At 35.1% G+C, this 70,722-nt stretch overlaps 4 protein-coding genes and 1 pseudogene across 4 annotated transcripts in view; 3 read left to right on the top strand and 2 right to left on the bottom strand.

The window, feature by feature from the left end:
• Window positions 1–1,071, top strand: part of LOC131624448 (putative F-box protein At1g65770) — a 1,167-nt gene extending 96 nt beyond the window's left edge. Inside the window, exon 1 of the mRNA XM_058895383.1 lies at window positions 1–1,071. This exon is cut by the window's left edge and continues 96 nt beyond it. Coding sequence (XP_058751366.1) covers window positions 1–1,071 — 1,071 coding nt within the window.
• A 29,525-nt stretch (window positions 1,072–30,596) lies between these two features.
• LOC131624447 (serine/threonine-protein phosphatase 7 long form homolog) lies at window positions 30,597–34,069 on the top strand. The gene is made up of 5 exons (XM_058895382.1): window positions 30,597–30,681; window positions 30,760–31,475; window positions 31,571–31,661; window positions 31,750–32,111; window positions 34,060–34,069. The coding sequence occupies exons 1-5, from the start codon at window positions 30,616–30,618 to the stop codon at window positions 34,067–34,069; spliced, it is 1,245 nt and encodes a 414-aa protein (XP_058751365.1). The 5' UTR covers window positions 30,597–30,615.
• LOC131624475 (uncharacterized) lies at window positions 33,872–38,007 on the bottom strand (annotated as a pseudogene).
• Window positions 38,008–65,969: 27,962 nt separating this feature from the next.
• LOC131624474 (uncharacterized) lies at window positions 65,970–67,759 on the top strand. The gene has a single exon (XM_058895415.1). The coding sequence runs from the start codon at window positions 66,190–66,192 to the stop codon at window positions 67,669–67,671; it is 1,482 nt and encodes a 493-aa protein (XP_058751398.1). The 5' UTR covers window positions 65,970–66,189; the 3' UTR covers window positions 67,672–67,759.
• LOC131624473 (protein NUCLEAR FUSION DEFECTIVE 4-like) overlaps window positions 67,741–70,722 on the bottom strand; it is a 5,327-nt gene continuing 2,345 nt past the window's right edge. Inside the window, exons 2-3 of the mRNA XM_058895414.1 lie at window positions 68,668–69,596; window positions 67,741–68,507 (exon numbers count right to left, since the gene is read on the bottom strand). Of these exons, the coding sequence (XP_058751397.1) occupies window positions 68,021–68,507; window positions 68,668–69,596 (1,416 nt within the window). The 3' untranslated portion in view covers window positions 67,741–68,020. The remainder of the gene's footprint in view (window positions 68,508–68,667; window positions 69,597–70,722) is intronic.

Genomic DNA, 70,722 nt, shown 5'->3' with positions numbered 1-70,722 from the left:
TGTAAGTATTGGTACTCTATTGCAAAGGTTAATCATCAATATCGAAAAACAAAAAATAATGCATTGCCAATGCTAATGATTCCCCAAAAGAATAAGTGTAGAACAAAAAGAAGTTTGTATGGGCTTTCATCGAACACAATTTACCCTCTCCAACTACAAGTACCTTATAATAGGAGACTGTGTGGCTCTAGTCATGGTTGGTTGGCAAAAGTTGAATCCTCTAAAAATATTGTCATAACTCTACTAAATCCTTTCCAAAACCTAGCTCAAATTCCTCTGCCTCCTATCTACATGTTGAATATAGATAGAAGGAGAGAAAACTATGAATGTAATGTGCATAAAGTTATTTTATCTACCAATCCTACAACTAGGCCACATGATTATATCACAGTAGCAATCTATAGCATGCGTAAATGTCTTGCTTTTATAAAAGCCGGACAAAAGTTGTGGACATATATTGATTGTGAACATTTTTGTTTTACGGATGTTATATTCTATAAAGGTCTAGTCTATGCCGTGGGACGGTGGAATAACATTATCTCTCTCGATCTTTGTTGTTCAGGGAACGCGAATGTCATTCTCAATGTTGTTTCTTCGCGTGGAGATGTTTATGCTCATCGAGCGTATCTTGTAGAATCTTTGGAGGGTGACTTATGGCTTATAAGAAAATTTATTAGTTATCCTCCTCATGATTTTGTCGATGAAAATAGAAACAACCATAGTAATGGTACAAAAAGATTTGAAGTGTATAAGTTGGAATTGGATCTCCAAAGTGGTAAGCTTAAACAAATGGTGAAACTTGATAGTTTGGGAGACAATGTTGTATTTGTTGGAGACAGTGATTCTGTATCTTTCTCGGCTTCATATTTCTCTAATCATCTACAAAAGGATTCAATATATTACTCTGATGATTTCTATGACGACATGCCATTTCCTTATCCTAATGGGGCATTTAACATGGGAATCTATAATGTAAAAGATGGAAGTTTTAGTCAACATTGCCCTTATCATCATTGGTTCAAACGAATGCCCCCAGCACTATGGGTTCTTCCACCAAATAAATGGGATTGACAAGTTCAAATTGATGTTACTTTATTTTTATCTTAATTTATGTATTTTTTCTTCTTAATATTGTTTGTTTAATTTAATAAAAAAAGTTTGTTTATTAATTCTGTTAAAAGAATTAAATCGCTATTTTATTATACTGTTACACACAATGTCTTAGATTTATTTTTTTGCCCAAAAAAATTCAATATTTATTATTCATAATATAAACAATATTTTCAGTCTCAAACTATAAATTGTTGTATAAATAAAAAAAATTAATGTGCTGATTTACTTGAAAGTGTGAATCATCTTTACAAATTGAATCGATGACTTTTGATGGTTTTATACAATATCATATGGTTGACAACTAAATAAATAACAAACAAAAACAACTATAACATATAAGATACTTCAATATAAAAGTAAATATTGATGACAAGGATGATATAATTTTCAATTGTTATGAGAATTACTCAAAAATATTAACTTCGAAGATATTCATAATTTAGTTTATAAGATATAAAGTTTATAAAGTAATTATAAACTATATATTTAGTATTTATAATTTAATTCCGTATTTAGAAAATTTAAGATTTAATTAAATTCAAAATTATGATATTTTAGTTAAATAATTTACATTAGTGTTACTACAATAAAATATATTTTTCATATAAATTACTTGAAGCATACATTATTCAAAATTGTATAGGATTCTCATATAAAATGAAATCAAATATTTATAAATTAAAAAAAAACTTCAAATTTCAGATATTAAAAGTAAAATTTTAAAAGAAAAATATTTTTGAATTTTTTATTATGTAACAAAGTTTTCCAGATAAATAAAATCATAAATTTTATTTCATACACAAAATTAGCATTAAAATTTAATTGATAGTTATGGTATAAAATTTAAATCAATTATTTGATATGCTGTGTAAATTAAATTAAAGTATCACAAAAAAAAAAATTATATAATGTTCACGCAATACAGGTATGGCAAATAGATTTTTTTATTTAATTACCACAACATATTTATTTTATATGCCAGTCCATAATATATTATTTATGAAACGCAATTTAGTCCTCCATTAAAAAAAACAGATTTTTTTATTTAATTACCACAACATATTTATTTTATGGTAAATTCTTAGGTACCTATGATAGGTAGTTGGGTACAGATACTTTTAGTGTAAATTAATTAAAAAATTTAATTTATTTAAAAATAAAAATAATTTAAAATATGACATGACAATGAGTAACTTTATTTGATTGTATAAGGGTATCGGTACCCAACTAAACTCAAAGGTACCGGAGTGTTCAACTTATTTTATACCCCAATCCATAATATATTATTTATGAGTTTAACTAGTATGCATGGTCGGTATAATTTTTTTTTACTTTATATCACAGTCACTTAAATATATTATTTAAAAAATTAGATAAATTCTTTGGTATTCTTGAGTTTAACATTATTATTAAGATATAATAATAGTTATTAACATTTTTTTAAAATTAAAATATATTATTGGTACCCCAAAATAACACAAATTCCCTAAACCCCCTAACCTTCTTGGTCACTCGTAGCAAAATTTCCAGAATGCCCCTATATTTCGAAAATGCATCTCCGAAATCACTTTTTTTTCTAAAAAAAATTGATTTCGGAAGTGCACTTCCGAAAACACCGAAAAAAGGTGTTTTCGGAGATGTATCTCCGAAAATAAAAAAAGTGTTTTCGGAGATGCATTTCCGAAATCACCTTTTTTTTGGAGAGGGGTGTCTTCGGAGATGCATATCCGAAATATTTCTATTTTTGGTCTTGGAATGTTTCCGATATGCATTTCCGAAAAAATTCAATAATTATTAAAAAATTAAAATAAAGGAGAATCAATATAATTAATAGTATAATTAGTTGTATTAATTAAAAGATATTATATATATATATATATATATATATATATATATATATATATATATATATATATATATATATATATATATATATATATATATATATATATATATATATATATATATATATATATATATATATATATATATCAATACCATTAAGATATAATAATAATTATTAACATCTTTTTTTAAATTAAAATATTTTTTAGTTATTATTTATAATTAAATTTTTTCAACAATTTTTTATGCACATTTTAAAAACTATCTATTACTTTATTTACAAATAAATTATTTGATATTTTATTTTAATTGAATAGAATAGAATTTAATTTTAACAAAATTAAAAAAACAATGAGAATATTTTTAAAAAATTAAAAGAAACTTTTTATTTCATATAAAATCAATTTGATAGAAATTATAGTAGTAAATGTAAACAGTACTGTGTTAAGTGAATAGAATTAAAATTTAAGTGAATCTCTAGTATGTAAATATATTATACATATAAATATTAATTTTATTCTTTAATTTAAATAAAATTGAAGAAAATAATTAGAAATTTGTTTAAGAATTAAAAAAAGAATTTTTTTCATTAACATCAATATGATAGTAAATTTTTAGTAGTAATATAAAAAGTACGTTAGTTGATCAAATTTTTAGTAGTGTTATCTATAATTAAAAAAATAATTAAATTCATTTTTGTAAAAGTAGACTTATGTGTTATTTATTTATTTATTTGACATTATCAGGAATTGATTATTCATGTGAGAGAAAAATAATGTTTTGTTAATATATAGAATTGATTAGATAGATATAAAAGGAATTATTGGTCATATGAAAAAAGAAATATTTTATTAAGCTTGATCCCTCCTCTATTGATTAACATCCCAAAATTTTTAATATTTTGCGATTTTGATTTATTCGGATATGCATATTAGAATTAATCAAAATTTCAATTTTTTTTTTGTGTTTTCGGAGATGCATCTCCGAATTAATCAAAATCCCAATTTTTTCGGAGATACATTTCTGAAATCTGGAAAAATCTTTAAAAAAAAACTTCGGAGATGCATCTCCGAAGCAGGGGTAAATTTGAGTTTTCGCTGGGGGTCACCCCCATAGGGGGGTCAATAAAGAAATTCTCAGAATTCAAGTGAATGATATTAATGATTACAGTTTAACAAATGTATTAAGGGCCCGATTGTTTTGGCCCTAAATCTTACAATAGTAAAAATGATTTTTTTAAAAGACAAATAATTATATATAATAGAAACGGAGGGAAATCCTGTAATACAAAGACAAAAGTCACAAGGCACAAGGAGTGTAAAGAAAAGTCAAAACACAAAAAACACAAAACCAAACCAAGCCGTAAAAAACCCAACAACGCACACAAGCACCAAGACAACAACTAACGGAAAACGAACTAGAACCCCGATTGTCAGACCCATCAACAATAGACTAGAAGGACCACTAACTACACCAAAACCATTTGCAACGTTGGAGCAGAAGTTACCACTTGAACTGCTATTGGTTAAGGCACTTGATAAAGTTCTGAAGTCAGTCGGTAGTAATAAAATTGATAAATCTCGGATGTCAAAGAATGTTGGTTATTATCGAGTTGTGTTAATTTTTTAAGTTAAACAATAAAGTTATGGTGGTTGAATATTGGTTGAGTGTTTAAAAACTAAAATAAGATTAAATTTAATTGTTTTTGGATTTAATGTGATAAAATATGTCAAGGATGAGACTCACTTGCGTCCCCATGTATCTTAAATTGATCTTGATGTTGATTTTTATTATTCGGTATCACTGCTTGGTGAGCGTATGTAGGTTCTGATCCAGTTAAGTGGCTTGTAAAGAAGAAGCATATAATTCAGATTCTAATGGATCAGAATCTGATTTTCAAATAGAACATCAGCGCCATGTTGACTCAACATATGATAAGCTTGAAACATAGTAGAATGCCTTTTGGTCCATACTCTGTGCAAAAGCAACTCCATCTTATCAAATGTCAGAATTATGGAGAAAGTCAACTACATGTTTTAGCACAAGGCTCAAGGCTGTGTGACATGATTTCTCCAGTTTACTCCAGCATGCCTATAGATGCGTTACTTGAGAAAAACACAATGGATAAAGAGATTATTCAGAAGATGAAGATCCTTATCGTACCTTCTCTAACGTCTCTCTCTTGGAAACCGCTTCTTTAACAAAGATAGTTGTGCAAGCAAGCTTCCAACGTCTCTTTTGTTTCCTCAATATAAGGAGCTGAAGATTCAAAAGAAGCAATAAGAATACATACAACAAAATAGAACATGAGTTGTTTTGCTCTCTAAGATTTCATACATAGTTGTTGTATTGTACATATACTTGAGATTTTCTTTCAGATGTGATTGAGTAGGAAGTCTTGGATTGGTGTATCTAAGAAAGTTGCAATCAGGTTCTAATTATAGTGAAAAGATCTTGTGTGACAAGGGGACTAGACTACTCTTATTATAGAGGAACCAAAATAATTTCTATGTGTGATTTACTTATTGCTTCTACACTTCAAATTATTCTGCTGCTGCCTACTCTAGCTTATAATCTAAACTTGGTCAAATTCAAAAGCTATTGTTCTGAAAAATTAAAAGTTATCAGATACACAATTCAACTTCCCCTTCTTGAGTATCTTTCTTACCTTCAATACAGATATTTGTATACTTATAGTGCAATGATTGCAGCTTTTGCATAGTACAATAAATCGCACGATGGTTTAAATCTATTCTTAGAGATGCGGCATAAATGGTTAAAGCCAAACCAAGTTACATTCGTTGGGGTCCTCAATACATGTAACGCTTCAGGTCTAATTGAAGAAGGTTGCCAGTTTATCCAGATTATGATTGAGGTTTATGAATTATATGAAGTCTCTCTTATATTATGACTTTGATATAAGATGTGGGTGTGACATTTTCCTTACATTATGAATTGTTCTTCACATCGTCTATAATTTTTCATTATAGTTATGCTGCTTTGAGTTTGTAGGTTGATAAGTTAAAGAGGAAGCTAAGACATTATATATATTGATTCAGAAAAAGATCAAGTTAGTAAATGATCAATTATATTTATTATATAACTTAATTAGCATTAAGTTTTTTATTTCTTGGCATATGGAAAATTATAAAATTTTGCACGATGTATTTTAGACATTAGACTTTTGCTTTGTTGTCATGCCACATCACTAGTAATTAACGTTTTTTCTCACAATTTAACGGAAAAGATTAAGTTGTCTCACATAATCGTTTTTAAGGAATAATATGTAATGTTTATTATATAAGAGACTAAAATGAAATTTTAAATTAAGTTAAAGGACTTTAAAACTAATTAAGTCATTATTTTATGTACAAATTCTTGTAAAGTTAGTTGAGTTCTCTTTGAAACTAATTAAGTCAAATGACACTAAGGTGTCAAACTTAATAACATGACACATCCGATAACTTTTTAACGCATATGCGTATAACAAAATCTACTGTTGGAATGAAAGCCAACATCATATAGATCATGTCCGTAAAATTTAACATCAATCGGAAATCAATTGATGTGTTAAAGAGAATGATCAAAATTAACGGTTTTGTCGAAGTTTTATAAGACGTTAGATTTTATGCATCTCGTTGACATATCAAATAATTTCCGATTGATGTTAAATCGTATAGACATGATCTATATCATAATAGTTTTCAATCTAACGGTGAATTTTGTTATATGGATATGTGGTAAAGAGTTATCAGAAATGTCATGTTACTAAATTTGACACATTGGTGTCATTTGATCATCTCTCTCTCTCTCTCTCTCTCTCTCTCTCTCTCTCTATATATATATATATATATATATATATATATATATATATATATATATATATATATATATATATATATAGGATGTATCAAGTATGAGCATTTTTAAAATGAGAGATGAGAGGAAAAAATATCTACCATTAAATTAATCAAGAGAGAGAAATTAATATCAATATTAATATTTTAATAAACAATTTTTAGGCTAAATTACCTCTAGGGTCCTTTAAGTTATTTAATTATAACAAGTCAGTCCTTTATGTTTTTTTCGCTACAAGTTTGTCCTTTATGTTAACTAACGTTTGCAACGTTGACCCTATTCATAAAATTCGTTCCAAAAAAACTGAGTTGGCACAATTGGCGCTGATGTGGCACTTAACATTGCTGACATAAAAATATTTATATTAATTTAGTTAGATAGAAATTAATTAATACAATTTTTTGTAATAACGTTGCTGACACGAAATTTTTTATATTAATTTAGTTAGTTAGAAATTAATTAATACATTTTTTTTAAAAAATTGAATGGACTTTGGGCCTTATAGTCTTGCAATATCTCTCCAACTCATAATTAGATACTGTAATACGGTGGGAGAACTGGCTTTTTAAAAATGTGCGGATAGCAAGAGTCGCCACCGTCTTTTATTTTATCCAATTAGGAAAGGCAAAAAAAACAGGAAAGACCTTTTTGAAAGAGATTTGAGTTCGGGGGGTATGTTATACAAAGGGAAGGTATTAGCACCCTTTGTATCCATGGTTATCCATGGGCTCTTAATTGCTTAGCTCACTTTGAATTGTTTGATTTGATTGAAAAAGTGTCGTGTGTGTTTATAAAAGATTTTGAAAAGAACTTTAACTTTGTAATGATCTTCATACGGATTTATACAAAGTGTAGTCTTTAAAAATAGTTTTGAAATAGGAGGTGTGAAAAGCATTTTGAATTTGTTTGAATTGAGCAAGCAATTAAGAACTACCTACCCTAAGTTTAATGTATTTCTTATTATTTTCCTTTCGTTAAGGGAAAGAGACTATCGACACCATTAGTTAGTGGGAAGTCCTTTCTGAATGTAAGGGACACCGAGGGTTATCGTATAGCCATAGGGCTATCCATACCATAAGGAGGGTAGGAAGTCTTATGAATTGATAAGAATAGTCATAACAAGTAAGGATACCTTAGCAATCGAAAGGGACTATCATCATTTAATCGAGGGACAAGATCATTTATCGTAGGCAACACCGAAGGGACCATGATCTTTTGATGATTTTGAATTCATAGGCAGCAGGCTAGGGTATCCCTACATCCGAGGGGCTTGACTATTTAATCGAAAAGGCAACACAAGAGAGATTACCTTAAAGGTGATTGTGTGCAATAGAGTGATTGATTAATTTACTCCTGAAAATTAGGGTTATTCTAGGTTAATTTTAGTCTTGCCATATGATCCGCTGTCGCGCGCGGATCAAAAACGAGTAGTTTTGAAAAAAACCGTAGATAGCGACAAGTGACTCGAATATCGTCTCACAAGGATTCTTGATTTTTATTAACTAAAAGCTAAATCGATTTAGGGGGGTTTGGTTTGGTCGAAAAAAATGATTATCAAAAGTGATTATGAAAATAAGCTGTTTTGAAATAAGTGATTATAACAGGTTAATCTACCGGTTCTACTTCCAACTTATCATTGATTATTACAATTTCAATTCCCTAAGCGGTACCAATTCCTATTCGATTGCAATATTGATGAAACAAGCGTCGACAATACTACACGAGTTATGTTCCTAATCACCGAATTAAGCAAACGGTTCACCGAATTAAGCAAACGGTTATCGATAGCGCGAATTAACGAATAAGCTAAGTTTAAACGCGATTAAAGTAAGGAACATGCATCAATCGAATTAAATCCAATATATTCTATAAGAACGAATTAAGCAAACGAAATCATATAACAAATTGGAAAGGAACTGAATTAAATTGAAAGTAATAATAACCTCAAAGTTTTGTGGAATTCGAATTCGGCAGATTAGCCCTTAGGATTAGTTCTCCATTACAGGATCGTCAAAAGCTTGGAAAATTTCGTGAATGGAAGATGGTTGCTACTGTACCTCGGCTGCTAACCTAAGGGACAATAGCACAAACCGTTTTACAATCCAGCTAGGTCAAACAGACGACCCAGGCCCAAAACTAATTGACCCGAAACTTAACTATAACTAGTGCTGCAACTTCAACGAATTTTCTGGCTCTTCTACAGTCCGATTCTGACTTCGACTCCAACATAAGAATTGTAGCTCTTTCTCTTAGCTTTCCGTCGATTATTAGAACGCCTCAATCGGACTCCTGGAACTCCAGTTATGATCGTTTCCGTGCAGACTGTTAAAGCTGAAAATTAAATACGAAAATCAAATAACAATAAAAATAAATTAAAATATAAAAACATTATAAAATACAAAAATAAGACAAGCAAACCATGGAAATGTATAAGTACAACCGTAGAGGAATGTGCATCAAAATTCACTGATCAAATTCCCCCACACTTGAACTTTTGCACTCCGAGCAAAATGAAAAACAAAACAAAGAAAGCACAAATACATCAACAGTTATTCATCCTAGGCTACAAATCTTCTTCGGGTAAGTTTGCATCGACAGGTACTAATCTTGCACACTAAGGACATCGTAAGAACACTAACCACAGATATGCAGACATAAGCCTCCTAAATACACAAACCAATTCAAATCATATTATTATACCATAGCCTAACTTACTCATCCTTTTTGCTCTTTTTCATTCAGGCGCAATCACATTAAGCCCGTTATCTCCACACATTTATAGCAGGACGACCGGTTAGTGACTATGATCCTTTTGCACGGGGTTCCGGTACTTGCGTGGCATAACCCTTTGCTTACTCAGATGTAGTTGCGGGGGATTGGACTGTAATCCTCCCTACCAAGTTCAGCACCAGAAACCGCTGAACCAACTAACAAAGAGTTTTGAAAACTTTTTTTTTTGAAGATTACACAACCGTTGGGTTAAGTGACCGGGTGAGGATCACCAAACTTAGAAGGTGTATTACCTTTTTCTTTTCTCTTATTTTCTTTTCTTTTCGGAACATTCACTTATATTCATCGGCTTCCTGCGTAAAGTGTGTGAGAGATGGTGCCGACTGCTGAAATAAACTACTCAAGAGCTGTCAAAGAATGAGAATTTAAGGCTAAAACATAATAAAAAATTCAAATCGATTTCCATATGCAGGAGACTTACGGTGTTAGAACGATACCGGTCTTGTGAATTTTTCCCACGTCTCCGCAAACTCGACTCAAATCAGTCTATAGCCTAAAGCTTTCAAGAAGATGCATTTTTTTATTGGTTGAAATTAAAACAAAAACAAAAAAAATTGAAAGAAAACAAAACAAATAAATGATTCTCTCCCCCACACTTAAGACATACATTGTCCTCAATGAAAGAACATTAATATAAAATAAGAGTGAGAGAAAGGAAAGAACACACCCGAGTAGTCAAGGAGGATAAGTGATCACATAAGTTGCCTTTCCCAAAGAGAGATCTTCTACATTCTCTTCTTCCAAAGTGGGGCTCTCATGGAGTAGCTTTCGATAATTCTCATCGTCCTTAAAAAGTGGTTTAGCTCCTTCGCCTTTTATTCCAGGATCAAAGAATGTTCTTCTAAAAGTAAAAGTGTCAAATGGGCACGTGAAGGTGCTCTCATCTTTCACAACATCAAGGAACCAAAGGTTATGGGGCTGCCTCGCTACTTTTGCTGCATGTTCAAGTGAGATCCTATGCACACACATGGACGAACTAATATCATAAATGTCATCCAAGGTCCATCCAATTCCTTTGTTATGCTTCTTCAAAACCTGCAAAAACTTACTTTCTTGATCAAAATAAAGTTTAGAAGAAATTATAACCGGAAGTTTTTCATTCATCTCTAAATAAGTAAATTTAAGATTTTGAGGAATTGGTTTCAGCTCCCGGGAAGGTGGTTGTTCAATGGATGGTTTGATCCGGGCAGCCGGGGTGTCGAGAGCTTCATCTACATGAACAACTTCATTTGCAACCTCATCTGTAGTAAGAATATCAACTTGCAAGGCAACCTCAATTTCAGCACAAACAGAGCAAATTTTAGTGTTAGTACAAACATCACAAGAGTAAACATCATCAAAACCAGACAATGATGGAAAATCATCTGCAAACAAATCAGTACAAGTATCATCAATAGTTTCAGAAAGCAACTCTATTTGAAAAACAGAATGCTCTTCCAAGGGTTGTTGGTTTGATCCTCGAGCTTGCTGCATGGCATTCAATAAAGTGGCAAGTTGTCCAATTTGTGTTTGCAAAGTCTGAAGAGTAGAATCTATTTGTTGTTGATACTGAAGATTATTAGCAGCCATTTCTTTGACAATATCCTCTAGTGAAGGTTCGGAAGGTGCACAACACATAACCTCAAATTCATTCATATGCTTATGCGGATCCTCACCTGCAAAACCATTAAACCTAGGCAACAAATGTATTAAACCAGATTTCAAGTCAAAGGGTACATCAACATCAGGATACTCAATGCATAAGTTCGCATCAGGGGCAGCCAACTGCCTTAAGGTTCTTTGTTCAGCCATGTTATCAACAAACACAGATATACCAACTATGTCCCAAACAGGCAGAAACAAATGGAAAGAAGAAAAACTATTAAAATAAATTCATAAAAATATAAAAACACAAAATTTAATCTAATTAAGACAAATAAGAATTTTCGGATTTTTTTTGGATTTTTTCGACTCTATGAAAACAGTAAAAAAATTCATTAAAAATAGAAAAACGATGAATTTGGAGATTTGGGGTCGAATTCCTTTACTCTTCTAGAGTAAAGGAGTATTGATCGCACAATTGTTCTGCTTCCAGTAGGAAAAAACAGATTATAGATCAGACTCAATTTCCAAAAAAAAAAACGTTTTTTCGACTCAAAAAGGCGTTATAGACGAAACCGCGAGGAACCTATGGCCTAAACGCACAAACACTAAACCTAAGACTCTAAAATCAGTTAATAACGATAAGAATCCCCGGCAACGGCGCCAATTTGATCCGCTGTCGCGCGCGGATCAAAAACGAGTAGTTTTGAAAAAAACCGTAGATAGCGACAAGTGACTCGAATATCGTCTCACAAGGATTCTTGATTTTTATTAACTAAAAGCTAAATCGATTTAGGGGGGTTTGGTTTGGTCGAAAAAAATGATTATCAAAAGTGATTATGAAAATAAGCTGTTTTGAAATAAGTGATTATAACAGGTTAATCTACCGGTTCTACTTCCAACTTATCATTGATTATTACAATTTCAATTCCCTAAGCGGTACCAATTCCTATTCGATTGCAATATTGATGAAACAAGCGTCGACAATACTACACGAGTTATGTTCCTAATCACCGAATTAAGCAAACGGTTCACCGAATTAAGCAAACGGTTATCGATAGCGCGAATTAACGAATAAGCTAAGTTTAAACGCGATTAAAGTAAGGAACATGCATCAATCGAATTAAATCCAATATATTCTATAAGAACGAATTAAGCAAACGAAATCATATAACAAATTGGAAAGGAACTGAATTAAATTGAAAGTAATAATAACCTCAAAGTTTTGTGGAATTCGAATTCGGCAGATTAGCCCTTAGGATTAGTTCTCCATTACAGGATCGTCAAAAGCTTGGAAAATTTCGTGAATGGAAGATGGTTGCTACTGTACCTCGGCTGCTAACCTAAGGGACAATAGCACAAACCGTTTTACAATCCAGCTGGGTCAAACAGACGACCCAGGCCCAAAACTAATTGACCCGAAACTTAACTATAACTAGTGCTGCAACTTCAACGAATTTTCTGGCTCTTCTACAGTCCGATTCTGACTTCGACTCCAACATAAGAATTGTAGCTCTTTCTCTTAGCTTTCCGTCGATTATTAGAACGCCTCAATCGGACTCCTGGAACTCCAGTTATGATCGTTTCCGTGCAGACTGTTAAAGCTGAAAATTAAATACGAAAATCAAATAACAATAAAAATAAATTAAAATATAAAAACATTATAAAATACAAAAATAAGACAAGCAAACCATGGAAATGTATAAGTACAACCGTAGAGGAATGTGCATCAAAATTCACTGATCACCATACAATCCTATTAATTTCTAATAGTTATATCAGCAGAAAATTAAAGGCAGAAAGTAGTCCTACGCTATTACAAGGCTTTGGTGAGGGGATTACATAACCAAAAAAGGGTAAAGGCGGAAAATAAAGGTAGAAATATAAACCTACATTATTACATGGCTTTGGGGCAGTTACAATAAAAGAGGAAGAATTGAGCACGAAAATAAAATTCAATATAAAATCAAATAATCATCACAAATTCGTGGCCTTGGGATTGGATCTCTTTGATGACTTGAGGAACAAGATTGGATCATACAAGATTGGGCCCTTTTGCAAGAAAATCCATTTCGGCCCTTATTTGTATCATGTATTTTACTAAAAATTGACCAACTTTGACAAAGCATATCTCCCTCAATTTTTAAGGTATGGAAGTGTTCTGGGACATTTTGGAAAGCCCAAGATGTCCTATACAATCCAATTTGGAACATTTTTTGCATTTGGAGATTTTATCTTGCTGATATTGACTTTGACATAAAACAACTTTTTGTTGACTTTCAAAAGAACCTGTACACTGTGCTTGGTTGTAAAGAGAAAGTGAGAAGAGAGAAATAGGTGAGAGAGTGTATGAGAAGAGAGAAATAGATAAGAAATAAAAAAGATTTATAGGGTTGTTTGTTATAAGAGAAACATGAGAGAAATAGAAGAGAAAGAAGTGTGTTAAATTTTGAAAAGACAAAATTATCCTTACTATAAAAATATATAAAATATTATGTGTTTGACTTAATTAAAAAGATGTAATGACAAATATGGAATAACTCAAATAATTGTTTCTCTTTCTCCTTTCTTCTCATTTGTGGGAAGATTAGAAAAAGTAATGGGGCCCACACAATTTCATTCTCTCTTCCCTATTTCTCACCAAACCAAACAAGAGAAATGAGTAATCTCTCTCCAACTTCTCTCTCATCAACTTCTCTCTTTCCTACTTCATCTAAAACAAACACACCCGTAATGTTTTGGCTCATATATCCCAAATTAAGCATTTTTGGCCTTGTCTTTAGAGAGACAGAGTTGTACAGAATTCAATTTACTTCAAAATGAGATTTGGTTGGGAAATTTCTAATGAACCATGTGAAAGTTATGGCTGGTCAAAGTTCAGTTTACTCTTAGTTCAAAAAAACCCTAATTTAGAAACTTTGAATTTTGTTGATTTCTGGACTTTCCTTGATGAATCATGATCATCCCTTGATAAAATGATGAATGTAACCTTAAAATGTTGACATTGACTAAAAATCATGAGTTTTGATTGTATGTTGACCACAGTTGACTTTTAGGTCAAACTAGTCGACTGTTGATTATTTGACTGAGCAAACTTGTGAAATATGACTTAAAATTTGGTGTGAGGATACTTTGAATCATAAGAGTCCATATGAAATTCATTTGAAGTCTTGATACATCTATTTCTCTTGAGAAATCCAAAACCCTAATTTGAGACTCATTGATTAGGAGAAGATGTGCATAACCAATCCTTGAGATGTCTTGAGCTATTGTTAATCAGTTAAGCTCGAGTCTTGAAATATGGAGGGCAAGTTTTGGGGTATGACAGATACCAATGCATGTTTGTGTCAATTATATAAACACTAAAATCAAGTGTAAATAAAATGATGCGGGACATCAACAAAAAGGAAACAACACAACACAACAACAACAGAACAGTGGATGGTTGCAAAGGTTGTGCTAAAGAAGGGGGAAAACACAGCTCTTGAAGGATTTTGTTGGAAGAGAATTTGCGATGATTTTTTTTGATATATTCAGTTGAACTCAACATGTTTACGGAGGATGAAGGTATGCATTATGCCTTCTTTGAAACCCCAGATAAAGCTTGATATTCAACAAGAGTTACTCTTTTTCCCAAAGATCTCTGAAGCATGTCAAATTTATCTTACATGATACCTATTGTTTGGATTTTATGTGTAATAAGATTGGCAGGATATGTAGTAGTTTTTTCACTAAGGGATAGCATAAGTCTCCTCTTTATGACTTCCAATCCTTCGATTTGAAGGATTCCTTGTAGTTTAGGCATAAGCCTGTTGACTTTTGATGATATGAAAATTTACAACCCATTCTAGCCCTTAGATAGTTAATTGATTTAGTTAAAATTTTGGAACTTTTTACTACAATTTATTTAATTATGGTTTTTAGAAACATTATGAGATTTTATTGCTTTTCTAATGGTTGGATCAAAGGGTCAAGCAGATAAAAAAGTAGAAAAGTAAAGAGAAAAAAAGCAACATAGCCATGTCGCCTGTATGAGAAAAGATGAAGAATCTGAAAAACTAGGACATAATTAGCAAAAACAAAAGTAACAAAGTCAACCTTTGTTGAGACAACCTGATTGTATTACTCGTCAATTTTAGAAACTGTCATTTTTGCAAATTTATTAGGACTTATGATTGTTCTCCAATAAATAAGAAAAAAAATTTCTTAAATTTTTTGTTGTTGTTGTTGTCTTAGCAATTGTATAAGCAGAGACATAACATAACAACGCAACAGTGAATGGTTGCAAAGGTTGTGCTAAAGAAGGGGAAGACACAACACTTGATGGTTCTGTTGTGTTGTGTTGTTTCCTTTTTGTTGATGTCCCACATAGTTTTCTTTACACTTGATTTTAGTGTTTATATAATTGACACAAATATACATTGATATCTAATTGTGAGTTAGAGATATAGTGCAAGATAATGGGGCTCAAAGTCCATTTAGTTTTTTAAAAAATTTGTATTAATTAATTTCTAACTAAATAAATTAATATAAAAAATTCCATGTCAGTTATTAAAAAAAATTGTACTACTATTAATTTTTAACTAACTAAATTAATATAAAAAATTTCATGTCAGCAATGTTAAGTTTCATGTCAGCAATGTTAAGTTTCACATCAGTGCCGTTTGTGCCAACTCAGCTTTTTTGAAACAAATTTTAGTTAACATAAAGAACCAACTTGTAGTGAAAAAAACGTAAAGGACTAACTTGTTATAATTAAATAACTTAAAGGACCCTAGAGGTAATTTAGCTTAATTTTTAATTAATTAATTGGTAGGTATTTGTTGCTCTCATCTCTATTTTAAAATGCTCCTACGATCAAATGACATTAAAGTGTAAGTTATCAAGAGTTACTCTCCATCTTGACTATTAATTCTTCTAATTTAATAGTTAAAATTAATGAGTATTAGTTTTCTCTCTACATTTAGTTACTTATTGAAAAGAATTAATGGTCAAAATATGGAGTAATCTTGACAACTTACCCATTACTAATATGCTAATATTTAGGTGGGTAAACTCATAAGTTCATGTTATTTTAAAACTTTCCTTTTGATTAATATTTTTATTAATTAAACTTTCAATTGATTAATTTTTTCCTAAAAATTATTAATCTGTTAAGTTAATAGACTATGAATTATCACTTAGTGGTAAAAGTTTGATTTTTTAATCTAGAAGTACAATTTTCACCGGAGATAAGAATATTAGTACCATTGAATTTCATTTTTATTACAGAAATTTTTTTAAGCCATTATTAATTTCTGAGCAATATGTCAAGGAAATAATTAATTTTATTTTAAATTAATGTAAAATTAATCTGTTTTTCTTAAGTGATTTGGTGATAATCATGCATAGAAAATTGTTTGTTCCTTTCCAAAAGAAATATTTGGTTCATGTCCATTACTTTTTATTCCAACCATTCACACTTTTAGCCTGATTTATTTTGTGTGTATTTAAAAATTATTAAAAATTATTTACAACACTCAAATAAATTTATTAATAAAATAAAATTATGAAACAAAAATTTGAGAGAGTAGACCAAATTCATGATAATAATCTAAATATTATTCTGCAATTGTGTAATTACAAACCTTACTAGAAAAGTAAATAAAAAGAGTACAGTATTGCACTAAATAGAGAAGACAAACATTAAAACTGAATGTAAAATAAAAATAAGCATGACAAAAACATAAATAAGACCTTGACTCTTACCAATTCTAACAACATTATTCAATGAAAACAAACATATTATTAACCAAATACTTATTTCTTGCTGCAGTATCCATTTTTCATATGCTCCCTTTTTTTAGTGTCAAATTTGTCGGTACATCTGTCACAATTGTAATTTAAGTCATTTCTTATGCTTTCACTACTACCTTAAGCCATGTCAACACTTGTATTTTTTAAATATAAAAATAATTTTGGTGACAATTTATAGGTAGGATGAAATGTGAAATAAAATTTTGATGACACTTGTCCTCACCAAATATACATGAAAAACAATGGCATACCAATAAGATGATGGATCATGCAAATAAATTTTTCATTCAAAGTAAAAGAACAATGAATAGTTGGTCGGTGTAAGTTAGACTAATAATATGACCATTTTTATTCAAATTATGTTTAGTATAATATATTGAAATCTTGAAATTATATATAAATTTGTAGTGTCACACATTCATCATTTATCTTATATTTTGGTTTATTTTTATAAGTAGAGATTAATTTTACCAATATTTAATATTCTCAATTTATATATATTTTTTAAAATACATTCTTAATAAACAATTTGAAGAGTTAAAAAATTAACTAATATAAATATTTACTCTTATTTTAATTTTAGAGAAACTTCAATTAAGACTCAAAAAGAAAATATAATTAAAAATTCTTTAAAATTATGAGTGTAAGGAGTTGTTAAGGATGTACCATCAACGACCGGGTTCAGGTATTGTTAGTCATCTTATTTCTATTGGCTATTATATGCAGGATAGTGTTCCTCGATCTATTTAGAATAAAGGTCTAAGTTACAAGGGCTTAACCTGTCCATTATCCTGGATTGTGCTTCCCTTTTACGTGATATGCGTCACTTTCGACCTATTCATATATCTTCTGAGTTTTAGTTATCTTTAGGTAGTAAAAAAGCGATCAAGGTCTTCAAAATAGGCAAACAGTTAGGTTATACTTTAGTGTTTAGATCTAAGGCCGAGGTTGAGCGTCCAGCGGACCTTGAAAAAAGGGATAGATAGTTGAGGTCATATAGGTTGTCCATGATTTGTGTTTGATATTGATAAAGTCCTTTAATATTCGAGGGTTGGAGAGTAGTTTTAAGCAGAATAAGGTGAAAGAGCTCATTGTCTCTAAATCTATTGAATTCATGGCGATTCAAGAGAATTAGATTGGCGAGTTCTCTGATTCTTTAGTCCATGCCTAGGGGGGAAACATCACTCAAGGTTTAAAAAGAAAATATAGATAAAACTTTTTTAAAATTATGAGTGTAAGAAGTTGTGGAGGATGTACCACCACTAGTAACAAACTAAGTGATGTGCCACACCTAACTCATAGACTTAATAAATAAGAAGAGACAATCTAATTTTTTTGTAATGAAACCTATGATTTTTTTGTAATGAAACCTATGAAGAAAGTTGATGATACTCGTGCAGCTATTCTAAAGAAAAGAAGTTAGGAAAGACGCTAGGGATTTGAAATTTCTATGGAAGCTCTAAAATATCAAAAATAAAAAGGAAAAGTCGTGATGGGTCATGAGGGGAATATTCTTATTGGGTCAAAGAGAAACCGCATAAGTGAGTGAGACACCTTATGTTCATCCAAAACTTTTAAGGTATTAGGTATGAGTCCTTTCACTTATAAAATGCCCAATATCAATTTTCTAAGCAATTTAGAACTTCCAACTCACATTTTTATCACAACTATCTCGACTTAAGAGTAATTTAATCCATTATGTTCCCCTTCAAGCAAAAACATTGTCATCAATATACACTTGTTTGTTGACACCCTTGCCATGTCACAGACACTTCAGAGGGACGTGTCATCTGACCACTAACTTGTCAAAAAGACTTTCAATACACAACATATCTCTTACTCGAACCATCTTCTATGATACCACTAACGCTTCATGAGGAGAGCATCCACATTAGGTCAAAAACAACTATACAAACGAAAGTGACACCACATATATTCATCCAAAATCTTAAGGCCTTAGGTATATGGATCATCTCACATATAAAGTTCTCACCTCCTCTTTTCCAAGAAATGTGAGAATTCTTACTCACACTTATATCACAACAAGATGAAGAATATGACATGGAGGAAAAAAAGAAAAATGAGAGAAATAAACACGTGGATGAGGAATTCGTAGAAGAGGTAAGAGTAAAAGTGATTGATTTTACAAGAATAATAAATTAACTAGTTTTGTGAAGCACCTTTACTTATGTAACCATATGAGGATAAATATCTCTAAACATACAAATTCTACAATGTTTACTTGGTGTAAGTTACAATGACAAGAATGAATCAAAATTTAAACACAAGAAATTGAAGAAAATAATGAAATTGAAGAATTCAACATTTTTCCACATTTGTCATCAAATTGATAAGCGTTGCAAGCTACTAGAAAAAACGTGTCGTACCATGTACTTGAGTGTAACGGGCTACGGGAAATTCAAAATTTTCCCTAGGGTATCCTTATCTCATTTGGGTGTTTTGTTGCTTGTCATATCATTTATCCTTACTACCAATTGAGTACCTTACAATAAGTTCGTTGCATATCTCTTAGAAAAAAATTATTTTTGAGGCATCAAATGTTTTTAGTGCATAAAACAACCCTTTGACTAAAATTTAACACAATATTAATTGAATTAGAAAAGTTTTTATTGGAATCAAGAAATTCTAACAAGCTTGATTCAAATCATGCTAGTCTTTGACTCAAATCATGAAACCTTTTATTTATCTAAAATTGGCAACGCGAAACATGTTTAGAATCATGAAAAGTCTTGATTCGAATCATAGGCAAGTCTGATGATTTCGAATTTGACGCTGGAAACGTGATTCGGATCACGCCATTGCTTGGTTCGAATAATGAAGGATTTTGATTCAGATCATTTCTTAGTTTGATTCGAATGAGGCATAATATTTTTGTTTTACATATGGTTTATGGAAGCGTGAATAGAACCATTATTGAGTGTGAGAAGAAGACGAGCATAAGGGGAAGTAATAATACATTGCTTCCATAACTAGAGGCACCCCTAGAGAAAGCATGTCGTCCAAAATGAAAAGAAAGATTGAAAACCTAATGGCTGTCAACAAAAGAGAAGGAAGTACATCTAACAATAACTTAAAGAGACTTATCCTCAGATTCTGAGAAGGTCAGGGGAATCCCTAAAAAAATATTCCTTATGCTTATCACAGTCGTAATCCCAACTTTTATGTATCTAGGATATTGATTGATTGCAAAAAAAATTGTGATATTATGTACTCAAATATCTTCGAAAAGATGGGACTGAAAAAAGAAGTTATGACCTTATGAAAGGTCTGACCTACAATGTTTCAACGACATTGTGACTCACCATTTGTAATATATAGAGCTGATGGTTACTCTGGGGAGTTGAATAGACATAAGGACCATCGATGCCTAGCTCATGGTCTTCTTGTGCAATATGTATACAACTGCATCCTGGGCAGGTCTTTTGCAGCGGAAAATCGGCCATGATCAATACCAATCTATTGGGGAAAAAATATATTTACAAAACATTAAAACAAGACTGGAAAGAAGGTGAGGCTAAGGTGATGGATATAAAAATGGTCTCCTTGATCGGGAAGCTAAAGGACATGGCCATTCAACCTCCTTCGACCACAGTGAGTCGTCTTGGCCAGGAAAACCCAAGTAACTAAGTTTAGATAGAGTTCAAAGATGGACCAACAAGTAGTGATCATTAGTTTATGTTATTTTTGAGTTATTTTTCTTTCTGTAAAATCAAACAATCACGATGTAGTATAATCATTTTGATTAAAACAAAAGAGTCTTTTCACCAAGTTATCTTTTTATTTTGTGATTATGAAAGGTAATGACGAGTCTAGGGTACGACCAAAGATATCAGAGTCCAATCATAAAGACTCAGGGGTACTGTCACATGCAACCCAGGCGACCAACAGATCACCCTTTCTTGGTATCTACTCACTCTAAATGTTGTGATGGATCCTCCAATGCGTCGCTCTCAAACAAGGTATTCATCTAGGCGCATGGGAAGGGGTACCTACCCTTGGATGGGTAGAGTCCCCAGAGACTTCCAATAAATTTCAAGCAAAACCCAAAGGAAAAGTCGAGTCATAGAGTAACAGAACATGGGCCATAAGTTAGACCTTGTAAAAAGGCAACATTGGTAAGTAACAAACTGAAATATATAATGCAAGAAAAACAACAAAGATCACTCTATTATCAAAGTTAAAAATATCAGGTACATGCAGGCTGGAAAACAAAAAGGGAGCTAGTCTGCAAAAGAAATCATTCTCCCATCCTGTGAAATACCAACATTAGGGTAAAAGTACTCATCTTGCCTCAAAGAACTCTCAAAACCATCCTTGGCAACAAAGAAAACCTCTTTAAAGGATTTATCTAACTCTTTAGAAAGGTCGAGGTTCTCTTAGCACATTGCATGAATATCATCCTTAACCTTTTTATGGATCTCTCGGAACTCCTTCAAAGATTGCTCCAATTTTTTCTATCATTCTCTAAACATGGTCCTTGGCCCTCGAATGGGAAGAAGTCGGTGGTATAAAATCCCAGGCTCCACCCTTTTTAATCACCTCCTAAGCGATCCGACTTACCTTTTCCTCCAAAGTACCAGGATACTTAAAAGGTCCCACAACAACCTCAATGGCAAGGAACTTATTGGAGGCATCCTGACTTCCATCAAATACCGATCCCTCTCAAGGGTAAAATCATTAAAGAACCTTATTCAATATCTCTTTCTCACATCAGAGGCCACCAGGAATGAAAATTTCCTCTAGTCAACAGCCCCGAACATCAAGATTGATGATGCTCGTCAGGCATAAAATGAAAATTCAACCAATTGCTTCTATCTAGATTCCTATGAGAGACCTGATAAATATGAGTAATCTTCATTGGAAAGTGAAGACCTGAACTCCCTACTCGTCCTCGAATATGAATGAGTTAACAGTGAAGGACATTGCTACTATTGAGTGGAAGTCTACCCTTATGTAGTACCAAACCAGGGACAATTGTGAAGAAACCTCGCCGCATAAATATCCTCAACTCCTAGGATAGATTATAATCTATGGGAAGTTGATTGGATAAGTCAACCTTGGACGCCTGCTTGGGAAACTACCCCATCATAAGGCGTTCCATTAGACATAACACTAATCGAAGCAGGAACAGTGGTTGTCGCAAGGGGGATGAAAACCTTGATACGTTGGGAGCTAACAAGATTGAAGAACATTTGTAGGTTGTCCATATTTTCTTCAAAAATACAACCACAAATGTAAAAAAAAAACCTAAGATTCCTTCGTCACTAAAAATCTCTTTTCTTTTCTCCCGACTAACCGCACTCACGATGGCATAAGTATCAATCATCCTCCTCTTCACCTCGGTAGATGGAACCTCGTCAAGGACTAACCCTTCTTTGAAACCAAGCCCTTAAAACTAAGCATGCATGTCTTCCTTCATAGCTAGATTTCAAGAGAAAGGAGCTCTGGTTTGGTTTGGTAGAAAATGGCATCTTGGAGGAAATGAGACAAAGACTAATGCTATGGAAATGTGCTCTTAGAGAAGAGAGAAGACTCGGCAAGAGAGTAACAAAATGTGAGATGGGCCCCTGGCATAAGGGGTCTCACCAACAAAAAATAAAATCACCCAGTTCTAGGTGAAAGGTTCAAACCAAAGGTCGTCCAAGTGGAAGCTAAAGAGTCCTTAGTAGCGGTAGTCGTCCTAGATGTGCGAACCAGGAATAATATATTGAAAAATAACCTGAGAGAAGGCTTCCAAAATATATGCTTAACACATAGATAGGATACCCTCATGTAGGCCTAGAACCTCGAATGAAGCTTTAATTGCTTTAGCACGCCCATCTTGAAGTTAGAGAAAGGCAACCATGATCATATCCTTGTAAATAGGTACTCACAAAGCGAGATTGTACAACCATAAAAAATGTTGTATATCCTCTTCCTGGGGTCCACTTGAAGAATTGACCAATCTTGAGGGTCGCCGACCATGATGTCAACAACTTTTATTGCTACCTACGTACTTAGAACATACGGGGTACCCGCCACCTCTATACACACCCAGTTGTACATAACTGCGTAGGTCAGCTCCATCTCCGCACCTCTCTAGGCTATATGATTAACTTTAGAATGTTCGTTGGGTGTGATCCAAGACAATACGTCCAATTTACCCCGAAAATCTAAGTGGTCCTTCACCTCAACAACACGAGGTTCGAGGACAATAGTTCTCACAAAAAGTTGAATGAAGTTGTCGACATATTCCCTCATCTACTGGATAGCTTATATTTCCTACTCAGTAAAGACAAGAGGGGCATATGGACCTCAGTACGGTTCACCTCTCCGCCGACATTTGATAAAGGGGCGTCTAATGAATTAGATGAAAAATGTCCTTTCTCTAGGAACCCCCATATATCCATTCTGAGTCATAAATATCATATAAGGATATCAGTTTTGGGCCTATGTGATCATGAGCGAAATGAGGGAGATGAGATTCATGGGATGCCCTCATTCCCTCAACAGAAGTAGGGATGACAACGGGTCGGGTCGGGTGTGGGTTTCACACTACCTAAACCCGCATCCGAAATCATCACTCGAACCCGAACCCAAACCCAAAAGCTATTCAGGTGGAAAAATGACACCCACGCCCACACCCGTTGGGTTCGGGTTTTTTCACCCAAACCCGAACCTGCATCAAAATACATTTTTTCTATAATTTTCTTACAACTTTCCACAATCAATATATATATATATATATATATATTAAATTATATATATATATATATATATATATATAATTTAATATATATATATATATATATATATATATATATATATAAGCGGGTGTGATTTCGGGTTTCGGGTGCGGATTTCACACTATCCAAATCTGAACCCGAAATTTCGGGTGGCACCCGAACCCAAACCCAGTCAATTCGGGTTTTCACCCATTGACTTGGGTTCGGATGCGGGTGAGCCCCGCGAGTTTGGATTTGCTTGCCATTCCTAAACAGAAGAAGACTCGCTTACAAAATCACTCATTAAGTTAACGGTATTGTCACTCATCTTTACTAAGAAACAAGAAATGTTAAAGAAAAAGCTTGAGTTTAGGGTGGTGCATGGGATGTGAAATTGATGAAGCGGAATGAGTGAAGAAAGCAGATATTTTGATCAAGGAACTACAATTGTCCTAATTAATTCTCTCAAGAAAGAAGAGATCAAGGAGTTTGCTAACGCAGTGAATAAACTTGAAGACTAAAGATTGCAAATAGTTTTTCCACACTTAATTCCTCCTATTTATAAGCAAAGGCAGTTAAACGATCCAGATTAATGAAGGAGAGGAATTATGAAATCAACAGTTGGATTTTCCCTTTGAAATACATGTAAACTCGAATATACTCAAGTGCACTATAAGTTGCGACATGCCCTAACTTGTTGCATCGACCCACGTGTCAGCGACTAGCAATGAAACGTTTCAATGAGAGGAATGTATTAAACACACTTATTCCCCACGACTTAAGCGTTGGAGTATTAATTATGCAAGTGCACTTGCGCCGCCATAACGAAGATCAACTCTAACAAGATATTCAGTCCATCAAGTGCATCAGGATCTAACTTCTGAGTAGAAAAAAAAATAAAGTAAAATACATAATAAACATTATGTAGTTTATTTTTAAAATGTAATGTCAAAATAAATGTATCAAACAAGTGATTTAGTTTTTCATTTTTTAAAACTAGAATTACTAAACAAATTTTTTATTTTTCTTTTCATAAATTAATTTCAAATGAGTATTTAAAACTTTAATACTAAAATAAAATTAAATATGCCTTTTACATTATTGTTGAATTCACATGTCACCTCTCATCCGAAGCAGTTATATTTTAGTAGTTAGACATTAAATATGAGTGCCTGTGCCTAAATCCACCGTTGCAATTGGAACTTTGTAACACCTTTTGCTAAATCCAATCATAAAAAATTTAAATCTACATGCAATAAATCGTGACTATAGTCACGGTTCTTAATATTCACAAAAATGTGAACAAAAGTCCCAACGGTAATGAAAATATTATTGCAAAGAAAGAACAAAAAATAATTTTGAACCAGACTTTCAAACTTGAGATTACAAGATTTTCTTTAAAACTAAAGAGCCAAGACCAAAAAAAATAATTTAATTTCAGATTATCGGACAACAATAACTTGAACCATATCTAAGCCATGATCTACATTCACCTCCACAGATCCAACCTCCGGTGATCCGTGAGGCATCACCGGAGAAGGCATGGCGTCGGCGCGACAAACAGGACAATTAGGATGTGAGTGTAACCACATATCTATGCATGGTACATGAAAAGAGTGCATACAAGAAGGCATAGTCCTTAACTCTTCACCCTCCTCAAAGTCTCCCAAGCATACAGTACAAGTCACACTTTCATCATCATTGTTTTTCTTTTCATATTTGTGAGATGGAATTTGATGTGAGACGAAACTTCCCTCTTCGCCCCCGCTCGGTGTTTGTATCGTCGGTTGGTCGTGCCGCCGGGCTTGTTGAGATGAGTTTTGGCAGCAAATGACAATGAGATGGTACATTGTTACTACAAAACTAGCTGAGCCCATGGCAATGAGTACCACCCCAAATTTGCTACTGAACAAAGGTGGATCATCACCATTATCGCCCATAAATTTGTGTGAGAGAGAGAAATGTTTTTGCAATGTTTTTGTATATAGGCAGCACAGCCGGCCAAGGAGTAGCTTAGCTGCATTTATAGTTCATATCAATCATTCTTTTCATACTTATACATGGTGACGGTGAAATTGATGTAGTAATAAAGCTATCTAATTTATTTTGTAAAAATTTTACGTTTTATTTAATTTTGATAGATAAGAATATGTAACCAGTTTATAGTATTAAAGTAACATTGTGTCTTCATTTTTTAAAAAAATTACTAAATATTGATTAAAAAATTAATATATAAAAATGTGAAAAAAAAATCCAAATAACCAAGTTTAATAAATAATTTACACCAAAAACCATGTTTTCGGCAAAATTACGCATATGACCAGGTTTCAGAGGTGGTCTCCACATAGGAGCCACCTCATGTGGCGCCATAGGCCAAATTCCCTTAACTCATGCGCAACCCAGGGTGGCTTCAATGAGTATTTTGGCCTTTTTAGCCACCTAGGGTGGCGCCTACTCTCATTTGATTTTTTTTTTTTTTTGTTTTTTTGTTGTTGTTTATATACTATTTTTTTTTATTTTTTTTTATTTATTAATAAAATGGTTTTTAACATAAATATATAAGTTCAGTGAATCGGCTAAGTCGAGTGTCCACGGAAAAGAGTAGTTCATTGATCATTCAAATGATACATAGAAATAACCAACAGAAAAGATAAAGTAAAACATCTAAGAAATCACCACGGTTAAAACAATGTCATTAGGTCCATGCATCATTTGAATGGCATCAATGTCGTATTCCACCTTATGCCAGAAACTTATCGTTGCTCCAGTCACAGGATCGGCCCTTGTTTTAAGCCTCTTGATGCTTCTTATCTGTTCGCCGGCCTCGTACTCCCCCTCTAAAAATCTCAGGAGAGTCCTCTTGAGTTGCTCGACGGAAGAGATATTCCAAAATATAACCGGCATGGGAGGTTTGACGGCGGAGAATATGACATGTCCGTTCCTTCTGCGATACTCCGGCTCAGGTTCGGCACGCCATGTTGATCTCCGGGGCGGCAACTCTGTTGTCCGGTGACATCCATCTGGCCTAGTGGTTGTCCGGCGAGGCATGGTTGTGTTTGTGTGATTGTTTGGTATTTGGAGTTTGTGTATCTGTGTGTAAACTCAACCATAGGAGCCCCTAATTTATAATAGTAGTGGGTAGAAAAAATTAATGATGTTGCGTACTGTTTACAAGCACGCCTAACATGTATGATAAATGCAGACACACTGATCAATGACTGACTTGATGGGACTAGACGAAAGCATGCGTATTTGACTGACTGTCCAAAATAAAGAGTGGCAGTATGGGCCATGAAGACAATTTCACTACGAGACAAAGACATAACTAGTTGATTTAATAAAGGATAATACAAATACATAACAAATAGAAATACAAATACAAATACAAATACAAATACGAATACTAATACAAATACAAAAACATTGTCAATAAAAATACATATGACATACAACTAATTGTTGGTGGAATTTGATCCACGGTTAGGACAGGTATTTCTATTGTGCCCGACTTCACGACATATGTTACACTTTCGTACCATTTTCTCATGATCCATCTCGGTTGTGATCCGGGTGCTGTTCGGGCGGCCTCTTTTCTTTCTCCGCATGTTATCATTATGCCAAACCACGTCCCCTTCATACGTAGGCCAATAATCCTCCTTTGCCATCACTTGAAATGAGTTGTTGTACACCCCGAGCAAGGTATCTGCCTTGTAAATGGGAGATAAAAGTGCTAACGGATCTTGATGCGCATACGAACATGCTGCAATTACATGAGAGCATGGCATCCGAAAGGCTTGAAACTTTCCACAATCGCACCACCCTTCATCTATAAGAACCCTGTATTGTTGTCTCAGAAGGCCCTCGTTATGGTCAATCGTTTCCTTAACACTGAAGGTCCGGTTGAATCGATCGAAAGATGTCACAATGTGGCTGTTGGCTTTGGCAGATTGCTCTTTCATGAATTTGACGCATGTTTCGCTCCATAATTGTCCGGATTCTATAACTGCATTCCAACGCTCACCTCTTCTTGCGAAAAGAGAAGCCATCCTATAGTATGTTGCTTCCACCAAGGCAGTAATCGGAAGGTGTCTGATGCCCTTAAACACCCCGTTCATAGACTCCACAAGATTCGTAGTCATGTGCCCCCATCGGTTCCCGTTGTCGTATGATCTGATCCATTTCTCTCTAGCAAGACTGTCAACCCATCTGCCTGCATCTGGATTTGCCGCTACAATTTCTTGTCGATAATATTGGAACGTCGGTTGCGTCAACGCATATCCGGCATTTACAAGAGTCTTCCGAAGAGCCCTGTCCTTTATCTCCCGCATGAAATTTTGTGCGATGTGTCGAATACAATAAACATGCGTTGATGTAGGGTTTTGCCACCCGTTTGCTGGATTGTTGTACGCACTCTCGATGGCAGCATGTCTGTCTGAAATCAAGCAAAGTCCAGGTTGGGGGGCAACGTGTGTCCGAAGATTTCTGAGAAAGAAACCCCAACCTCCAGCAGTTTCTCCTTCCACAAGAGCGAAAGCAACAGGAAAGATGTTACTATTTCCGTCTTGAGCCACAGCCATCAACATGGTGCCTTTATATTTTCCGTACAACCAAGTTCCATCTATTTGAAGAATTGGTTTGCAATATGAAAATCCTTGTACACATGGGCGGAAAGCCCAGAAGAGCCTGTGGAATATCACATTTCCTTGAAGTGATGTTCCGTCTGGAGATTGCGCCGGAAGGGTCTCTAAAATAGTAACAGTTACAGGAGCATAAATTTGAAGCGCATATAAGAAATGTGGGAGTCGTTTATACGAATCCTCCCAATTTCCATACACAACTTCGATCGCCTTGGTCTTCGCCAGCCACGCCTTTCTATAAGACGGAGTGTAGTTGTACGTTGCAACGATATGAGAGATTATCGTTTTCACCTTTAACGATGGATCTTTTTCAACTAGAGGCAAGATTTCTTGACAAATGATGTCATAACTGAGCTTACGGTGATCTTGTGAAACATTTGTGTTAATACATGTGTGATCTTGGGAAATATATCCTATAACCCATGAGTCACTTCTCTTCCTGTATGATGCATGCAACCTGAATCCACAATCAGTGTTACTACAGTAAATTTTGTACCTTTCGACATTGGCGCGATCAACTCTAAAATCAACATTGTTTGCCATATGAAATCTTTTTATGGCCATGATACATGCCTCCTTAGAACGAAATCTGTCTCCTACTTTTAACCGTTGATCTGTTTGGGTGTATGGATCATAGAAAATATCAGTCGATGGTTCGTCATCCCCATCAAAATTCAGGTTCCTCATGTGCACTGGAGGCATATGCACTTGATCTCGTGGTACAACAACTTCCGGTTCATCTTCACTTTCCTCGTTTACCAGGTTATCAACTTCTATTTCCGGTGCTTCTTCTTCTTCATCTACAACGTCGACCTCTGCTTGCTCGTCTCCAAGTGCATCAATGACTTGTGACTCAACCATTTGTGTGGTTTGAACTTCTGGTAGAGTAACATACAGTTCTATGCATTCGTAACCAGAATACTCATGATTGGCAAACATATTCTGCATGTCTTCATCGTCTTTGATCTCAACTTGGATAAACTTGACCGGGTTGTCTCCACGAAGAAATCGATATTGGTAAAAAATCTGGGATACACCACCCATTGCAAGCTTCGTCTCTAATCTCCCTTTGAAGTAACTGAAATTTGCTTTTCTGCTTAAACAAAATCGTTTAACCTCAGTGTTTCTAAACAGAAAACCAACTTCTTCGTTGTCATAGGTCTCGCCAAAAATATGAGCGTTGATAATGTATTGCGGAGGGGCCATTGTTGAGTGGGTAGAGAGTTTTATTTCAAATATGTAATCAGATGTGTAATGTGTTGTGTTAGTTTACACGTTATAGGTTTCCTTTATGTAGACGAACATTGAGTGATGACAATTATGAAGGCGAATACTATACAATCACATGCGTACTGAGTTGATTTGATGAATAAATGACACTGCTGCACACCAGACTGTTTCACAATTGATTTGAGGTGTGCATGACACTGCTGAACTGTTGCACAGTCGACTTGACCAGACACAACCATACTGTACAATCACATGCGAATAAAGTTGACGGAAAATGAATGCCTGAGTTGATTTGAGGTGTGCTTGACACTGGTGAACTACAGTCGACTTGACCAGACACAACCATACTGAACAGTGTACACTGTACAATCACATGTGAAGACTGTATGCTAATTATTTTCGGTGACACAGAAAACCCTAACCAAACCCTAACCAAACCCTAACCCTAAATTTTCAAAAAAAAAACATAGAAAACCCTAACCCTAAATTTTCAAAAAAAAAAAATAACAGTAGCATGTAGGCGCCACCTGGGGTGGCGCATTAGACCAAATTTTTCCAGCATGGCGCCACCTGGGGTGGCGCATTAGTGTATTTTCTTTTTTTTTTTGTTTTTTTTTGCCCTAATTTTGTCTAGTGGTCCCCACTGCCAAAACCCTAATCTGATCCGCCAGCATGTGATCTACCTGCATCGGAATACTGTATGCATGCATGCCTAGACAATTCAGCACCGAACACGGGATGCAAGCCTAGTCTATTCTGGCAGAAACAATTAATGCATGCATGCCTAGACAAAGTCAGCACAAAACACGGGAATGCATGGTCATTTCAACACAGAATGCATGTGAACCCATCTTTATCACTTTGATATCTGTATCACATGCATGCTCACCACTTGGCCCTCATGCACTTAACATCAACAACCACCAACCCTCTATAAATACTCTCATATACTTGCTTTCTTTTCACCAACATATATTCTTCTTCTTCAAAAAACCACTTTGCATTTTCAATTCCGCAGAAAACTTAAAGAGTTCTTGAAAATGGCTCAACAACTTCTTACCATGGGTGAAACACACAGAGGAACTAGAGCGAATTTGGCGACCTTTGTAAGTTTATACTTATTTATTTCTAAACATCTATGCGTATATGATATCCAGTTTAATCGATTTATTTGTGGTTCTTAGGCTGTTGACCGATTCCGTACACGTTCTCACGCTTACGTTGAACCCGACGAGAGGATTATTCCGAATCTCCAAGCATGTGGCTTCGGACATATCATAAAAGTTAACAACAACACCATAGACAGAAAATTCATCCTTGCCTTACAAGAGCGATGGAGGCCTGAAACCCACACGTTTCATCTTCCAATAGGTGAGTGTACTATTACTCTAGAGGATGTTTATATGTTACTTGGTCTGCCCATTGATGGCAAGGCTGTTAATGGATCTGTTCAACATGCTAATTCAATGTGTGAGAGAGTGTTGGGAAGAGATCTAGTTGTGCCTACTCAAGGTTCAAGAGGCCAGGGTATCAGTCTGGTCTCCCTTAGAGATTACTATGATGAACTCGTCTTGATGGACAACTTTACTGAGGAGCATGTTTGGTTAATGACTAAGGTTTATATAATGTTGATGTTTGGTAAACTTTTATTCCCGGAGTCGACAGGTAACACTGTCAACTTTTTCTATTTAAGTAAATTTGACAGTATTAGCAAGATTAGGAAATATAGTTGGGGGTCCGCCGTTTTGGCGATGTTATACCAGTCTCTTTGTAAGAACGCGGTTGCCGAGAAGTGCACCTTCTATGGATGTGCGTTCCTCCTACAAGTATGGGGTTGGTGGAGAATGCCGACGCTGTCCCCTGTAGGCAGGAACAACTACACGTTCCCTTATGCAACAAGGTACGTCTTTTTCTCTTTTTCAACGCTATTCCTTGAATGCTAACTATCTTTTTCATAAAAATCTGAAATAACATTTTTGCTCTTTTTTTTTTTAGGTTCTGTGGTCCTAAATTGGATTACAGTAAGAATCCGAGGGGGAGTGTTGTTTTATATCGGGACCTAATTGATCACCTCCGAGCTGAAGATGTATTATCCCTAAACTTTTATATGATCATATAGATGTATTACAATTCATCATGCTTTTTAATAATATGTTATTTTTTCTCCCACGCAGTTTAATTGGAGACCATACTTGTTGCTAGACCATGAGCCAAACGAGAGTGACCGGGAAGTTTGGACTGCAGTAGTACCGATAATAAGGTTCAACATCATTGAGATGCACCAATCTGACCGTGTGAGACTGCAGTTTGGCATGCATCAACCGATCCCGGATCCCCCCACTGATTTGGGTCGCTGGCATATTAAAAGAGTTAACAATCAATGGGACCACGCAGATTATCGTACATTCGCACCTGAATTTTGTGAGATGTGGAGGCAGCGTCGCAGCCGTCTGTTACAATTCCCTGTTGCCCAACTCCCCATGTTTCCAACCGCGACATACCTTGCTTGGTATAGAACAGTCACAACCCCCGATATGTATGTGTCAGACCCCTACTACCTACACGACCCCCGCCAACAACAACACGCACAACAACCACCCCAACAATACGCACAACAACCACCCCAACAATACGCACAACAACCACCCCAACAACCACCCCAACAACGACAACAACGCCAACAACGCCGACAACGCCAAACATCCGAACAACCTGACCATGAGGAATTTCAAACAACACCAACAACGCCCTACCAAAGTCAACCCTTCCAACAACAATCATGGGGCTTCACCCAACAACTCCGTGACGCCGACCCCTCCACTAGGCTACCCGTCCAACAACAATCGTGGGGCTTCACCCAACAACACTACGACGCCGGCCCCTCCTCCTCCACTAGGCAACCCATCCAGCAACAATCATGGGCCTTCACCCAACAACACGGCGACGCCGGCCCCTCCAGCTACAATAGGCAACCCAGCCCCGACATGGGTCTAGATGACAATTACGACCCAAACGAGCAAATGACCACTCAATCGTCACAGTACGAATTTCCACAACACCAACAATATGGGTACACCACACCCCAGCAAACAATGCCATTTTTTCAAGGTCAATCAAGCGCTGGATTTTACCGACCATGTGACGCAACTCCACCGCCAAGACAAATCTTTGAGGGCATGGGGACCCGACTATTTGACAGCAACATACAAGAATACATGTCCAATGAGCGCATGGAGGGGCTAATCCGAGGACCGCCTACCCAGACACAACAAGAACAACCAAGGAATAGGGGGGTCGTGGAGAAGTCGGTCGTCGAGATCCTTCCAACCGGATTCGAGTAGTTCCAGATTGCGGAACTGGCGGTGAGAGGGGTCATGGTCCGGCGCCGGGTCGGAGGGGTCATGGTCGGAGGGGTCGTGAATAGCATAATATCCATGTTTTATTATTTATCTTTTTTGTACCGTATTTGTAATGTTTGAACTGTATGACCGTATTTCTAATGTTGTTTCTGCATTTCTTGTATTTGTAATGTTTGGAATGAATGACATGTGGTGTTTCATTATTTATTTAATTGTTAAAACAATTTTGTTAATAAATAAAAAAAATTTAAAAAAAAATAGTATATACACAATTAAAAAAAAACAAAAAAAATATATATATATATATACATAGGCGCCACCCTAGGTGGCTAAAAAGGGAAAAATATGCATTGATGCCACCCTGGGTGGCGCATAGGTTAAGAGGTTTTGGTCTTTGGCGCCACCTGAGGTGGCTCCTATGTGGAGACCACCTCTGAAACTTGGTCATATGCGTAATTTTGCCGAAAACATGGTTTTTGGTGTAAATAAATTATTAAACACGGTTATTTGGATTTTTTTTCTAAAAATGTATTTGGCGTCTAAATTTCTCAGTTAAAATAGAGAAATAATTGCAAAAAGGTTAGAAGGAGAAAAACTCTCTTTAAAGTTCAGGGTTAGGGCCAACCTGGCAGAACCAGTTCCCAAATATTTTATTTTATTTTATTCTATTAAAACATATCCTTTATATATATAACATTAAAAATTTTGCTCTAAAAATTTATTATCAAAATTAGTGCCAAAATATGTGTAAGTGTCAAAATTAGTGCCAAAATAGCATTCCTATTTAATTATTTTATAATTAAATTTTGATATTTTTTTAATCTCTATTTGTTTAAAAATAATATTAAAATCGTTTTTTTAATGTTCCATGGATTCTCACGAGAACCATGGAGCCGCAAGGATGGCAAAGATAGGGGGAAAACGCCGGAGACAGAAGGGAACATGGACATTTTGGATGGAATATAAAAAAGCCATGTTGATTAGCAGCTTTTAGAACTTTTCCAATATTTGCTTCATATTGATTTGTACAAACAATAAATCCTCTAGAGTAGACATGAATACATGAAAAACAAATTACTTCAAGCACTTATACATTAATAACTCTTATTTTTATCAATTTTACAGAAAATTTTGAAGTCTCACAATATTAAAGAGGGCAAGCGAATGGGCGGTTAACTCCTACTGCTCCAGCATTATTACAACCCGATAATCTTGAAAATCAACCTCCGCAAGTCTTCAAACAACATCAACCAACCTTTGATGTTTCTGGACATTAAAATCACATTTGTGGTATGTATTTCAGGGTCCAATTAATGTGTTCTAGTCAAATTTGAAAGAAATCATCCAGAAAATGAGACCACGGATGAGATATACTGACGCACTCTGTGTATAATCCATTGCCGGGTTTTTGAATTGACTCAAGCAACCAGTGGTAATCTGACACTGCTGAGTTAGATAATGGCTCTAAAAACTCGCACCTTTCTAAAATGTTAGGTGGTGGTGCTCCATCGATGAGATTGGTGTCTAGCCTTGGCCTACCCTTGGTCAACTCCAAGGACACATTGGCAGAATGACCTTGAAGAAGGGGGGGAGAGGCACCTGGAATGACCTCCTGCTTAAAGGGAAGTGCTCTAGCAGATTGCAGACAAAACTCGATCCACTGATGGATTAAAGGGGACGGTCCCCTTACACGTCCACCAATCAGACTAGTTTGAATCCGAGAGGCAGCAGGAATTGCCTAGGGAAAAAGGTGGAGAAAGGTCAATGTCTAGTGTCTAAAAAAGACAAATACATAACTATTATCAATGAATAGGTAAATGATTTCTGAATCTCATATTGATATTTGAATCACACTACCATATCAAAACCATTAAGCAATCAGATAACAAACCCTCAAAAGCAAGAGCACAATGAGAGACATACCCAAAGATCTGCCCATAAACTCGCTCCAGACTTTGGGACGATAACTGCAACATTAGACATGCGTTTAGCAACAGGAATAATATCGCTACTCCATCCAACGGCTACCCACACATCTCCAACTCCAAAAGCCTTTAGATAGTTTTCACTGTCAAAGAGACGAACCTAGAAATACATAAAAGTATAGTAACTGATATTTATAATTTGGAAAAACATAATGGACAATACTATTTTCTCTCAATTAAACTTTTATGTATTTTCCCCTCTACTCCAATTAAGAGCGACACCAACAGTTGAGATCATTGGATAACAGTACCTGTTTTGCAAGCAATGCTAAATTATGTTTAACTGCATCTCTCCCACCATTAACTTCCAAATTTATGTCATTTGCATTATAGGAAGCCCCCATATACTTTAATACTGCACCAACAACTTCTCTAGGAGAATCTACCATGGAAATCCTCCCCGCAAGATCAGGCCGCCACAGATCGGCCCAGTCCTACAATTCCATTTCAAATATATACTTTAATCAAAATATCTAATAAATGCTTTACCAGAGTTTTACAGGGTCTAATAGAAAACAGCATACCTCTATAGGAGCCAACTTGTACTTTTGAAAATTATTTGTCTTGTATGCTATTACCATGCAACCCCATCGATATGGGGCAGCCCATACATCACCTTTAGGATCCATTTCTCCCTCACAGTTCCTGCGTAGGTATACCTGGAACTTTGTCAGGGAATGTAATATTGTACTATCAACAACATACTGATAGAACTGGTACCTATAGTGAGTGAATTATGGAAAAGAAAACAGAAATGATAGAACAATCCTCTGCAGAATTTTTCTAGAACAGCAGTTTATATTGTTAATACAGAATTAACATACAGTACGTAAGACAAAGTTTAAAGAGACAATGATAGAATAGATATAAAGCAATTCCTATCCAAGAAATTCGAAAGTCTTGGTCTCTCCCACCCAAAACCACTCAATAACTATCCCATATTCCCATAATCAGCTTCTCCTTTTCTTTCTCTATTTATTCCAAAAATTAAATAATATATCTGACGTAATAACTTCCCAAAACTGTCCATAATGGTCACTATAAGAAGTCTAACACATACACTCCCAAAGGACAATAACTAACCATTGGATATGCTATAACTAATCTTGAGCACTTGCAACAAAAACCAATGGTATATAACACTGGATTCTTCCAGTGATGTTATGTTGTCATCTACAGCAGTACGACAACAACAATACCCAAACTTTATCCTGCTAAGTGGGATCGGCTACATGGATCAAACGACGCCATAATACTCTATCATATATCATATCTTTTAAAACGTTAATAAACAGAATTCGAACCCAACACAGGACACTTATTCCAAGTGACCAGTAGTAAAAATCCATTTAATTTTGCTAACATGTTAATTCAAAAAACTATGCTTATGTATAAAAAAACATGTGCAGTGATGTCACTTTACCATGTAAGAGAGAGATCATTATGAGTAGCACTCATTTTAAATTGTCATGCATACAAAAGCACACTGACAATTATGAAGTCTTTGTTTCCTCGTGGTTGTTTTTCATAGAAAAAAAGAATCATACATGCATACTCATGAAAGAAGATGAATCAAATCAAGCAGAAAAAAGTGCAGAAAATAAATGGTTTTATTATATAAGAACAAAACCAATCCTGAGCCACAATTTCTAAGTAGGAGAAATACAGAATACAAAATAATGTTACCTTCCATTTCTCAGCTAAGTTTTTAAACCATTCCTGGCCATCTACATCCTGTATTGGCTCAATTACATCTTTTTTAATGGCAAATTTGAGCCATGAATCACCAATACCGACAATATCTGCTGCCAAAGGAGATGTTGGGCCAAGATTTCCTTTGGTAAAAGGAATGGATAGACCAGAGAAGATGCTCTCCAGACTTGCATAATACTTCACATTAAACGACATTCTCTTCCCTTGAGAATTTATGAAGTCCTAAAAGTGAAGAAAAAATCACATGAAAAACTATAATATTTACTAAAATCTATCATCTATAATCTATAACATATATTAAAGAGAATACTTTGTTTTGGTGTAGCCTATTTTTCTGCCATTTTTACCCTTACTTTATTGTGTAATTTACATAATAACTTCTATTGACAGAATCAAAGGAACTTCCAGTATGAACTAGCGCCCTTTTAGGAAACGAAAGGCTAACTGATGACCATAAAGGGTTCATAAGCAACTAGAATTTCAGAAAATTTTCAACCAAACGATAGGGAAAAAAACCAGCTAGTGAGAGGATAAATTGCAATCAATAATAGAAAAAGTTAACGGATGACAAAAAGCAAGTAAAGGAATGTGTGTGACAATTGACAAACCTTGATCCATGAAGGAGGAATAGAGCCACGCAAAGCAACAACTTTCAAAGGAACAGTCAATGCATAGGTTTTAGACTTCCAAGCATTAAAAGAATCTTCTAACTCCTTATCTACATCTATCTTTTCACTGCCATCTTGTTTACTTGCATCATTATCATCTGCAATCATAAATAACATATAAAACCACATATCACAATTCAGTGATTCATGTAATAGCAACATTCGTAATATTATAAGCAAAACCAATAGGATATAATTACAATCTAAAGTTACGGAATGATATAATGAAAAAAAATGTTGGAAACCTTGAATAGTTTGTTCCTGGTGAACGACGGTGGTTAGAGGAGGCGAAGAGGCCGAACAAGCACGAATGCCACAGCAGAGGAACAGCACGGCGGAGACAGTTACGCGGACTAGAGTCAGGGGCAACTTGAACTGCGGCGTTTCTGAAGTGTTCCGGCGGGAGGCGGAGATAGTGGAGGCCGGAGAACGGTGTGGCGGACTCCGGTTAACGGGAAATTGTAATTGGGATTTGGGAGGGGGCGTGGGGGTTAGACGGGAGAAATTGTGGGGGTTAGAGTTAGGGTTTGGAATTGAGAAGAGAAAAGGGTAACGCGGTGAAGGTGGAGAGAGTGTGTAATGTGTTTGCAGGAATAGAGACATATTTGGAAGATGAAGGCCTACATTCAAACTCTCACTCTGAGTATTGTTGCTTACTCGTAGAAACTTGTGTGTGTTACTTTCTCGGAGTAATATCCAAAGTTCATTTTCTCCTCATTTGTTTTGAAAAATGGATTATATTATTCTTCTTTTAAAAGGAAGAATAATTTGAAAAGAAAAATTAAATAACGAGGTTTAATAAAAAAAATACAGAAAAAACTAAGTTTTCGGGGTATTTACCAAACTGTCTAGGTTTGGACACCGGAAAGGTGTATGTGCCAAATGAAATGGCGCATGCATAGGTTACAAGCCAAACCATTTGGCGCAAACCCTTAAAAATTAGGGCAAAAATGTGTGAGCCATTTGATTTGGCGCATTAGGCCAAGCTTTAACACATAGGCGCCATTTCATTTGCCTCCTATGTGTTGTGCCTTTTTTTTTCAAAATTAACCCGTTTCGGGTATTTTCGCGCACCGTTTTTTATTCCGGTCTTTTATTTTCGTAAAAACGTCTGATAAATCTAGTTCGTAAAATTCTCACTAACCCTAAATAATGTTTGCGTTGTCGATATCGGTTTTTCACTAAAGCACAATTTATTGATGAAAGACCGATGAACGGTTACAAGAGGTGGTAAGCGAAACTGATACATTGTCGTAAAAAAAATACAGATTATATTAAACTTGCGACGAGGTCGAGCCACGATTAGGGAATCTTTTTCTATTGTGCCCCACCTGACGACAAATGCTGCATTTTCGTTCCATTTTGTCGTGGACGTCCATTTCGGTTCTAATCCGTGTACTATTGGGACGACCCTTTTTCTTTCGCCGCATTGCGTCGTTATGCCAAACTACCTCTCCATCATACTCAGGCCAGTAATCCTCCTTGGCTACCACTGGAAACGCAGCACTGTAAACTCTGAGCAACGTCTGAGTCTTGTAAATCGGAGACAATAGTGATTTAGCGTCGCGGTGCGCATACGCACATGCAGCTATGACGTGCGAGCAAGGCATACGAAAAGCTTGAAACCTTCCACAGTCGCACCAATCTTCGTCCAGAAGAACCCTATATTATTGTCTTGGCAATCCCTTATTGTGGTCAATTGTCTCGCGCACACTGAACGTGCGATTGAATCGATCGAAAGAAGTTACTTGATGAGTGTTTGCTTTTGCCGATTGTTGTTGCATAAATTTCATGCAACTATCACTTAATAGTTGACCAGATTGCCTAACATCACCCCATTTCCTGCCTCTCGTTGAGAAGAGTGAAGCCATCCTAAAGTATGTAGCCTCCACTAGTGCTGTGATTGGAAGGTTACGAATGCCTTTGAAAATGTCATTCATGGATTCCACAAGATTTGTCGTCATATGGCCCCATCGCACGCCCTTGTCGTAAGCCCTTGTCCATTTCTCCCTAGAAAGGTTATCTACCCAACTACCTGCCTCTGGATTTGTCATTACAATCTCACTCCGATAATGCTGGAATGTGGGTTGGGTCAATGCATAACCAGCATTGACCAAGGCCTTTCTTAGATGTCTGTCCTTGATCTCCCGCATGAAGTTCTGGGCGATGTGGCGAATACAATAGACGTGTTTTGAAGGGGGGTCATGCTGTTAGAACAAGATTTGTTCTGATCAATTATCTTAGTTTTGATGATAACAATAATATGAATTTTGCTTAAGATAATATGGTACTCTAATCCAATGCAATTTCCTTTTCAGGAAATATATAAAGAGTATGCATAATTCAGCGCTCAGAAGCTTTGTCTCAAAGGGTTCAGCATGCAACATCAGAACATGGTCTGGCAAGACATCAGAAGATGGTCGAAGCAGAATCAGAACATGGGTCTATGGAAGCATCAGAAGAACATGAGATCAGAAGCACTGAAGTTCTGATGGTATCACGCTCAGAAGCACTTCAAGGTCAGAAGATCAGAAGATGTTTTGCACCAAGCTGTTTGACTCTGATGATATTCAAACGTTGTATTCACAAACATCAGATCAGAAGGAAGTACAAGTGGCAAGCTACGCTGACTGACAAAAGGAACGTTAAAAGCTATTATAGGCAACGTCAGTAGATACAGCGTGAACAAGGCTCGAGGTAGTTGACAAAAGCGTATAACATTAAATGCGATGCTGTACGGAACACGCAAAGCATTAAATGCACTCAACGGTCATCTTCTCCAACGCCTATAAATATGAAGTTCTGATGAGAAGCAAGGTTAACGATTCTGCAAAAAAAAACAACTTACATTAACTTGCTGAAACTCTGTTCTACTCAAAGCTCAGAATCTTCATCTTCATCAAAGCTCACTACATTGCTGTTGTAATATATTAGTGAGATTAAGCTTAAACGTTAAGAGAAATATCACAGTTTGTGATTATAGCTTTTAAGAAGCAATTGTAATACTCTTAGAATTAATTACATTAAGTTGTAAGGAACTAGAGTAATCGTGTGGATCAGAATACTCTAGGAAGTCTTAGAGGTTATCTAAGCAGGTTGTAACTAGAGTGATCGTGTGGATCAGAATACTCTAGAAAGTCTTAGAGGGTATCTAAGCAGTTGTTCCTGGAGTGATCAGTGTGTGATCAGAAGACTCTGGAAGACTTAGTTGCTGACTAAGTGGAGAACCATTGTAATCCGTGCGATTAGTGGATTAAATCCTCAGTTGAGGTAAATCATCTCTGCGGGGGTGGACTGGAGTAGTTTAGTTAACAACGAACCAGGATAAAAATAACTGTGCAATTTATTTTTATCTGTCAAGTTTTTAAAGCTACACTTATTCAAACCCCCCCTTTCTAAGTGTTTTTCTATCCTTCAATTGGCATCAGAGCGCCGGTTCTAAGGTGCAAGCACTTAACCGTGTTTAGAAAAGATTCAGGAAGAGAAAAACGCTTCAGTAAAAGATGGCTGATGAAAGTGCAAAGTCTACACCTGCATCTACATCTGGCTCTGTTGAGCAACACAACAGTAACAATGGTTATACTAGACCGCCGGTATTTGATGGTGAAAACTTTGAATACTGGAAAGATAAACTGGAAAGTTACTTTCTTGGTCTAGATGGTGATCTATGGGATCTTCTGATGGATGGTTACAAACATCCAGTAAATGCCAGTGGCGTAAAGCTGACAAGGCAAGAAATGAACGATGATCAGAAGAAGCTTTTCAGGAATCATCATAAATGCAGAACTGTTTTGCTGAATGCTATCTCTCATGCTGAGTATGAGAAGATATCTAACAGGGAAACGGCCTATGACATATATGAGTCCTTGAAAATGACTCATGAAGGAAATGCTCAAGTCAAGGAGACTAAAGCTCTCGCTTTAATCCAGAAGTATGAAGCCTTCAAGATGGAGGATGATGAAGACATTGAAAAGATGTTTTCAAGATTTCAAACTCTTACTGCTGGATTGAGAGTTCTTGACAAGGGATACACCAAGGCTGATCACGTAAAGAAGATCATCAGAAGCTTACCCAGAAGATGGGGTCCTATGGTGACTGCATTCAAGATTGCAAAGAATCTGAATGAAGTTTCTCTGGAAGAGCTTATCAGTGCCTTGAGGAGTCATGAAATAGAGCTGGACGCAAATGAGCCTCAAAAGAAAGGTAAGTCTATTGCATTAAAATCCAATATCAAGAAATGCACTAACGCTTTTCAGGCTAGAGAAGAAGATCCTGAAGAATCAGAATCTGAAGAAGAAGATGAACTGTCCTTGATTTCCAGAAGGCTAAATCAACTCTGGAAGAACAAGCAAAGGAAGTTCAGAGGCGTCAGAAGTTCAAAGAAATTTGAACGAGGAGAATCTTCTGATGACAGAAGATTTGACAAGAAGAAGGTCATGTGCTATGAATGCAATGAGCCTGGACACTTCAAGAATGAATGTCCAAAACTTCAGAAGGAAAATCCCAAGAAGAAGTTTCATAAGAAGAAAGGTCTTATGGCAACCTGGGATGAGTCAGAAGATGATTCAGACTCTGAAGATGAGCAGGCTAACTGTGCGTTGATGGCGACAGAAGATGACGGATCAGAATCTACATCAGAATCATATTCTGAAGAGGTATTTTCTGAACTTACTAGAGATGAGTTAGTTTCCGGTCTAACTGAACTTCTGGAATTCAAGTCTCAGATTAGTCTCAAATACAAAAAGCTGAAAAAGCTATTTGAATTTGAAACAAAGAAGCTTGAGTTGGAGAATTCTGAATTAAAAGAAAAACTTTTAAAATTATCCAATAATGTTGGATCTCCTTCTGATTCAGAAAAATCCACTCCTAGTCTAAACCATATTCTGAAAGAATATGATTTAAGTTTCAGGAAGTTCTTATCTAGAAGTATTGGCAGAAGTCAGCTAGCTTCTATGATATATGCTGTGTCTGGAAACAAAAGAGTCGGCATTGGTTTTGAGGGTGAAATCCCATACAAACTTGAACTTGTTGATGAAATGAAATTCACATACAAACCATTGTATGATCAGTTCAAGTATGGCCACTCCCATGATATTAGGCACACTTCACATGCTCAAATTTTTCACATAACACACACCAAAAAGCATGTGACACAACCTAGGAAATATCATGAAACTCACATTAAAAATTATCATGTTGTTCCTCCTATTGCTTATAATGTTAAACCCAAGTTCAATCAGAACTTGAGAAAATCTAACAAGAAAGGACCCAAGAAGATGTGGGTACCTAAGGATAAGATTATTCCTATTGCAGATATCCTTGGCTGCAAAAAGGACAAAGCACAACATGTCGTGGTACCTGGACTCTGGATGCTCACGACACATGACAGGAAGAAGGTCTATGTTCCAAGACCTGGTGCTTAAGTCTGGAGGAGAAGTCAAGTTTGGAGGAGATCAGAAGGGCAAGATAATTGGCTCTGGAACTATAAAGTCTGGTAACTCTCCTTCCATTTCTAATGTACTTCTTGTAGAAGGATTAACACATAACCTCTTATCTATCAGTCAATTGAGTGACAATGGTTATGATATAATCTTTAATCAAGAGTCTTGCAAGGCTGTAAATCAGAAGGATGGCTCAATCCTATTTACAGGCAAGAGGAAGAACAACATTTATAAGACAGATCTGCAAGATCTTATGAGTCAGAAGGTGACTTGTCTTATGTCTGTTTCTGAAGAGCAGTGGGTCTGGCACAGAAGATTAGGTCATGCTAGTTTGAGAAAGATTTCTCAGATTAACAAACTGAATCTTGTCAGAGGACTCCCTAATCTGAAATTCAAATCAGATGCTCTTTGTGAAGCATGTCAGAAGGGCAAGTTCTCCAAACCTGCATTCAAGTCCAAGAATGTTGTTTCTACCTCAAGGCCATTAGAACTCTTGCACATTGATCTGTTTGGCCCAGTCAAAACAGCATCTGTCAGAGGGAAGAAATATGGATTAGTCATCGTAGATGATTATAGCCGCTGGACGTGGGTAAAATTCTTGAAACACAAGGATGAGTCTTATTCAGTGTTCTTTGATTTCTGCATTCAGATTCAATCTGAAAAAGAGTGTAAAATCATAAAGGTTAGAAGTGATCATGGTGGTGAATTTGAGAACAGATACTTTGAAGAATTCTTCAAAGAAAATGGTATTGCCCATGATTTCTCTTGTCCTAGAACTCCACAGCAAAATGGAGTTGTAGAACGAAAGAATAGGACTCTGCAAGAAATGGCCAGAACCATGATAAATGAAACCAATATGGCTAAGCATTTCTGGGTAGAAGCAATAAACACTGCATGCTATATTCAGAATAGAATCTCTATCAGACCTATTCTAAATAAGACTCCTTATGAATTGTGGAAGAATAGAAAGCCCAACATTTCATATTTCCATCCTTTTGGATGTGTATGCTTTATTCTGAACACTAAAGATCATCTTGGTAAGTTTGATTCCAAAGCACAAAAATGTTTCCTTCTTGGATATTCTGAACGCTCAAAAGGCTACAGAGTATACAATACTGAAACATTGATTGTAGAAGAATCAATCAATACCAGGTTTGATGATAAGCTTGGTTCTGAAAAATCAAAGCAGTTTGACAATTTTGCAGATTGTGATATTGATATATCAGAAGTTGTTGAGCCAAGAAGCAACGCATCAGAAGCAGAGCTTCTCAGAAGCAAAGAATCTGAAGATCAAGTATCAGCTTCTCTGGAGAATCTAAGCATTTCTGAAGAACCATCTGTCAGAAGATCATCCAGACTCATCTCTGGTCATTCAGAAGATGTCATTCTTGGAAAGAAGGATGATCCAATCAGAACAAGAGCATTCCTTAAGAACAATGCAGACTGTCAATTAGGCCTTGTATCTTTGATCGAGCCAACTTCTGTTGATCATGCTCTAGAAGATCCAGACTGGATAATTGCTATGCAAGAAGAACTGAATCAGTTTACAAGGAATGATGTTTGGGATCTTGCTCCTAGACCAGATGGACTCAATATAATAGGTACAAAATGGGTCTTCAGAAACAAGCCCAAAATGAGAAGATGAGAAGTTCTTACGTATGGGTATTTTCTAAAATGAATTTTTTTTTTAAGAAGTTCTGATTAAAATCAAGTAGAAATTGTGATTCAGTTATTACTAATGTTTCATTGTCTAAGTTGATTCAGAATCTCTTTAAAAGCAAAACAGCTGTAACTGGCTATCCAGATGGTAAACACGTGTTCACTATTCCTGGACAAGCGTGCGTGCAGTTGAGGGGACGTCTACTTAGGTAACTGTGCAAATCACGTCTTTTGTCATTATTATCTCTCCTCACGTCAAGTAACATTAAATGTTTTTCATCATTTACTCTCCGTCAGTTTTCTTTTTATATTCTTCAAACGTTTCTTTTCCCTCTTATATTTCTCTCACTCTGTATTAAGTTTCTTTTTCGTTCTCTCTCTTTGCATTCATATCATAAACCCTAGCAATTTCCAATATCTGCAACTTCATCATGAATCCATCGTCAAGCTCCGGGAATCAAGATAATGATCGGAAACAAAAGAGAGAGGCAACTGCTGAACCAGAAACCAAACCAAAAAGAGTAAGGATCACCTATGACCCTCTCAAAGTGAACCCGTTTGAAGCTATGATGTCTGGAAATTACTCTAGACGTGTGTATCAACCCCTTGACGGTACCTCTCAATCACCTCCCTCTTCACAGACCTCCACCACCTCTTCCTCCTCATTCATCCTCTCGGAACCACCTTCTTCACCATCTGTTATCTCCTCTCCTTCAACCCATCCATCAGATATTTCTTCATCTCTCTCACATCCTTTTCCCACCAGAACACCTAATCCCTATAGTGTTGTTTTTCCCGACTCCAGGTTCACTGTCAACCCTCCAACCCCTACCACTCAATCATTTCTGGAGCTTTTACATTCTGATGTAAATGGCTGGTTGGAGATTCTGGGTGCTGCTCACCTTAACCATCTGGATGAGTATGCTACAAGCAACCTTTGGGATACCTTTCGTCAGGATTTTCTGGTTAGGGCTACAGACACTCAGAGAATGATCATGTCTGAAGCTCCTGGTATTCGTGGTCTTCGGTTGGAAGTTGGTGAAAGCAGCTATCACCATCTCATCAGGAACAGAAGTGTTCTTGAGATGAAGATACCTGCAGATGAGTTGGAAGAAGAAAATCTCTGCAGAGACATCGTGGTGTGGAAACCATGGTTTCCTGTGCTGACTGGAGATTTTCAGTGGCTGTTCAACTGGTTCAGAATGAACCCTTCTGAAAAAGCACCTCACATGGTCTTTCCAGTAGTGGTGTATCCTGCTGAAGTTGCTGGTCCTACTCCTCCAACAAACCTTGCAGCTATTCTTCAAGCATTGGAAGTTGGAACTTCTGAGCTGCCAGAACCAGAATATGCTAAGGCTACTTCTGAGTCAGACTCAGATGAGGAAATGGAAGATGCACAAGCTGAAGATCTCCCAGAAGATCACCCTGCTGAGATTGTTGTCCCTTTTGGCAGAAATTCAGGTGCCTCTTCTTCTGGTGAAACCTCAGCTCTGATGGAGACCTTGGAAGCTCTTCATCAGAATCAAGCTATGCTGGCTTCTCGTTTGAACGCGCAAGAAGTAGCCAATGCTGAGTTTCGCTCCTTCATGGCAAGGCAAGCTACAAGCACTGACGGGATTCATGATGTTCTGGCGCGGATTTTGCGTAGGCTAGTGTAACACGGTGAACTGACTTTTATTTTTATTTCGCAAACAATGTTGCGGTGAAGCATGAGTCGCCACCGACTTTTATTTTGTCCAATGTTAGGAAAGGTAAAAAGTACAGAAAAAGACCTTTTTTGAAAGAAAACGGGCTCGGGGGGTAAGTTATGAAAAGGGAAGGTGCAAGCACCCTTTTCATCCGTAGTTATCTACGGGCTCTTAACTTGCTTAGCTCATGTTTGTTTGTTTGTTTTGAAAGGAGTATAAGGACTTTAGCGTAAATGCGTAGCCTTAGTTTTTCGAAATAATATTGAAAAGATGTTTTTATTGAGCTATAGGCAGTTTAAGAGCACTACCCTAATTGATTGGTCTTTTTCTGTAAATTTTAAAGTTCCCAGGACTATCCATACTATATAGGAGTAGGTAGTCCTTGTTATATTGGACGTGCGGGTCATCGAAGGGTCATCGAGGTCGTTTGAAGGCAACAGGTAGAGGTACTTTTAGCAATATTCGAAGGGACAATCATTGTTTCGTAGGCAACCATCCGAGGGACTAGATCATATTATCGTAGGCAACATCGTGGGTCGTCGAGGGACTTATGATCTTTGCAATGATTTTAATCGAGGGACTTTGCCAATGGATACCTCTATATTTCGAGGGACTCGACCTTTTAATCGAAGGCAACTGAAGAGGGGCGTACCCTAAGGGTGAGTGAGTGCAAGTGTGTTGGATTCAGATATTTGTTTATCTTGAATTATTAGTTAGCTAGCGATTTAATTTTAATCATACAATCCTAAACATACATCTAAACAGTTCATAATTTACGAGAAAGTAAAAATGCGAAAATTAAAGGTGCAAGAAAGTAAAGAGAATTACTATAATATTTACATTGTTGACCTAGATACATTCTATTATCCGAATAAAAGCAATAAAAATAAATAAAGACATGCGACATACATGGGATTTCGAGATGAGAGAAGAATCGGGAGGGATTAGAGTTTGAATGAAATTAGAGTTTAAAAGAAATAAAAATTTATTATTAAATCTAATTATTATTAAGTTAACACTAATCCTAATTAATTTATTATTTAATTAAGTTAATTATATACAAACACAAAAGAAATAGAATTAATAAAAAAAACCTATGTTTTAAAATAAATCCTAAATTTTATTTAAACTAAACCTATTTTTTACAATTAAAGGAAAGTCATTTTTTTGTATTTTTATGATTTAAAATAGTTGACTAGAATAATTCTCTTAAAAAAAACTTAGTAATTTAACCTAATCTTGATTATTAGTTAATTGATTATTAGAAAATTTAAAGTTAATAAAAATAATGACAAAAATAAAGTGAAGAAGGGTGAAAATCAAAGGGAAAATAAAATGAAAAGTCATGAGGGAGCCTGGTTTCGAACCCAGGTCCCTATAGTCACCAGCCACTTTGCTTTGCCATCCTTCCTGCATGAGTGAATTGAAATTTAAACACAATATAAAAGATATAATGGTTAGATCATGGAAATCAGCGCTGCCACGCGTGGACCTTGGTGCGCGTTGACTGGCCAATAAGAGAAAACAATCGCGCCACGCAGACAAGTCAGCAATTCAATGTCACTGTTCATCTCCTTCTACCTCGGTACCTGCGGGAATTCTTGCGGATTTATCCATGGAATTACCTGCGGATTTCGCAACCAATTCTAGACATTTTTTAAAACCTGCAAAATATCGCATATAAGTGAAAACAAAAGGCCCTATTCCTCTAATTTGAACCTTGCGGTCTCAATGGTGGCCATGGTTTTGTCTAAAAAGGCCCGTCTCTATGAAAACGAAACAAAAGAGGACTTATGCCCTAGCCATGGTGAATTCGTATCCATGGGTGAAAGCTTCGATCTAAGGACTTCAATCTTCTCTAAACATCACAACAAACACGTCAATAGTATCGAAACACATCAAAACTCGATAACATATGGAAAACGAAAGTTCAAGAAACATGAGTAAAAATAAACAATATGAATGAATGTTTCACATGCTTTTCGTCTTAACCATTGATGCAAACTTACTCTTTTTTCCCTTAGGAATAAGATGAGATGCTTAGTTTTGCTTGAGAGTGGCTGTAGTGCAAGAACTTGTATGCCCTATTTTTGAGAATTTTTGAAACGTGTTTGGAGGCTGCTTATGAGATTAGGGTCTTGTCATTGAGGCTGCAATGTTTATGAATATATATGGCATGGAATTAGGGTTGGAAGGTTTGGAAAGAAATCGTGTTTTGATTGAAAAAATATTTGTTTTTGAAAATTGCATGAAAGCTTTCCTTATTCAAGCTCCATTCTATTTTCCAACCTTTTTTGAACGTGTCTTTGGCCTTGCTGAATGGATTAGGTCTAGATTCAATGAATGGCAAGATTTAAATGATTTTATTTCAATTTATTTTGATTTTATTTGCTTTATTTTGATTTAATGTGAATAAAACCAAGAATAAATGAAATAATATCATAAAATAAATAATAATTGAATATTGGGCCCTTTATATGCTTAACATCTCGTGGGTGATAAAAAAAATGGCCCATTACTCAAAAATATGAAATATCATCACTTAGGTTCTTGCGCCTTTCTTGAAAATCGACCACCTTGTACCAATCATATCTCCCTCATTTTTTATCATATGAAGGTGTTCTTGTACATTTTAGAAAGTCATGTGAGTCAAAATATGATGGGCAAATTTTGGGGTATGACAGCTAGGATCTTAGTCCTTTGATCTGTGTAGTTGTCTTTCCTTGTTGCATCTGTTTTCCTGCATCCCTCTTTTGTAATCTTTCTTTTTGATTATCAATGAAAAGTTTCTTTGTTTTCACATTCCAGTGATTTTATTTGTCGTTTTATTCATCTGAATCTTTTGAAATATTCTTTTTGATGTTATGACAAAAAGGGGGAGAAGATAAATGATAAATGATTTGATTTAATCAGTTGCATTTACTAACAAGAACTGCATGTTCTATATGGTTTAAGTGTTTTGCAGGTATAAAGAAGTGAAGAGAATCTTCAAAGCAAACACAAGAAGCAAAACCATAAGAAGTGTTGTCAAGCTTCAGAAATCAGAAGCAAGAAAGAAGAATGAATCAGAAGCACTGATAATAGAATTTGATCCATATTTGTCTATTTGCTCTGACAAAATTCTATTTGCTCTGATACATTATTTCAGCCTATATGGCTCTGATACATATCATGTGTTCTAATATACATTTTATGTTCTGACTCGTTCATGCTGACTTTTGTCGTTTAGTTTTTGTTCTGTAACATTTCAGGATGTAGAGATGCTCTGATGATGCTCTGGTACATTCAACAATGTTCTGATACAAATCTAGCATGAAGTGATGTTGGTAGAAATTCAAAGCTCTGAAGCTATCCGAGGGAAGCAGAAATCAGAAGCTGTGAATGTTCTAAAGATCCAGAAAACTCAAGTTCTGAAGCTGTCCTAAATGGAAGCAGAAATCAGAAGCTGTGAATGTTCTGAAGATCAAAGAAATTCAAGTTCTGAAGCTGTCCTAAATGGAAGCAGAAATCAGAAGCTGTGAATGTTCTGAAGATCAAAGAAATTCAAGTTCTGAAGCTGTCCTAGATGGAAGCAGGAATCAGAAGCTGTGAGTGTTCTAGGGATCTAAGGAAATTCTAGTTCTGAAGCTGTCCAATGGAAGCAGAAGTCAGAAGCTATGAATTCTCTGAAGACAGAAGCTTATGTGATCGTCTCTACCGAAATAATCAGGGAAGTCTTTTATTAAAGTTCTTCGAGTATTTATTTCAGGGGGAGATTATTTATCTCAGGGGGAGATTGTTAATCTCAGGGGGAGACATATTCATATGCTTATGCTATAGCTGTGTAATTTGTCTTTTGCCGTCTGCTCTTTCTGATCGCAAATTCATATCATTTATATATGTTTTTGTCATCATCAAAAAGGGGGAGATTGTTAGAACAAGATTTGTTCTGATCAATTATCTTAGTTTTGATGATAACAATAATATGAATTTTGCTTAAGATAATATGGTACTCTAATCCAATGCAATTTCCTTTTCAGGAAATATATAAAGAGTATGCATAATTCAGCGCTCAGAAGCTTTGTCTCAAAGGGTTCAGCATGCAACATCAGAACATGGTCTGGCAAGACATCAGAAGATGGTTGAAGCAGAATCAGAACATGGGTCTATGGAAGCATCAGAAGAACATGAGATCAGAAGCACTGAAGTTCTGATGGTATCACGCTCAGAAGCACTTCAAGGTCAGAAGATCAGAAGATGCTTTGCACCAAGCTGTTTGACTCTAATGATATTCAAACGTTGTATTCACAAACATCAGATCAGAAGGAAGTACAAGTGGCAAGCTACGCTGACTGACAAAAGGAACGTTAAAAGCTATTATAGGCAACGTCAGTAGATACAGCGTGAACAAGGCTCGAGGTAGTTGACAAAAGCGTATAACATTAAATGCGATGCTGTACGGAACACGCAAAGCATTAAATGCACTCAACGGTCATCTTCTCCAACGCCTATAAATATGAAGTTCTGATGAGAAGCAAGGTTAACGATTCTGCAAAAAAAAACAACTTACATTAACTTGCTGAAACTCTGTTCTACTCAAAGCTCAGAATCTTCATCTTCATCAAAGCTCACTACATTGCTGTTGTAATATATTAGTGAGATTAAGCTTAAACGTTAAGAGAAATATCACAGTTTGTGATTATAGATTTTAAGAAGCAATTGTAATACTCTTAGAATTAATTACATTAAGTTGTAAGGAACTAGAGTGATCGTGTGGATCAGAATACTCTAGGAAGTCTTAGAGGTTATCTAAGCAGGTTGTAACTGGAGTGATCGTGTGGATCAGAATACTCTAGAAAGTCTTAGAGGGTATCTAAGCAGTTGTTCCTGGAGTGATCAGTGTGTGATCAGAAGACTCTGGAAGACTTAGTTGCTGACTAAGTGGAGAACCATTGTAATCCGTGCGATTAGTGGATTAAATCCTCAGTTGAGGTAAATCATCTCTGCGGGGGTGGACTGGAGTAGTTTAGTTAACAACGAACCAGGATAAAAATAACTGTGCAATTTATTTTTATCTGTCAAGTTTTTAAAGCTACACTTATTCAAACCCCCCCTTTCTAAGTGTTTTTCTATCCTTCACATGCCATCCGTTTGCTGGATTATTATAAGCACTCTCTATGGAAGCGTGCCTATCAGAGATTAAACAGATGTCAGGCTGAGGAGCAACATGTTCTCGGAGGTTCCTTAGACAGAAACTCCAAGCCGCCGCAGTTTCACCTTCGACGATTGCAAACGCCACTAGAAATATATTGTTGTTCCCGTCTTGTGCAACCGCCATGAGCATGGTTCCTTTGTCTTTGCCGTATAACCATGTCCCATCAATTTGAAGTATGGGTTTACAATGTGAAAATCCTCGTACGCAAGGTTTGAACGCCCAAAAAAGCCGATGGAATATTCCGTTTCCTTGGACAGGGTTTCCATCCGGGGCATGCGTGGGCAGTGTCTCTAGAATAGTAACAGTGCCAGGTGCGTAACTATGTAGCGCATTGAGGTATCGGGGAAGAATTTTGTATGACTCCTCCCAGTTGCCGTAGACTGTCTCAATTGCCTTTGTTTTTGCAACCCACTCCTTTCTGTAAGATGAAGTATAGTTGAAGGTTGTAACGATATGCGAGATAATATTTTTGACCTTCAGAGACGGATCAGAGCTTATTAGAGGCAAGATCTCCTGACAGATGAGATCAGCACTGAGTTTCGTATGATCCTGGGAAGTGTTAGGGTTGACACACGTGTGTTGCTGCGTAATCGACCCTATTTTCCATGCATGACTTCTCTTCCTATAAGAAGCCAACAGTCTGAAGCCACACTCTGGATTCTTACAAGTGATTACATACCGTTCCAGGTTTGAACGATCTACTTCAAAATTAACGTTGTGCGCCATGTGCCATTTTTTTATTGTTCTAAGACAAGCCTCCTTAGAGGGAAACTTGTCTCTTTCCTTTTATTCATCGTCAGTTTGGATGTACGGTGTGAAGAAGATGTCTGATGATGGTTCGTCACCTTCCAGGTTCAAGTTACTCATATGTGCTGGAGGTGCGTACACAAGAGCTGGAGGCACCGACGTTTGTTGCTCGTCGTCGGATTCCTCGTTGACCATGTCGTCAAATTCTCTTTCCAGATCTTCTTCTTCCTCGTCTATGACATCAACTTCTTCTTGCTCGTTGACTGGTGGGTCTATAACTTGTGACTGGACAACATGAGTTTCTTGTGTCCCAACCTGTAGAGTAACATACAGCTCGATGGAATCTAAGCCAGAGTATTCGTGGGTAGTAAACATATCTTGCAGGTCTTCGTCAGTGGCAATCTCCATCTCATAAAACTTGACGGTGTTGTCGTCATTGAAAGAGGGACATTGGTAAAAAAACGTTTGCAATAGGACCCATTGCAATCTTAGCGTATAGTCGCTGAATGAAGTACGAAAAGTTTGCTCTTTTGCTTAACAAAAATGGAACAACCTGAGTGTTTCTCATCACAAAACCGGCTATTTCATGTGAGTAAGTCTCACCGTTTAGATGGGCAGGCACAAGGTACTGGGTAGATGAAGTCATTTCGACGGGGAAGTGTGTGGGTGTTGTAAGATCAAGTCAGATTAGGCAAAATTGCTGGTGTGAGTTGTAATGTTTAGAAAATATTGGTTGTCTTATATATGGTGGTTCTTACAGCTTTGCATTGTCTCAACACACAGACACGCTGATCTAGGGTTGTCCCAAGATTCTTAAATGAACACAAAAGACAGACGCACGCTGATCTAGGTCTGTCATAAGATTCCAAATTGATTATAAAAGACAGACGCACACTGATCTAGGTCTGCCACAAGATTCCGAATTGATTATAAAAGACAGACGCATACTGATCTAGGTCTGTCACAAGATTCCGAATTGATTATAAAAGACAGACGCACGCTGATCTAGGTCTATATATATATATATATATATATATATATATATATATATATATATATATATAAACATATTTTAATAATTATCTATATATATTTTAATTAATAATTATATATATTTTAATTAATAATTATATTTTACTGTATATATAAATTCAATTATATATAATTAATAACTATGTATATATATTATTAATTATATATATTATCAATTATATATATAATTAATAATTATGTATATATATATATATATATATATATATATATATATATATATATATATATAAATTCAATTGTATATATCTGTTAGCGTAATTGATGTTCAGACAACCACACCTAACACAACAACCACATTTATTTTAATTAAATGATCCGGCGTTGGCAACACAAAAGACAGACGCACACTGATCTAGGTCTGCCACAAGATTCCGAATTGATTGTAAAAGACAGACGTACACTGATCTAGGTTTGTCACAAGATTCCGAATTGATTATAAAAGACAGACGCACGCTGATCTAGGTCTGTATATATATATATATATATATATATATATATATATATATATATATATATATATATATATAAACATATTTTAATAATTATGTATATATATTTTAATTAATAATTATATATATTTTAATTAATAATTATATTTTACTGTATATATAAATTCAATTATATATATAATCAATAATTATGTATATATATTATTAATTATATATATTATCAATTATATATATAATTAATAATTATGTATATATATAAATTCAATTGTATATATCTGTTAGCGTAATTGATGTTCAGAGAACCACACCTAACACAACAACCACATTTATTTTAATTAAATGATTCGGCGTTGGCAACACAAAAGACAGACGCACACTGATCTAGGTCTGCCACAAGATTCCGAATTGATTATAAAAGACAGACGCACACTGATCTAGGTCTGTCACAAGATTCCGAATTGATTATAAAAGACAGACGCACGCTGATCTAGGTCTGTATATATATATATATATATATATATATATATATATATATATATATATATATATATAAACATATTTTAATAATTATGTATATATATTTTAATTAATAATTATATATATTTTAGTTAATAATTATATTTTACTGTATATATGAATTCAATTATATATATAATTAATAATAATAATGTATATATATTATTAATTATATATATTATCAATTATATATATAATTAATAATTATGTATATATATATATATATATATATATATATATATATATATATATATATATATACAACTAACACAACAACCATATTTATTTTAATTAAATGATCCGGCGTTGGCAACACAAAAGACAGACGCACACTGATCTAGGTCTGCCGCAAGATTCCAAATTAATTATAAAAGACAAACGCACACTGATTTAGGTCTGTCACAAGATTCCGAATTGATTATAAAAGACAAACGCACGCTGATCTAGGTATGTATATATTTATAAACATATTTTAATAATTATGTATATATATTTTAATTAATAATTATATATATTTTAATTAATAATTGTATGTATTTTAATTCATGTATATATCTGTTAGGGTAATTGATGTTCAGACAACCACAACTAACACAACAACCACATTTATTTTAATTCAATGATCCGGCGTTGGCAACTCAAAACAACCGGTAGATCACGATATTACATTGCAAAAAAGAAAATAACACAGAACAACTGGTAGTACACGCTCACTCATTGCAACAAATAAAACAACACTTAATCTAAACTACTCAAGTATCACTGCAAGAACGAGTGGATTTTCAACGCCTCGGTTAACTTCTCCACTGTGTGTCCAAAACATTAGATCCACGTCCACATCGTCTTTCACACGATCCCAATAATACATGTACGTGCCTTCAGGGTTGTTATCCGTCAACGTAATGTATGGACAACGGTAATCTATCTGTTTAACTTTCCTGGTTGGACCATCTAGTTGACGAAACCCAGTGTTGATGGCTCTAACAATTCTCTGGAAATTCCAATGGGGGTTAAGGCAAACCCGCATATGACTACCTTCCTCAAAAAAGACCACAGCCCAAACTGAGTTCATTTTTTAGTGTTTGCAGTAAGAATGAAAAAAGAGTTAGTACTTCAACTCCACACTCACACCTCTATTTATAGCGGGTGAAATACGGAGGGAAAGAATTTTGTTAATTATTAATAACTTAAATACTAATTGGAAACTTTGTAACAATAAAAAATCATTTCATTGAAATATGCTAAGAGCATTTAATTGAACGGTACAGAAGTTACTGAAATGATAAAGAAACTGCGGCGTCTAGGATATTACAACGGTTAAAACAATGTCTTCTCTGTTCTCCATCATTCGAGTGCATTGGATGACATCTTCCATAGTCTCCCACCAACGTTGTCTTTCAAGAAAAACACCACCCCTTGTTCTAAGTCTCTTGATAGATCTGATTTGTTCGCCTGGACTGTACTCCCCGTCCAAAAACCTAAGGATGGTTCTCTTAAGCTGCTCCATGGAATGGATATTCCAAAACATTACCTGTATGGGAGGTTTGACGGCAGAGAAAATAATGTATCCGTTCCTTCGACGATAGTCCGGTTGATAGTCCAAACGCCTCACAGGTGGTGGAGGCTCAGAAGTCCGATGCGAGCTATCTGACCTTATTCGAGATCTCATTTTTTTTTGTGTACTAATGCACACAAGAAACCCTAATTTATAGAGGGACGGACGCCTTGCCTTAGGTCTGTATCACAATTAGGGTTTCATCTACAAGAAAAAACGTAAACCCTAATTTTTAAAAAAAAATGCTCCTACTAATGCGCTAAATGAAATGGCACATTAATGCTTTTCTTTAACAGGAAGGCGCAAATGGTTTGGCGCATTAGAAGGATTTTCAAAAAAAAAAACCAACTCATTTGACGCATATGTATTATATGTGGACCCCTCCTGGCCCCACATGGTCCCCACCTGTTAACGTCTTAATGATTTCAGTCATTCGCATGCGTCCGGAACGAGTTACTGTAACCTAGCATGCGTCTGAAACAATTTCTGAAACGATTCCTGATAAGATTCCTGATAAGATTCCTGGCATGATTCCTCCTACTATTGCATGCATGCTACCCGAGCTGGCACCTAGTTCTGATCTGCATACATGTCACCATGTCTTGTCACCGAAAGTTAGGCTGCATGCATGCCAACAATTTCTGCAGAAGAAACACCTAGCAACTATGAATGTGTTGACATGTCCAGCATGCAGCTTGTTACTGTTTTTGCCTCATGAGTATATAAACCACTTAGGACTCTGCAGATTTCGCACCACTTTCACTCATCTACTCTCACAACAATCCTTTTGCAATCAAATTCCAAATTTTCATCCTTCAACCATGTCTCTCCTAACAATGGGTGATACACACAGAGGAACCCCTGAGAACATCGCTACCTTTGTAAGTATTTTAGTATTACGTTAATAACATGCAACTGTCTGTGATTAAATAACTGAATTTTTTTTGCATACATAATTATTTTCAGAACGCTCAACGTTTCAGGACTCGTAGTCACTCGACCATCTCTCCGGACGACCGCATAAGACTCTACTTGGACGTTGCTGGTTTCGGACCGATTAGCACCATCGCTGAGTCTTCTATTGACCACAAATTTGTTCTTGGGTTGCTAGAACGCTGGAGGCCGGAGACACACACCTTCCATCTTCCAACAGGGGAGTGCACCATCACCCTGGAGGATGTTCATATGTTAATAGGCCTTCCAGTTGACGGTAAGGCAGTTAATGGCTGTGTAATGCAGGCAAATTCCTTATGCTTTCAGGCAATTGGCATAGACTTGATAGAGGGACAAGTTGGTGCTAGGGGACAAGGTATTAACCTTAAGAGGTTAAGGCTTTATTATGATCAGTTTCGGTTGGATGATGCGTCTCCCCAAGAGACCATACATCAGAAAACTAGGTGCTACCTACTCTTGCTAATTGGAAACGTTTTGTTCCCAGATAGCACTGGTAACACTGTTAATTTTATGTATCTTCGTTTATTAATGGATTTTACTAGAGTTGGTCTATATAGCTGGGGGTCTGCAGTGCTGGCTACGGTGTACCAATCCCTGTGCAAGAACGCAAAAGCTGTTTCTTGCACATTCTATGCATGCGCTCTGTTGGTGCAGGTGTGGGGGTGGTGGAGGATGCCCATACTGGCCCCGATTAACAATGGCAATTGGACCTTTCCGTATGCACTGAGGTAAGTTTTTAGTATACCATATTTTTCATACACAATCTACTCCACTCTAACTAAATCATTATATTTACGTTGTAGATTTTGCGTGAAAAAAATGGACTTCACACTAAATCCGCGGTCAAATATCACAATGTACCGCCAGCTGATTGATCACCTAGGACCCCATCAGGTATTATCTCTAATCTTTTTCTCTTTTATAAGTGTATTTTTTATAAATATTTTCCCGAAATAATGTATAACTCTTATGCATGCAGTTCATATGGCGACCGTATCTCGAATGCGAGTATGAGCCTAGAGCTCAGGATGCAGAAATTTGGACCACAAAGTGTTGCCTGATCCGGTACAACATCATAGAAATGCATCAAAGTGAACGGGTCATGCTACAGTTCGGAATGCGTCAACGTATACCCGACCCTCCAGTTGACTTGGGAGTGTGGCACCTCAGACGAGTTAACCATCAATGGACACACCAAAACTGGAAGGATTTTACACCCGATCACCGCCAGATGTGGAAGGACCGTCGCTAATATGTCCTCAACTTCCCCGTCAGTGACCATGAGATGAAACCGTCCGCCGAGTACATGAGTTGGTATCGTAGAGTTACGTCCCCTAACTTGTTTATTGCAGCTCCGTTCTATTTAATTGATCCCCGTGCACACAACTACATCTTACCCCAACAACAACCTGAAGAGGAACAACAACAACAACAACTACGACAACAACAACGACAACAACAACGCCTACAACAACGCCAACAACTACAACAACAACAACTACAACAACAACTACAACAACAACGACAACTGCAGCAGCAACAACAAAATCTTTTCAGTACTCCATCCCGTTCCGCCCGCAACTACCGACAACTAAATATGTTCCAATCACAGTTTAACCATTACAAGAATATGAAGACCACCATCATTCCGCGGACCAATATCAGACCCAATCACAACCATTTGGATTTGCAGCGTTTGCAGGGTCCACAAGGTCTTTCGGCCAAAACCTTACGCCCGATTCGTCAAGCCTACATCTAAGTCCCGACGATGGTCCTCATGGTGAATCCTCTCACCGTGGCACCCCCTCTGGCTATGCAACACCGTCGAACCAATTCGGCTTTAATCAAGGTTGTTCTAGTGCTGCCGGATGCTACGAACCTGAGGTCTTTTCCCAACCCACTCCACCACCACGACTTAACACGTTTGAGGGGATGGGTAACCGACTTTACAACAGCCGTTTTCCGGAAAATTATGGGGGCGTGGACGAATTCATAGACAGCGACCCACGAGACATCCCACTTCCAGGCCCAGTGACACAGACCCAGCAAGAAGCACAAAGGGGCAGGGGTAGGGGTAGAGCTAGGGAAAGGGGTGGTGCCAATCTTCGCGGCGGGATCAACGATCGTGGTAAACGTGTGATAACAAGACCAGGGTGCGGAACGGATGGCTATCTTGGAGATGGACGCCATTGAGCATTTTGTTGTGTATTCTTTAATCAATTGTGTTGATGTATCATTTCTCTAATCATTTGTAATCCATGTTTCGTTTCTTTAATATATTGTAACCGATGTTTCGTTTTCGATTATCAAATGTCAATTTACGTTTTGTGCACTACATTTTTAAGACTAAAAAAATATTTTGAAAATTTATATATATATATATATATATATATATATATATATATATATATATATATATATATATATATATATATATATATATATATATATATATATATAACTTAACTAATAAAAAAATTGGAATTTTAAATATATATATATATATATATATATATATATATATATATATATATATATATATATATATATAACTTAACTAATAAAAAAAATTGGAATTTTAAATATATATATATATATATATATATATATATATATATATATATATATATATATATATATATATATATATATATATATTAACATAACTTAATTAAAAAAAATTGGAATTTTAAATATATATATATATAAATATATATATATATAAATATATATATATATATATATATATATATATATATATATATATATATATATATATATATATATATATATATATATATATATATATATATATATATATATATATATATATATATATATTAACATAACTTAATTAAAAAAAATGAAAAAAAAAAAGAAATAACCCTAATGCGCCAAATGGTTTGGCTATTAGGGCAAAAATGTAGCCTAATGCGCCATTCCATTTGGCGCAAACACACCCTAATTTAGTGTGTGCCAAATGGTTTAGCGTATTCACCTAATTCAAACACTCTTACGCTAAATGGTTTGGCACATTCACTTCCAGTCGGTCCCAAACCTAGACAGTTTGGTAAATACCCCGAAAACTTGGTTTTTTCTGTATTTTTTTTATTAAACCTGGTTATTTAAATTTTTTTTCCGAATAATTTATTCCAAATTAGAATTCAATTAAGATTTCTCACGATTTTGAAATATAAATTGCGTAGTGCTCAATTGAGTTGAGACTATCAAAATGTTTGAATGAATATTGGAATTCAATTGAGATTTTTCATCACTTATAAAATATTTCGTTGAATTCTCTTTGAAAGAGGATTTTGTAAATCAAAATTAATCAAAATTTCTATATTGAATTACCTTAGTATTTTTTTATCAACCTAGTATTATCTTTGAGTGCAATTTCATTGGTCCCCGCAAGCTAGAGTCGTGGCTTTGTCTTGTGTGTATAATTTGTTCTATTAATTCTGGAGAGCTCGAAATCTCAAAAGATTTGAGGATAAATTTATGCATTGGAGGATAAATTTTTTGGGTTGGAAAAAGCTTTAGATGGAAACTAATTGTATGCTTGTGGTAAAAGTTTTCTCTGATTCCACTCTCTTTCCTTGAAATCTCATATCTCGTTGGCTTTGTTGTATTGTGTATACTCGCACGATTGATTTCATGATAGCGAACATAGGATTGTCAATTCGTTGTTATTCTTGATTTTTCTTTGTGTATTTTATTTTAGTTAAAAATTACCTCTTAGACAAGGAGGGTAATCATAGGCTTAGACTTTATTCTTAAGGGGTTTAGTTTAATCCGCTCATGTATCTTGTAGTCCTCTTTCTTTTTATTTTAATGATATTTTCAGTTTTAAAAAAAAGCAGCTATAAAGATTAATATGTTAGGTTGAAGAATATTGCAACAAGCAGCCAAAAAAAATCTCAACATATTTGTATCTCATGCAAGTATTTTTAAATTATAATTTAATACAATAATTATATTCTTGACAAATAATTGTTCTTGCAAAATAATTAATTATCAATCAATTTTTCGACAAATCTTTATCTTTAACGTAAGAAGACAAAACTAAACTATAAGTCAATTGTTCAAACACAAAGTCATGACGAACAAGAATATATTAATTTATAGACGTGGAATATAAAAGTTATAATCATTTTGATCTTATTTAGGCAAAATTTTATTTACTTTTAAATTATTTAAAAAACGTATCAAATTTATTTTGCTTTATTCATATTTTATTATTTACAATAATTACTTTTTGATTACTAAAAATTCATGAGTTTATATATGCTACGTACATTCAAAAAAGTTAACACATCTTGCAAGCTCCTGCACCTTTTATAAATGTTTCACCAATTAATTTTTTTATTGAGAAATGTTATTTTGATATGTATTTTACTGTTCATCAATACGGTAAACACTGAAATATTATAATAATAAATAATTTTAAACAATTTTTTAAAATTAAAAGATATTGATATAAAATTGTGTGATTAACCAATTTTATTATTTTATTAATCAATATTTTATATTTTATTAACCAATTTTGTTTTATTACCAAAAATTATAATATTTGGACGTTTTATTAATAAATTTTATTTTTCATTAACCAACATTTTACTTTTCATTAACCAACTTTGTTTTACTTCTAAATTATTTATAATATTTGGACGTTTGTTAACCAACTTCATCATTTTATTAACCAATATTTTACTTTTTATTAACCAACTTTATTTTGCTATTAAATTATTTTTAATATCTAGACGTTTATTAACCAACTTGATTATTTCATTAATATTTTTATATTTCATTAATCGATTTTTTTTCACCAATAAAAATCATTGTACATGTACTGTTCACAAACATTGTTCCCGACATTGCTAATTAAAAAAATAATAAAACAACATTGTTCACCATATAAATACCGTGTCAAATTGAGATGTAAGTGTGGTGTCAAGATAGCACACATGTTTTTTATTTGATACTCGTCGACTAGTTAGTCGATTATCAACTAGGATTAGCTTTTTTGCCTATAAGTTGGATGCTCCCATTTATTTTTCTAAAATGATTCTCATTGAACTTAGATCATGGTAATTGTTCAACCAACACCTCTACAAAGCCTCCTAACAGTACTCCACACTCCACACTGCTCCATTTCAAATTTGATGCTCCAACCACAAGTAAAATTCACACGAAAAGAGTATCATCACCAACTAGTGAGGTGAATTCTACCAAAAAATATTCTAAGACTTGTGACTTGAAGCTACAACGCATGATGAATGAATGTCGTACTCAGATAATTCCATAGACAAAATTATCATTATCTTTTCAAGACTTGACAAATTTAGTAGTTTGTCTTGACCGCTAAAAAATAACCTTAAAAGTATGTCCTTAATTTTCTTGTCATCGTGATTATCGCTAAAGGTAACATTTCTATCTTTTGGTATCTGAGTTTAATTCCCTTGAAAACCTTGCTCATAAAGTAAAATGGTTTTCACCCCATCTAACTCTTTTAACAATACATAGATCGTGGCATTATTTGTCGTTATCAGATACATCTACAAGGATACACATTCCTTTGGATGAATCAAAACAGGGAGTGTCGCCAATTTTTTCCTAGTTTCACAAAAGCCTATTCGCATTCATCCATCCAGATTTTTTCTCAACGTGGTGAAGAAATATAATGTTTTATCGCCGATACATGATAAAAATATATAGACATGGCAGTTATCCACCTCATCAATTGATGCACTTCTTTGACTTACGTTGGGCTTCACATGTTAATTATGGCTTGACACTAGTATAGATTCACCTTAATTCTCCTTCTAGTTAGCATAAAACTCTTATTTTCTTGCTTGTACTCCAAGGAACACTTAGCAGCAGGGATTAAGAGCATGGTGTATTTCTTAAAAGATTGTAGGATGTCCTCCTGGTAATCACAATGATTATTTTCTTCAAGTACCTTCACCATCATGTCGTCTATGTATACTTCTAGGTTATTCCCTATTTGTTTCGAGAACACAATGACCATTAACCTCTAATATGCAGCTATGGTGTTTTTGAGACCGAAGAGAATTACTTGATTATAGTTGCATTTGTTTGTACTGAAAGTAGTTTTGGACGAGTTCAAATGGATCATATTAATCTGGTTGTATCTCGAGTAGGAATTCATAAAACTCAATATTTTGTAACCTAAAACGATTATAACCTATTTTAAAAAAATTATTATTTTTATTAGTTATAAATAATAAATAACAATAATAATATTTTATGTAACCTTTTAACCCATTATTAATAATTGCATACAAGCCATATTATTTTCTTAGCAACATTTTTTAATTTTTTTTTTTACACTTTTCTTCTTTGCAAGAAAACATTATTGTGTTACTTAGTGTTTTAAAAATCGGAGCAGACTGGTCGGTCGGACCGGTCGAACCGAGAGCCGGCCAGGTAACCAGTCTGATTCAATTGATGGATCAGATATGTCATTAAATCGTTGTGAACCGGTCAAAACCGGTGTAAACCGCTAAAACCGGCGGTTTTCATGAATCGGTGGTTTAATTGCATTTTAACAAAAAAAATATTTAAAAAAATTAAAATGACGTCATTTTGATTATTTTAAAGAAAAATAAAAAAAGAAATAAAAATAAAAAAAGAAATAAAAAAAAAAGAACTTAAATAAAAAATAAAAATGTTGCGGATGATTTTGATATTGAAGAAGGAGATTCTAACATTTAAACAATTTTCCTTCCTTTAAATTAAATTTAGTAGACAATGAAATTATTTGGTAATAAATTATTTAATTATATATTATTTAAGTAGATTATGTTGTGATTAAAGTTTGTTTGCAGTTCTACTTTATAATTTTGTACTATTTTATTATGTGTGATATCCGTGTTTAAAATTTGAATTTAAATTATGAACTTGTAAATTTATTATGATATGATATTTTTAAAAAATTTAAGTGATAGTTATATTTTCTAGAGACTAAATCATCCGGTTTGACATGTTTTATACCTATATAATTTTATTATAAAGACCGGTCTATTGAACCGAGTTATCCGGTTTAATCATGCAGTTCGACCAGTGACCCAGTGGTTCGACCAATAAACGAGTGACCCAATATCCTCACGGGTTTGATGTTTGGTCCGGTTTTTAAAACATTGGTATTACTTCACTCTCCACTTCTCTTCTTAACTTTTATTTATCTTTCTAATTTCTTTTTTTTCTTCTCACTTTTCATTTTTAAATTTTTTTTTTACCGTAAAATAATGAATACGTCGAATACATCATATATAAATCAATCATTGTTATCGTCATGAGTCTTGAAAATTCATGTTTATTTTTTATTTTATTAACGTATTTTCATTTGTTGGTCAACACCATGAATCGAGTCATTGCAACTAGAGCTGTCAATATGGGTTACTCGACCCTAAACGAGCCGGCACTGGCGGGCCTTAGGCTTTTTAGGGCTGGGCCAAAAAGGCCCTATGTAATATGGGCTCGATATTTATTACCCGAGTTCGGTCTTAGATGGGCTTCGGGCTACCCGGCCCTAAATGTGCTTTTTTATTTTAAAAAATTAAAATAAAAACTCCATAATATTAATTATAAATAAATTTAAAAATTATGTTATTTTAAACATAATACATTTTTAAGTACTATATTATCTTTTATAGATACTATAATGTATTTCTAAATACAATATATGACTAAAATGTATAAAATAATACTTGAATATTTATTATAAGAGAAAAATTAATATAATACAATGAAAAAATATTGATTACATTAATGTATAATATTTAAAAGAGAAAGATTGAATAAAATAGAGATAAAATTTAGTGAAGTGAGAAAAATCAATATGCTATTTTAGAGTAAGATAATATAAATATAAATATTTTTTAAAAAATTTATAAGTATGCGTGCATAATGGGCTACCCACGACCCATATGGGCTAGCCCTAATGGGCACCAGGCTTTTTAGGACAGGACTAAAAAGACCCTGAAAAATATGGACTATAATTTTAAGACCCAAGCCTTATGATTTATCGGACCTGATGGGCCGTCCCATATAGGCTAGCTCATTTTGACAGCTCTAATTGCAACGCATGAATTTAGACGATTTTAGGAAAAAGATGATTTTATTCATCGTAAAATAACCTTATTATATTGGAGAACTAAATATATATGAAGATCATTTGAGAACAATAACTATTAGAAATACTTCACTGTTTGACTTTTTTTTTTATTTCAATGACTTTTTATCATCTATTTTAATTACAAATTTAATATGTTTTAAAATCTAAATAAAAAATTGTATGCATGAATCTTTTTAATTATAAATATTTTATTATTGATTTTGAATCATCAATTTCACATTTAAAAAATATCTATTGTTTTTGTCGATTTTCATGGAGCATAAACATCTACATAAATTTAATGATTAATTATTATGAGCTTAATATATACCGTAACATAAAAAATAATAACGGTTTCAGTGGTGATTGGCATTGGACTTGGTAGGGAGAACCACACTTCGATTCCCGCAGCTGTGATCGGGAGGGAGTTTGACCCACTTGATGTCATAGCTGATCCCCCGAGCCGGACTATACGGGTGGTGATAAACCAAAAAAAAATGACTCACTTGATGCCATAGCTGATCCTCCGAACCATACCGGTGGTGATAAACCAAAAAAATGACTCACTTGATGCCATAGCTGATCCCCCAAACCGGACTATATCGTGATAAACCAAAAAAATATTTAATAATTAGTTAAAAATAATACATACAAATAATTTAATATAATCTTTTTATAATATTAAATTATTCCTTTAAATATGACATATCTTTCGAATTTAAAGAATATAACTAAAATAATAAAATAAAACTTTAATATAAATTAATCCAAATTTTCATATTGTTTTAAAAAAATAAATTTTTTATATGATTTTAAAATATCTTCATTTATAAGATTATATATAGTTATAATTACAAAAATATATATTTTTCATTTAAAATAATATTTAAGATAAAAAACTTAATTAAATTTGTGTAACGCTCTGTTGATATATCTAGTCAAGTTTCAATATAGACGTGACTGTCACATTGATATCCAACTGTCTATAATTCAAAGTTTATATAATTTTAGCTTTTTTTAAAAAAATCAAAATACATTTTAGATAGATCAATCAAACGGTCAGGTACTGTTTGACTTCATACAGTACAAATTGCGATTTCATCGAATAAAAATTGAAAAAGGTACAAGATGCTGTAACACTCAAGTTTTTCCTAACAAAAGCCAAAGAAAACTTAACCATAAATTCAGCATTCAATTAAACTATTCCCTTCACAACACTTGTGCATGTTAAATAATCTCTTTTTTCACTCAACTTGTTAAATAATCTGATTACTTAAAAAGATGCAAAGTCCACTTTTAGCCTCAAAGATAGGCGTGAGAAACGCACTTCCAATAACATTTCCAACCCAAACGCACTTTCTTTTCATTAGTGTTTTCATGCCAACCTCCCTAATACATCACACATAGTCTCCACCATTTCCCTTTAACTTTCACAATTTCAACACACAATTCAAAATCAAACACTAAAAATAAAATCCCTATCTATAATCTATATGCACAAATCTTCAGAATTCTCTGATGAAATGGCCTTAAACAACAAATCCAAGAAACCAAATTCCCCTTCAAATTTTTACTTCTTCACAACCCTTTTCTTTATTGTCCTCTTCACTATACCAGCTCTTTTCCTTCTCCACACCCCCACCACCTCTTCTATTTGCACCACCTTTACCTCCCACCACCAATCCAAAGCCTGGTCTGGTGATCTCACATCAGCTGAATTCTCATGGAACAAACTCCAATTCTCTCAACAAAAAAAACCACTTTCGCCTCTCAAAATCGCTGTTTTCACTAGAAAATGGCCTATATCCACAACCCCGGGTGGCATGGAACGCCATGCTTATACTCTTCATACTGCTCTAGCTCAAAGAGGACATAAAGTTCATATTTTTACATCACCCCAAGATGAAAAAACCTCAGAACCTCAACAAGGTAACTACCCTTTTATCCATTTTCATGAAGGTGAAATGGGGAAATGGAGATACAATAAAGCATTGGAACAATATGAGGAAGAGAATAAAAAAGAGCCCTTTGATGTTATTCATTCAGAAAGTGTTGCACTTCCTCATTATGTAGCTAGGAACCTCTCAAACCTTGCAGTGTCTTGGCATGGAATAGCACTTGAGAGTTTGCAATCAGGGATTTTTCAGGACTTGGCTAGAAGATCTGATGAACCCATTTCACCTCTTTTCAACAAAAGTTTGCAGGGTGTTGTGCCTAAGGTGTTGAATGAGATAAGATTCTTCAGAAGCTATGCTCATCATGTTGCTATTAGTGATAGTTGTGGTGAGATGCTAAGGGATTTTTATCAGATTCCTAGTAAAAGAGTTCATGTGATTGTGAATGGTGTTGATGAGGATGAGTTTGGAGAAGATGTTGAGTTGGGGAGAGAATTTAGAATCAAAATCGGGATTCCGAGGAATGTTAGTTTGGTACTTGGTGTAGCTGGGAGATTGGTTAAAGACAAAGGTCATCATCTACTTCATGAAGCATATTCAAGGCTAATAACAAAACATCCTAGTGTGTATTTGATTGTTGCTGGTTCTGGACCATGGGAGAACAGGTACAGGGATTTAGGAAACCAGGTTCTTGTTTTGGGATCAATGAGTCCTACCATGTTAAGAGCATTTTACAATGCGATCGACATTTTTGTCAATCCAACACTTAGGCCACAAGGGCTTGATCTTACTTTGATGGAAGCTATGATGAGTGGGAAGCCTCTTTTGGCATCAAGGTTTCCAAGTATTAAAGGTACTCTTTTGGTTGATGATGAGTATGGTTTCATGTTCTCTCCTAATGTGGAGTCCTTATTAGAAGCACTTGAAGAAGTTGTAAAGGATGGACCTGCGAGGTTAGCACAGAGGGGAAAGGCTTGCCGTGAATTTGCCGCCTCTATGTTTACAGCTAAAAAAATGGCATTAGCATATGAGAGGTTGTTTCTTTGTATAAAAGATCATACATTTTGTATCTACCCTTGAGGCTTAGGCTAGAAACACTTTTTCTTTATTTATTTTGTTTTCATTTTTTCAATACATAAAGATATGAAGCTTATATGTTCTATTCTCATTTTTTTATTTTTACTTTTTCACTTTTCTTAATTTTTGTGTATGCACTGTAGAGCAAAGCAAATTCCTTATTCCTTTTGCTTCTGAATATCTAACTAACCTCTACGATACAACACTACAATACAAACTACATTCCTTAAAAATCACACTAGCTTTTACTCTTACTCTGCTTCTCGACACCTGTACAAGCGAAGCTTATGCTACTGTCGAAATGAATTCAGCCGCACTATGATTGATCATCATGTCTCATTAACAACAAAATTTAAGACACAATAGCATGTGTTGAAGTACGGTGTTCCTCAAAATGTTCATATGCATGTCTGGTTCTTAGGAATAACAGCATACTAGAACATAGTCCCAGGACAGATATGCATCCCCACCAGACAAAAGTCCAGAAGTAGCATTGCCTTCCCATGCAAACTACTGACTCAGACGTTGTCAAGTTTCCCGGCGTTGAGTGTGCCTGAGCATGGGCATCATAAACTAGTGCAGCGAGGAAACCGTAGAGAAGCGAACCAATGGGGATATTTGTTATGACAATGTTGTGATTGACACCAACGCTGTTGGGTCCAAAAAGCTCGGATGTAACTGAAACCGCAGCTGCAAATATGAAACCAGAACTCATTCCTATTAGTGCAGTTCCTGTATGCAGAGCCAGAGAACTGTCTGATGCAGCGAGCAAGAAGAACGCAATCGGTGTTGGTATAAGTGCAATTGAGAGCCAGCCAGTTCTTGCAAAGTAGAACTTACTGCAATGCAGAAAGATAGTTTCATCATAAATGTTATAACTTTATTTACAATATTCACTTCTAATTGAAGACAAAGAAAACAAAAACTATTTTCTCTTATGTAAGACATGTTTGGATTAACTTATTTAAACTTGTCTTATAGAATGAAGATAATGCTTACCTACGAATATAGTCTGGTCCGGCTGAAAGCAAGCGGCCGAAAAACGAAAAGGATGCATAGAGAGTAACAAGGGTAGAAGTACTTGATTTCAGGCCCAGAGATTGAGAAATCTGTCCCAGATTATTGCTATAGACGAGACCAATTGTACCTCCACAGAAGTATGTAATGTAGTATAGCCAAAAGTCTGATCTTCGGAGAAGCACTGCAGCCGAGTGTTCTTCTCCTAGCATTGTCAAGTGATCCTGACCAATCATCCTCTCACAACACATATCACTATCACTTGTCTTCTGACTTGAATACATTGATCCATTGTTGCTTAGCAGGCTGTAAGAATCTCCATTGCCCGTAAGACTATTGTGACGGCTAAGTAGTTCTTTATGCAGCTCAAGAGCATCATCATGAACAAGAAGGAAGCTGGATCCTTCTATCTTAAAGCTGGAATGGATGGTACGTCGAGCCCAAGCCCGGGCATATACAATGCCAGGAATAAACATCGGGAGGGTGAGGAGAAGAATAGTTACACCAAAGTGTAGCCGAGCTGAAGTCATGGAAGAAGCAGTTGAGGCAAACAAGAGGAGATAAAGGCCAGTGAAAATGGCTAGGAAGTTCAAGATTAGAAATACTAGCGAGTCACGGTTAAATGCATCAGGTGGAAGAGGATCTACAGGCGGTTGGCGAAGAATTGGAACAATTGCTGCAATGCAAACAAGAAGGGGAACAAGGGCATTCAAAAGAAGATACAGTTCGTCAGATGAAGGGTCTATGGAATTGGCAGCAAGGGTATAAAGAGCTGCGCTAACACCATTGAAACTCACAGTAAGTGATAATGCAAGTGTTCGGTGAACTGGAAAATTCCTAATGCAGAGAACGAAACATACAGTGTTGAACCAGCAGATGCTACAGCCACTTAAAAGACACAGAAGAAACACCTGCCAATAAGAATTCATAGTAAATCAGCCTGATTGGATAATTATCAGCATATTGGAATTCATGAATGTGTAAAAGTTAATCAGTCTTACCTCAGTTACCCGTAACCATTTACCATGTATAACTACAAAATCACTGAAACTCATTGTTTTAATGTATTCCTCTCAGGTAAAAAAAAACTTTTATTGAATATACAGCATATCTTTACAGGGAAATTACCAGTGTCGGCTGTGTCTCAAATCTAGAGCATCGCTTGTCAAGCTCTTATAGTTTGTAGGAAAAGACTAATTTAGGTAACTTTCATTATGTGTATGTTTGGTGGCGAGATTGTGAAACTGTGGTGACACCTTGTGGCAATCCGAAAGCGCCAAACTTTAGTTTCACAAACTCTGCGACAAAAGAGCATTGGAACACAAGAAATTGAATGTGACGTGATTTGAACACGAAACCAAATATATATGTTATGTTGAAACTTCCAGCTTAAATCAAATAAGTAATAAGCATTTTATTTTAGAGTAAAACCAAGGGAAATAAGAACCCAAAATAAATATCAAGTGAAATTGTTTGATTGATGCAAGCTACAATTGAATTATGAGCTATTCACTTGTAAATTGCAACACATTCACATATCTCATGCAGTTCTAAAGTCTTCGATGAAAATCTCAATCGTTAATCTAGAGATTTTTCTGAACAATTTAGCCTTATTCTTTTAAGGGGGTCAGCTATATGAATCAATTTTCGATACAACATTATATCAAAGAACGTGTTTCTATCTCAATTAGTAATCTAGAGATCTTTCCGAATAATTTTTCTTATAATCTGAGATGAATAAAGTCTAGAAAAAAAAAATTGTTGCATGTAAAATTCCATCTTATTTTCCTAAATGATTTGACCTTTAAGTAGAGTTCATCAAACACTTGAACTCAATCACTCGGTGATTAGCAGAAAATACATTTGAATGCACATTCATTACTATTTCATATATAATTTTTAAAATAAAATATATAATTTACTAATGATTAAGGAATATAAATCCAATGATAACCAATATCCTTCAGGTTTTTTCTGGTACAGGTCACATAAGTTGTATACTATTGCAATAATACTTATGATTAAGGAATATAATTT

This window comes from Vicia villosa, unplaced genomic scaffold, assembly GCF_029867415.1.
Source record: "Vicia villosa cultivar HV-30 ecotype Madison, WI unplaced genomic scaffold, Vvil1.0 ctg.000131F_1_1_1, whole genome shotgun sequence".
Classification (NCBI taxonomy): domain Eukaryota; kingdom Viridiplantae; phylum Streptophyta; class Magnoliopsida; order Fabales; family Fabaceae; genus Vicia; species Vicia villosa.
This window is presented reverse-complemented; position numbering and strand designations above follow the sequence as displayed.

Excerpts from the sequence above, each read along its gene's own strand:
- LOC131624447 (XM_058895382.1), top strand. The coding sequence starts at position 30,616 with ATGGCTCAACAACTTCTTACCATGGGTGAAACACACAGAGGAACTAGA. Across the intron at positions 31,476-31,570 it reads ACGTTCCCTTATGCAACAAG|GTTCTGTGGTCCTAAATTGG; the intron begins GTACGTCTTTTT and ends TTTTTTTTTTAG. Across the intron at positions 31,662-31,749 it reads ATCACCTCCGAGCTGAAGAT|TTTAATTGGAGACCATACTT; the intron begins GTATTATCCCTA and ends TCTCCCACGCAG.
- LOC131624474 (XM_058895415.1), top strand. The coding sequence starts at position 66,190 with ATGCACAAATCTTCAGAATTCTCTGATGAAATGGCCTTAAACAACAAA.